Here is a 57874-nt window from a genome sequence, read left to right on the forward strand (position 1 = left end):
GTTCCTGCGGGGTCTTGAAGGAGAAGGAATCAGACCAATCAGACCTTTGACTAGACCTCTCGTATCGGTTATCTATACGCGTCTCCCGGGCCCGGATGTTGATAGCGTGCAGGCAGCACAATTAGTAGATTAGTGGCAGCAGGAGCAGGAGCAGCAGGAGGTCACCGTCACAGATGACGCGCTTCTCATATTAATCATTCAACAAGTCCTGCTTCCTGCATTCCATTTTCCAGCTCCTATTTAGGTTTTACCACACCAACCGGTGCTGGTACTGGTGGTGGTGCTAGTGGTGGTGTGCAAGACAAGATCCGTCGCGTTGTGTCTGTGCGTGCGTGCGTGCGTGCCCCGCACTCGAGGAGCTTCATGCTTCCTTCCACCGTGCAGTCGTGAGGATAAGAAGTAGCTCCTGCTGGCGATTGCAGCCCGATTGCCGATTGCCGATGATGCTACCCCCGGGGTGGTAGTCAGGTGTGGTAGTGTCCATTGCTGGCCGCCATCGCCATCGGCCACCTTGAACCGCGTCACCGAATGGGCGCATGAAAGGTGAAACTACTACTACTACTACTACTACTACTAACAGCAGGAGCAGCAGCATCAACAGGAGCAGCAGCAGCACCAGTTTGTCTCGTGTCTTCGCGTGTGTCAGTAGTGCAGGTGTGCGTACAGGTGTGTGTGTGGTGCGTCCGTGCGTCGCTTAAAAAATCAGAAGACAGAGCTGGCGCACGAGCTAACGCGGCCATATGCGCGCTGGCGTTGGTGACGCGGCCCAGCAGTCCCGAGCCCCTCCACCTTGGGCAGGAGTTTCCCCCTTTTCCCCCTCCCCACTAACGCCCATCTGTGCGCACAAACCCAAACCCCCCTCAAAGTGATTAGTGCCCCTAAAGTGGTGAACGGTATCTGGAGCACCCGGTGTCCTGTGTGGTGTGCTTCTTCTTCTGCTTCTGTGCTCTGTGCAGCTGCAGTGTACAGGAGCGGTGCGGGTACACCGCAGTAGCAGCAGTGCGTCCCGACCAACCTTCAACCTACTCGCTCGCTCGCTCGCTCGCTGTACGCTTTCGGTCCTGAGTTTCTCAGCTTTCAAAAAGGTCGTCATCCGAGGTCCACGCCATCCGAGGATCCGGGAGTTGGCACCACGCACAACAACACGCAGCATAAACACACGGCACACAGCACACGCATTCCCCAGCAAGGCCAGCAAGAAACGAAGAATGGATAGCGTCTGGATAAATATGCTGCTGCTGACCATCACCATCAGCTTCGTGCACACAAGTAAGTAAACGCGTAAAGTGACGTGACGTGGGTGGGCTGTTGTGGGTGTTTTTGAGGCGCGCAAAAATGCGCTCATGCGATTGGCATGCGCTCAGCGCGCATAACCACACAGCCACAGTAACATCAACATCACATCCTGTGTTTGTTGTTGAAGTGCAAAAAAAAAATACGGTAAAAAAAGTTGACCGGTGGCTGGAAGAAGGTGGTAAAACGGGAGGAGAAGGAAGAGCAGGAGGAGGAAGGGAAGCGCCCCTCTCTCTCTCTCTCTCTCTCGTTCATGTTCATGATCCAACGAGCGATCGCCAGGTTTTTGCGGAAATTCCACACCAAGCACCATCACAGTGCTACTTCTTCTACTTCTTCTCTGGCAGAGGCCGCTCTGAAATGTTTTCCGGGTTCCGGGGGTGTGAGCGAGACGTGCGAAATATGCTTTCGATTGTGGAAAACGAAATTTTCGGGGAACGTACTTCTGGCTTTTTCTTTTATTTTCTCTTTCGCCTTTTTCTTCTGCTTGTGAAAAATTATTATCAGCTCTAGATGATCACTGTAGATGATGACGATGATGATGTTGAGGCAGCTGAGTGCTTGGACCGGTCAGATTTGACCCCCGGGGTGGGGGCCAAACACTGGCAGTGGTTAAATCGCGACCAACCGAAGGAAAAAATTCAGTCGATGCAGTGCAACAATGTTCGACGTATCAGTTGCCCCGTGCCTACTACAGCACATATGCTGTTTGAGCTACTGCTATTATGTAGCAGAGAGAGAGAGAGAGAGAGAGAGAGAGAGAGAGAGAGAGAGAGAGAGAGAGAGAGAGAGAGAGAGAGAGAGTAGAGAAGAAAAGGAGGGCGAAAGCGACAGTTTAACGGTTGAGCGATCGTTTCCCATCATTGGACAGCATCATCGGACGCATCAGCCGCCTGCATAGAAGGTTCTCGGCACAGTGTTGCGCCCATAAGGTTTTTTTTTGCGATTTTTCACACCCAAGGGATGAAGAGAGAGACAGAGAGAAAGTGAAAGAGAGAGAGATAGAGAAGAGAGATTGTCCGGTTTTCGATCCCCGGATTCGAAATCGGAATCGCAATGGTCAACCTGTTGAGGTCCATCGCCGCCACCCTTCGATAACGTTGTGCTTCTGGTCGGTGGCACCGCTTGGTAAACACACCTGCATCTCTCAGCCACCCTGTGTGTGTGTGTGTGTGTGTGTGTGAGTGTGTGTGTGTGTGTGTATGAGTGTGCCTGTCGTTGCTCCGTGCACTTGCACCTGCACAAAGGATGAGCACGATGGACGCTGGCATCGTTGGCATCGCATACCGGGTGCCCCATAAAATGGAGTACTACACTAAGGAGCAACCCCCCCGTTTTTTTTGCCTCTCTCTTTCTCTCTCTCTCTCTCTTTCTATCGCCACTTCACAATGCGCTTGCTTATCTCAAACGGAAAATTAGAAACCTGCAATAGACACACACACACACACACCGAGGACGATTCCGAGTGAAGATTGAAAAATCAAAAGAAAGAAAACAGCGCAACACAGTTGGCATTGAACAGTTGGTGGCAATCTTGTGCAAGCCACCACGGCACGCTGACCATGCATTCAGTCCTGTGTGTTTTTTTGTTAAATGCTGATAGTCAACGGAATTGGGTTTTTCGATTTTGCTAAAAGTTGGCGTCATTTTTTTCTTTTGGGGGAAGATTCTCAGCATTATATGCTATATCGTTTCAAAGTGTTACTAAATACCTTTAAAATAAGCAATAAGTGACTGTTCATACTATCGACTATAACATATTTTTTTCACGAGCTAAAACTGTTGAGTTTTGTGTCTCAAAAGGTCGATTTTGCGGGTTCAAGGTTGAAAACGTTCTTTTATTTGAAGAAGGTGGCTGCTAAAAGTGATCGTTTGTCGGTTTAAATATATGATGAACATGTTATGACACCAAAACAAAAAAAATGTGTGGAAGAGAACAAAAAAAAGTGATCTGGCTTCAAATGATTAGAACCGGAGATTTCAACGTTATAGACACAGAACTCACACTCTGGAAACGTCAATAATCAATCCATTTGAAGCGAGTTCGGACAAGAAAACGTCCAGAATGCGATAACCGACATGAGAGACTTATTTCTCAACACGATAACGCATACCTGATGTTGCAAAATCAGTGAACCAGAGTTCAGAAAACGTCGCAAATTAAATGTTACCCCATCCGTTATATACACCAGACGTTGTTCTTTCTGAATACAGCCTGTTTGGTTGCTTAAAATGTGTTTTGACTGCACAGAACCTCATCTCATTTATGTTCGTATCGCAAAGTGCGTAGTTGACTGGATTGCTTCAAAAGATGAGGAGTTCTTTTTTGACATGGAATTCGAATATTACCTGAAAGATGGGAACAAGAAGTAGACCAGCGATGGGCAATATTTCGATAAAAAGTAATTATTCATTTGGTTTTGAAAATAAATAGCTTTTGCTGAGGCAAAAAATCGAAAAAAACCACTAATAGAAGCGCTTGAATTGTCGAAAAACTTATTTTTGAATTAGAGGGAAAGACAGAGAGAGAGCAGAGAGTAGAGAGCAGAGCGAGCCAAAGATGTCAGTTCCGGTTCCAGGCAGACAACCCCCCCATCAAAAAAACGCCCAACAGACAGACAGTGTCGAAGGGTGGGTGGGTGTACTTGTTACTGTTGAGTTACTTCTAATGGAAACCCCTGGAGCTTTGCTGTCGGGTCTCTGTGGCCATCATGTTTTTGGGGATAACGGAGACCCCCTGTGGGTGTGGACGGACCACCGATACACTTACGCTCTTAGCGGAAGGTCTTGACATGCGTGCGTGCGTGTGTGTATGGGCGGATAGAACCGTCACCACTAGACTCTAGCAGAGGACACAAAGCAGAATGCAGAAGCAATACAACGAAAAAGGCAACGAAAACACTACACAAGTAGCTCCAAAAATGTTCTTACTGTTGGCGGAAGATGTGTATGTGTGTGTGTGTGTGTGACGTTACGGGATGATGGGGGCGGATGTGATTTTCCTTTCAATGGCCGCCGAGACGTTCGTTTGTTGGCCGCAGTCGCAGAAAACAAAGAATGGATGTCCAGGATGTCGTCGGCCATTTCAGACCACCATTTCCGTATCCTCCGGGCTCTCCCTCCACCCCTCGCTTCGCCATCGCTTCGCCCCGGGTTAGCGAATGGAAGAGCGAGAGAGAGATAGAGAGAGAACCAAATAGAAGGAAAAATGTCGATCCAGATCCGATCTCCTTGGCCGCTCTTCTCAGGTAGGGCACCGCTGCTGGGCGGCCGGCGGGCAATTAGCTGCCAAGGGTTGGTTGCAGAGAGAGGGAGGGGGTGCGTCAACCACCTCCACCTCCACCCCGAGGGGCGTGGCAGCGGGACATTGATGTGATGAACCATTTTCCAATTGTTTCTCTCCGTTTCCCCTCTTCCCTTGCTGTGTACCAATCCCTCCCGCCATACCCGCATACACCCCAGTGGAAAGAAAAAAGCCCGAGAAAAAGCCCGGAACCCGCTGTGACCAGCATCCCGGGTTCCCGGCGGGGATGCACGCACACACACACACACCGCACTGTCTCACTCGTGCTCACTCGCTGATCACGTAGCCGATAAATTAGGTTATGCGGCCAAGGAGTGGTGCCAGGGGAGGTAAGGGGTGGGGGTTGGGAGGGGGGTGCCGAACGGAGCTCCGGTGCTACGCGTGTGCGCAAGTGCCTGGAATGGTGCGTCGCTTCTGCAGACCGAGGACCGAACCAACCAAGCTTGATTACAAAATGGTATTCCACTCACGGACCGCACGCCTTCCAATATGTTATCTGCGTTCTCGGTGTGTGTGTGTCTGTGTGTGTGCCTGTTGGTGCTTGTGGTCCCTGGTCGCTGGTTGGGCTGTGGTCTTTGGCCACCAGTCGAGCCGCCAGCGGTTACGAATGTGATTTTTCAAATTTTTGTCGGTTTGGTGCGTGTGTGCGTGTGTGTGTGTCTGGTTTGGACGTGGCTGAACATTTTTAAACACTACAGACCAACAGAAGGAGAAGGAGAACGAAAGGAAGATCGACTAACTAAATGCCTCCCCCAACCCCCCAACCCCCGTCGTACACAATTATGGAAATTAATTTCACTCGCAAACACGCGCAAGCGTATCGCGTTCACACGACAACTTCGGGTGGCGTAAGGGGGTACCGGGAAAGGGGGAGGGGGTGGAGGCCGGCGGCCCGAACGCCAGAATTTCGATCACGGAATCGCATTGATAGGAAACTCCCCGGCCCACAACTGCTGCTGCAACGCGTGCCGCTTGCTTTTCCAGCAACTTCCGCAACACCCCTTGCCATGCGGTCGCCAACCAGCCAACCTACCACTCGAGCGCGACCGAGTCATACAGCAAAGTGGCGAAAATAGACAGAAGAAAAAAAACAAACCAACAACACCAACAACAACAGCGACGGTCAAATCACGGTCCGTGGTTCGGTCCGTGGTTCGGTCGACCCCCCCTGCACCGTTAAGGGTTGCGTTGCTTGTGGGCTGGTGAGCATTTAATCAACCATAACGCTCTACCACCCTTTCCGCTGCTGGACCGGAAATGGGAAAAATCATAAAAAACAGCAGCAGCAACAGCAACAGCAGCAGCAGCAGCAGGAAACAATTAATCGAACGAAAATATTTCAATCAATAAAAGCTCAACAAGTTCGTCGGGCCTGGCCGGACCGAGCCTGCCCGGTATGTCCACTAGTTGCTTCGGGCGAATGAGCGATATGATGTGCGTGCGTGTGTGCGTGTGTGTGTGTGCGGTGTAACACAAAACGGGGGCTCAGGAATGGAAAAAAAGGGGGGAAGCGACCAAATTGAACAGGGGGCGGGGGTTGTGCGGGGATGGGGGTGTCGGGATGGTGGCTTAAGGGGGCTTGTTTGATAAATGATGTCGTTTATCGACAAAGTCAAACAGAGTGACCGCCGCCCGCGCGAGCGCACAGTTGAAATGCGCCCCGGGAGAAGCTGGAGGAATGAAGGAAAAGAAGAAGACGAAAAAAAATGTAGGAATGGATAGAAAAAAAAGGGTCCGCACGAGGCAACGGTGGGCTTGGGTGGGGTGGGCGAACAGATTAAGGGAGGCACACGCCACAATGCATTGTGTGTGTGTGTGTTTGTGTGTTGATTTTGCCTTCTTGTGTCTGTTGGCTTCGGCTCCTGGCACCACACAACACAACGGGGTTCGAGAAGAGGAAGCGGAGCAAGAGGAAGAGGTTCCGTTTTTTACTACTTTTTATGCTCCAAACCTATCAAATTTCTCGAAGCATGGAAAACCGTTGCGAGGGGCTGGTGGGGCTTCAAAAGGGGCTGCAGCAAGAGAATCTTGGCGTGAACGCGATTTTACGACTGTTGCGCACATTTTATGTTGGCATTTTGTACCAACTGCTGCTGCTGCTGTTGAAAAAAGGGAGAAAAAAACACACATTACAGCCACAGAGAGGCACATCGGGCGGCATATGTGCCCAGGGATGCTAGGGGCGTGTGAAAAACCTGTAGCGCGCCCCACAAGAGCACAAGAGGAAAGGGACTGGTCGATCATCGGTCACGACACGCCACGAAAATGCTTCCTTGCTAGCTTGTACCAATGCAAAACCGATGTTTGTACAGCATCCAATCCGTGGTTGGGTAAATCGGTTTTGTAGTACCCCGAGACGCCGATTCGAGGGCCATAGACAGAAGGAAAAGAATGTGGTTGGTTTTTTTTTTTTGATGATGATAACGAGTTACGTTATGCGCAGTCTCCGCATTAAATGGAGCACTCTCCTCATCTACTACTACCACAACGGGCGGCGGGCCTCATCGATAATCGATATGACGATATTAATTCGTGGTGGTTGCTCCCGGATGATGATGATGATCAGCTGCATGAACCACCTGAAGCCGGCTTGACCTGCCTTGACTTGCTTCTTATGTTTTCCTCCTTTTTTTTTCCCCGATCCGAACTGTGATCTTTCTTCCAAGGCCTCCTTCTTCATTCTTTGGTTCAGGTTTGTTGCGCCCCCCCCGGAATGGATTCGTTCGGAAAGTCCTCACAGATTAGCGAGCAGCAGGGCGAGCGTGTCACAGAGTCCAGAGAATTTTTTTGGGGTGCAACCTCCACTCTACTTACGCCCTTACGCGCAGGCATTGACGTATTAATAGATGACGCAAAAGTTGAAGCCTCCCAAAAGTTGATGGCACCAACAACAACAACAACAACGGCAACGACAAACAACGGGAAAAAGAACGTATGGAGGGGCGGAAAAAACCGGGAAAAGCTTAACCCAAGAACTTCAACACCAACCTCAAGAGTAGCGGGGGATGGGTGAGAAGAGGGGAATGGGTCAACGGGTTAGTCCCCGGTCGCCGGTCGGCTGGCAATAAAATAAACACTCCCGAGAAATGTCCGAACCCCCCTCCCTCCTCTCCGTCCTGGACATTTATTCGGCTTTGGGGAAACTTTTTCTTTTCCCCCAAAAATTATTCCTACACTCCACCGATCTCTGCGAGGCGATCTGCGTAATGATGAACATTGGCCATTGCTTCCGGAGTTCCGGCTGAAAGCATTGCAAGGATTGAACACGGCTCGAAGTGTTGGTGCCTGTGTGTGTGTGGATTAGAATGGGTGTTTTATTCCGAAATTTTCCTCTCACTTTCACTTGCCGTAGCTGAAAAGGTTCCAGGCCCCGTTTTCGTTCGATGTTCGTTTTGTTCCCTCTCGGGGATGGCAGTGGAAAAATATGGCGTGCGTTACAAACAACTTAAACGAAATGAAGGATTATCTATAAATTTACAAAAATTTACACAAAACTTACAAAACGAAAAAAACAATCGATTCGCCTTAACAGCTCTTAGTTAAAGTCTTGTTTCTGCGACTCTCGTCTTCTGCGAATCCCTGTTTTTGTTAGATTTTAATTTTTTCCTGGTAGCCCCGTCGAGGTTTTGATAAATTTTCCATTTTTCGATTTTTAGCCGATTTTTGAAGTTGAAAAAGTTATGCAGTATTTCCAATTTAGCCTCAAAAAACGAGGTTTAGATAATTAAAAAACAAAGTATTCGAACCTCTAAATCTATAAATAATTGAACAAATACTTCAATTTTAGCATAAAGCATTTGCTGCTACGATGGACAGGGACTTTGAAAACGTAGGTTTTCGGGAACGCGATTCAAATTTGCGTGGATTTTCAACAATCAATGGCTTTATCAATTTTTATTCGATTGATCTAATAAATTTCACACAATATTCATGAAGGAATAAGCATTAAAGGAAAAATGTAACAAGTAAATGTAAATTAAAAAAATTAAATACCTAAACTTGAGATTTAAAAGCATTGTTTCCTTTTGTTGACACAAAAGTATATGCGCAAAAGCTCTAACCCGTGCTCTTCGATTTTCGGACAGCAGAGACTACTGCCTAGTTTTTGACAGTCGCGACAAGAAGGGTCGAGTTTTGTCACCGAAATGAGGCAAGCTTGCATGCTTGCAATAGATCCCAAAGTAACTTCTTTTCCGCTGGTGTTGCGGTGATTGCAAAACAGCTCGAGAGAAAGAGATAAAGCGCGAGAGAGAGAGTGGGAAAGAAAGGAGGATGCGGGGGGAGGGGAAAAGCCAGCAATAATCAGCCTGTCAAAGTGAAAAGGGGCGCCGGGCTGCCCCGTCTACGTTGGAGCCACGCTCAGCAAATTACACGCTTTTCGGGCTACCTTAAGTGTAATCACATCACCCCTTTTCACTAGTTGCCATGTTGCCGGTGTGCGAAAGGTAAATAACAAAAAAAAAAAAAACAGGCAACACACAACAGCGCGTTTGGGGATTGAATTTTCATTCCATCGGGGGGTTTTTTTTTTGTGCGGCCGGGAAAAATCCGGTGCCGGAAAGATAGCGAGCGAGAAAGAGCTTTCTCGCAGCGCCGAACAAGCAGCACGGCTGTGCACGTTTGTATTCCACCCCCCACACACACACACACATACACCTGGTAGGATAAACCAGGCTCCGCTCTCCACTGTTGGACACTGGAACCGAGGAGGACCAAATCGATGAACCACAAAATAAGCCTTCGACTCACCATCGATCCGGACAAACGGTCAAGTCAATTTGTTCCAACTGGCCCTAACCGACCGACCGACCGACCGACCGGCTTTTGGGGCAGGTGTGCAGGTGTGCCGGGGACCAGCACACACTCTCACTTCCGAGGAACCGCCCGACGGATTCCGTTTCGATGTTTTTCTTCCTCCTCGTTGATTTCTGACATCTTTACCATTGGTTCGCTTTATGTCGTTTTCTTTCTCGCTCTCTCTTTCATTCTCTCTCTCTCTCTTCCTCTGTTAACTCTGAGGTAGGCAGACAGAAGGAGTCAGAATCGATGGATAAGCAATCAGCAAGGAACCATTTCCGTGGTAGAAGCCAGGATGAAGCCAAACCTCAGACCGTTAGGCACGCCATAAAGGACAGTGCGAGTGAGATAAAAGAGAGACTCAAAGAGAGAGAGAAGAGAGAGAAGAGAGAGAGAAGAGAGAGGGATATACACACACACACACACACACACTTCATAGCTATAAAATCGTTTCGATAAAATTGCCACATTAAGGTTCGCGCAACTGCAACTCCCGATGGCTATTCCAGGCTCTGCCTTTCCTCTGCCCGCGATGTTCCAGTTCCGGGATACCCCACTTCCCTCTGACCCAGGAGGATTTGTGCTTCCAATCGGATCATCTTTCATTCTTTTTCGCTCCTAACCCTCATTTAACCAATCCATCCGTTCTGCCCTCTCGCTCATTCGGCTGCAAAAAAGTACGTTTTTCAGTACTTAAAATGGGGTGGGGAAGGACGAGCCAACACGGAGGATACCCGCATACCTGTTTAATGGTTAAACTAGGCCCTTTTGTAATTGCCCTCGGCACTTGAGGTGCAGCGCAGCGCGTGGTGCTAGTTTTGCAGGTGCAAAAGTGAAAAGCGATAAAGCAGAGCATCATCATCGATCAATATACATCCCGACAAGAAAGTACCGGGAATAGTCGATTTAAACCGGGTGGAAGATTTTTTCCCCCCCTAGATTGCTACAACTGTAATTGATTAGCTTGCAACATTTGCAACATAATTGCAACATTTGAGCAGAATCCGGCAAACAAGTTTGTTTACAGCAGTCGTTTCTTTTAAAAGTAAGTCGATGTCATGCAGTAGGCGGCGATTCGTTATCACGGGATCATGACAACGTTGAACAACAAAGCATTTGCTTAAAGTTTTGTTTTGCAAATCGAACATTGTGTGGCGATTTGATCGAAAATGTATAAAACTCAAAAACTATCAACTAAAACCCCTAAAACAAAAAAAAAACAATCGTATTCACCCACAGTTTGTTCCCGGTGACTATTTCCTTTCACTCAAATTCTAACTTGCTGCTGCACGGCATCCGTTTTGAGTCGATTGCAGCCATTAAACAAAAATCCGCCGCGTACTACTGACATCGACTTACTTAAAAAACTGCTGTGCGCAAACGGGTTGACGGATTCCGCTCAAATTTTGCACAATAATTAAGAACAGTTCTACCAACCTAGGAAAAAAAACTTAACTGGATCCGACAGCCCAATCATATTTAAATTGACTATTCCCGGTACTTGCTCGAAACGGAATGTATGGTACTCACCGCTAGTGGCGTTGTTCTGGATCCCTCTTCTGAGCGACGTTACACCTACCTTGGTGGTTTGTTATTTGTGTTACCTTCCGGTACTCTAACGTCTCTACGCTGGTTTTGGGGCTCGGCTTTATGGCTACACGGATCAGCGTTCAAAGTGCAGCGCAAAGGCTTTGGTTGACGCACGAAGCAGCACCAGCAACAGGCTGACGGACCAATCGGAATATTCACAGCAACAGCAACAGCAACAGCAACAGCAGCAACATGCAAAGGCATCATGCGCTATCAATGGTGATGATTTATGAAGCCCCCGCTGTGTTTGTGAGCTTCTACTACCCTATAGGACTACATAACCTCACACGTAAGCACAGAGAGAGAGAGAGAGAGAGAAAGAGCGAGCGAGAGAGAGAGAGAGAGAGAGAGAGAGAGAGAGAGAGAGAGCGAGCAAGAGCGACAGAATCGATAGGCGCTGGAGACGCACGTCCCAACATCTTAACCAGACCATTTGTTTTTCCTAATATGTACTTAATAGCGAGCCGCCACCTCACCACCTCATGACCTCGCGGACCGCCCACCCACCGCCTGAGTGAACCCGAGTATCTTGCCTTCACTTCATTTCACCCCCTCCCCCATTCCCTCACATTCCCTCCCTCCCTGGCCCTGGCAAAACAAATGTCACGCTCGGTCGAAAACGATTACCCTCGACAGAACATAAATCTTTGCGCCTTTTGCGCCGACCCCTTGCGACTCTCTCGTCCCCCGCCCTCCATCCCTTCTTCTCCTCCCTCAAGTCAAGGGCTGAGTGTTTTTCGGGGGGGTGAGGGTTGAGGGTGGCTCATGGCTTGCGTGTCAACACCGGCCGGACTCGATTGGTGGAGCAGTAGGAGCAGAAGGAGGCCTACTGCTGCTGCTGCTGCTGCTGGTCACCTCTTCCGCGTCCTCCCCACTCCCCTATAGTCCACCCCCTTATGATAATGTTGGTGGAGGCGCTAGTTAGCCGGTGGCGAACGAAAGTGGCCCTGGCACTCTCCTTTCCACCCCTAAACGCTATACAATGCGAGTTCGGAAACGAAATGAAGTCCCGCCGCTCCCGCTGCTCCCTCAGAACCCCTTCCCTACCACTACCCTCCCTACCCTCCCTAAAAAGAACGCAGAGCGAGAAGCGGAACAAGCCGTTGCAAATGGCGCCACGGAAACGCGCTGTGAAAAGATGTCGATATTGGACTCTGTTTCACTCTCTCTCTTTCTCTTTCTTTCTCTCTTTCTTTCTCTCTCTCTACGGAAGTGCACGGCAGCAGTGGCAAACGCAAATCGAATGCGAGGACCTTGTTTGTAGGGTTGACCAATAAAGCGTTGAATCAATAAACGATACAACAGCCCACTGAGAACACAGGGCTCTCGATGGAACAGCGTGGCGTGGCGTGGCGTGACGTGGCATTGGGCTTGGCTGGCGTGTGGAAAACACCTTCTTCTTCCAAAGGCAAAGCACCACGCGCCACGCGCCACAAATGTTGATTTGTGGCCCGAGCCTCTATTACACATAAACGGCATAATATCCGATGGCTGTGCGGGACGAAGGACCGACAGTCCCTTCACGCAACGCAACGCAACGCAACGCTGACAGTGACGCTCGATGACTCAATTCAATAATTCGGCCACTAAAACCACTCCGCTGGAGTGATGGAGATGGAGGCACTAGTCTTGGGCGGGGGGTTGCTGGCTCAACGCCCGCCCGTGTCTGGTGCCTACTTGTGCAAGTACAAGTTGTCAACAATAATCTTCCCGCGAAAATTGTACCTTTACGCGCACAAACGCGCATTGTATAACCTTTATAAAGCCTTTATAAGGAACAGTTAACATTTGGCCGTTTAGTTTTGCACCATAGCAGCGCGTCTCTGCACTGGTCACTGTGCAATTCTGTTGTGACAGCGCGTTAATGCTAGTAGTCTGTTTATTTAGTGGTGAATTTTTTTGTCAAAATTCAACCACACCTTCAAAAGTTATCGCCGATGGAATGCGAAGGGATGGGAAACAAATGTCTGCACTGTCTCTCACACTATTAAAACGCGATTTTGCTGGAGAAAAAACCGCGTAACAAAGGCTCGATTCTGCAGACAAAAGTGAGTCAAAAATCGTGGGATCTCACGAAAGTCAAAATAACTGTTTGGTAAATAAGTTTTTTTAAAGAAATTTTAAGGTTTTTCCATGCCAGAAAATAGCCTACTAAGACCTTACAGCACAGCTTGATTGCCCAAATCCGTGCAGGGAATCTGTATGATCCGAAGTATTGACCGAATTCGAGCAATGCATTTTGAAGGACGATGGAACACGCGTAAAACATGCGTTTCGAAAAATACATGGCAAAGAAAAATGACTTTAACAATCATACATGGGAATGATTAAAGAAGGGTTTGGTTTATTTACGGAGATAAATTGGCCTGAAATTGTTGTGGCGTTAATTTTTTGCATTCAAATCGATCGCTTGCATAGGGAAAACAAAACTGTCTGCATTTTCGTTCCATCGATTTCTATAGGAAAATTATTAAAAGCTCAACTCAACAACTCAAAAAGTATACCAAAAATGTATCAAAACCTACTGAAATGAAGCAGATGTGCAACTAGAGACCAAATGATGTGACTGATGTTATACTGTACTGTGCAAAAGTACATGTTGGGTGATGTCAAAGTAAAAGTTTTCAAAAATAATATTAAAAGTTAGGGAATAATTTTCATCAACACTTTTCCTAAAAGGCAATTAAAAAAAAATGCGCCGAAGTCGAGCTAAAGCTCTGCATTCCGCCCGCACATTACATGGAAAACGGCTTACCAATCACCAGAGGTCATCGGTGACGCCTGCCGCTTAATCTAAACCTCCGAGAAAATCCACAAATATGTTTCGAATTTGTTGTGAAATCTCTGCACTCGGGCTTCTAGGAGGAATGTGCTGCCGGTGCTGCTGCTGCTGCTGCTGCTGGGCTTTTCGCCAAGGGAGGTACAGTTAATTCAGCGCAATAATGCAAATTGAATGTTTTCGCAAATTTAGCGCGCCTGCATTCCACGCAACTTCCCTGGCGAATGTAGCCGACTCCGGCCGGCCTCGGCGCCCTGTGGCTCAATCAGGAGCTGTTGGCTGCTGGCTGCTGGCTGCTACATACCGAACCGAACTGAACCGAACATGCTGGTATGCCCGCTTTAGGTTTCCGCATTCCGAGGCCGCCCTTGGTGGCGACTCGAAAATCGGGCAATCTCGGGGGTTTCACCCTTCACTTCACTTCACTTCACTCCACGTCATCGGGATCGGCGCCGGCGTGAAGTGGAATTTTCCGCACGAGTTTTGTGCGGAGCCGTCTTCGACGCTTTTCCCCACTGTCGTCGTCGTCGCCGTCGCCGTCAAGGCGCCCTCTTGACGACTCAAGTGACGTCCCCTGGATAAGTGGTCGTGGTCGAAGTGGTCGTGCGCTCTTGTCTCGAGCGAGATGTGTTTCAACAACGAGTTTCCAACGACCGAACGGCCTCCACAAAAGGCGCGCCACACAAAACGTACGCACACAATGCTCTCGCACACACACACACACAGACACACGCAAAATACAGCTGTTTTTATTGATCGTTGATGCTAAGGTACGTTCGGTGCGTAACGCGTGTCCAGTGTGCCCAGGAATGGTCTAAAAGTGGCCTCGATCGGTTGGTCGGTCGGTCGGTGCAAATTAGGCCTTGCAGGTGTGCGTGTGTGTGTGTTCGCAACGTTTGACGCCCATCCCGTCCTCGAAAACTCATTTCCAACCGCGTATATTGGAATATTTAACCCCAAACGGTAGGGCCGCAACAACCATTCCGGCATTCTTTCATCCCCTTTGGGGGGGGGGGGGGGGGGTGCGGGAGCCGGAGCATATTAATTCATTTTCATGTTTTATGCATCTCCCGAGAGCGCACCAGAGTGCGAGGTGCTCTATTGCAATGGAATGAAAACCGAATCCAGCAGCGAGCAGCGAGCGAGCGAGAACGTAACGATGTTCTATCCCCTCATCCCTATATTCCCTCATCTGCTCTCCCAGGGGGGAGGGAGGGTACTACTACGGGGTCGGGCCATTGTCCTACATTAAATATGGTTCCTGGCTCTCCACCCTTACGCGCGCGCGCGAGGGGCTTATCCGGAGGATTTCAAACGGGACCGAACATTTTAATGCGAACCGATGTTCCGTGCGGCTTGGACGGTTTGGCAGGTGGTGGGAAGGGAAGGAGGAGAGGAAGGTCCGTACAATCGGCTCACCGAAAAACAGATAGTTTAACCCGGAGGACCCGGATCCCAAACAGAACCGGGGGAAAAAAAGGGGAACAGAATAAAACAAACCGAGCAAAAAAAAAACCTCGCGGACAGATGAGGATCGGAGCCTCAGTGGAGCAATAACTTGCGGAATGGGAAAGCGTTTCGTGGCGGACCCCGGTCCCGCCGGCTCCTCTAGCTAGCCTATTCCTCACAGTACAGCTCTCACTCTCTCTCTCTCTCTCTCTCTCTCTGCTGCTCCCTTTTATCCCTCGATGTATCCCTTGTACGTGCCGCAATTTGTTGGCCGCCGATAGATGTCGGTACGATACACTAGTTAGATACAATTAGTACTACCATAAACGGTGGCAAAACAGGTAACGGAGTTGTTTGTTTTTAATCCAACACTCAGCCTCAGCCCAGCAAGACTTACTGTGTGTCTTTGAACGATCCGGTGGTGAATAGTATAAGAATCAATAATGGATGGAATAGATATTTGAAAATGGCAGCAAGCAGCGCTCTTGTCAAACAATTACTGCACTAAATTTAGACATTAAAATTGACTTTAAAGTAAACGTAAGAGAATGCGTATCAGGAGACCAGGAGGTGGTTTGCATATCGCACTAGCGCACTGCTATTTTGCTTGAACATGGCACGGCATGTTGCATTTGCGCAATCAAGCGCAACGAGATGTACGGAGAAAGAGAGCCGAAGTGAGGTGGAAGCAGACAAAAAAACTCGCCTCCTCGCCACACACGCACGCATACACACACAAATAGGCAGAGAAGGGGAGGTTTTTGGGTTCTTGGTGGGAAAAGTTTTGTTCTTCCTCCTTTCCCTTCTTACGTTTTATACCCTCGATCCACTGCAAGAAGTAGTAGTAGTAGTAGCAGCAGCAGCTGCTGCTGGTGCTTCGGTAAGCAAATATTCCCATCCGCTCGGCTCTGGGTAAGCAAATCCTTCCCCTTGCAGGCAAAACCAGAACGACCCACACTGCACACACACACACACATAGGCGCACACAGAGGAGTTCAAAAAGCGATCGATTGATCCTGGCAAAGCAATCGAGGCGAAAGCGAGCTTTCGATTGGTTTGTGGGCACCAGCAACAGCTGCGCCTTGCATGTGAGCGTATGCGCGCGCGTGTGTGTGTGTGTGTGTGTGTGCCATTGGTTGCCGATAACTTTGGTCTTCAGACTGGAGTGGAGCAAAGTGCGGGTGTACAGCCCCTACTGTAACGCTATTCCCGATCCCGACAACAACAACACTAGCTAGGGAAAACATGAGGAAGCTAATTGTTCCCTTCTCACTCACGATCTTTGATCCTTTTCGTGCCCATTGTATGGGTCAGTGTCAGCTGCGATTGCATCGCTCGGATGGAGTCAAACACCCTAAACAGCAGCAGCAGCAGCAGCAGCAGCAGCAGCGCAACGCATGCTATTATCGCGCTGCCCTATTCATCAGCTAATGAAAAAGGGTTTTCGGTTTACGGGCGGAGGGCGGAGACCAATCGTAGCGTGTAAACACAAATTAACAACTCGACACGCAGGTCAACCCACCCCCACGGGCAGTCACAGAACCGGACGATATCCACCTGCACGGATAGAACGGTTGTCCCTCTGTGTGTTTGTGTCTTTGCACTGTTTGTACTACACGTGAGCTAACGCATCTATCACGATTGGTATCCGTGCTTGGGTTTTTGGGATGCTGGCCACTATACTTCGCAACAGGTTGGACCCTGATCCGGTGGAGATGCTCTCTAATGTGCCCATTGTTCCTTTTTTTTAAACATATTTATTTATGTTGTTATGAACGAACGAGCGGATGTATTTTTATTAACAATAAACAAGAAAATGGCGAAGGACATTTCCTTCACTACCCATTGCCATATCCCGAGCGCGCTCCTTTTGATAATTCTTGATTCCATCTTAATAGATGGAAAATTTTAAAATTGGTTTTTGTGACTACTAGACGATTCGAAAGAGATATCAAAAAGGAACAACACCTTCTAATGCATCAAAGGCCATCGAATTCGCAAACGAAACGCTATCAGTACGACAGTCTATTTGGTGCTTTCAAGACTGACTCACTATTCTTCTATCTCAAGTCCGTGCTAGAACACGGCGGGACACATTAATTATGTACGCTCTCGCCACTTTTCGGCGTTTTTTCGGCGAAACTTATTCCTAAGCATGCCAAATATGCGCTCAACTCAACCCGGGAAGCGTAGCCGCCATGGCGGTAACGCTCCGGTGGTGAAAGAGCGTTTCAGAGAGTTCAGTTTCTATTTGGTTCAGCAATAACTTTCACGCTCAAGCGGTCGGTTTTGTGCTCAGCAGCTCAGCGAGATACACACGAGTTCGTTGGCAAAAGTTGGCTAGCTTTATATAGGAGACCCCTCAGGGGAGGAAGGTTTGGAATTTGGAACTACAGTTCTCGGTGGCTACAGTTCTACCCTGTAGGACAATCTTAAGAACACGCTTTTGGGGCCGCTTCTCGAAGGCAGACGGTTCAACGGATCGGAGAATGGAGAAAGAATGGTGCTTTCGTATGGTGGTGCGCGACATTTTCTTCTTCTTCGACATACGTAGCTACTGTTTTATTTATTTTTTTATTTTTTTAATGTTTTCTAAATAAAAAATCATAGCTACTCATGAGCATCAATTGCTTGTTTCCTCGATTTTGTCAGTATCTTTAGTGGAATAGCCTTGGAACAGCTCTACTTTTAGCGATCGGGTTTCTATTGAAATGAAATGGAGACGCCTGGTATTTTATTACGGAGACGCTTGGTACTGATGGAGGCGCCATACCCGATAGTTCGTCTTGTCCAGAGCATAAATGGAAAGGGAAATCGCTCGCTCGAATATTAGCTAAGTGTTGGTTGGACTGACCGCGACCCACAAATTGATCAACTGATTTTTATCAACTGAGACTGATTGTTAATTTTGTGTGTGTGTATGAGTGTGGCTTGTTGCACAGCAGACATCGACAGCAGTTTGATGTTTGCCAATCCTCAAGGCGAACCTGAGGACCAGCGTTCGTCCGAACTGAAGCCAAGGAGCTTATCTCACCGACTCGATGAGGGGAGAGGGTTGTGGGTTAGGGGTTGAGGAGGGGGGTGTATACCGAACCGACCAAGCGCATCCATCGCGCAACGAATATCATGTGTAGCAGCTTATGAAAAAAGGGAGCAAGAGACTGGGCGAAAGGCAAGGTCACGCTGCTTCTTATGCTGCCACCGTGTGCTGGTGCTGGTGCTGGTGCTTCTTATGCTACCACCGTGCTTTATGAATATAAATTGCTTTCTTTATTTTCCCCGCGGTCACCCTTCGGTCTGCTCGAGCAGCGGGTGCTGCACCAGCTGCTACCAGCTCTCTCTCTCTCTCTCCCTCTCTCTTTTGCTCTCTTTCTCTCTCTCTCGCTTGCCATTAGACTATTCTTTTGCCGATTTGTCTTCGCACCGAAGATGACACCGAGGCGGGCTGAAGGCACCGGACAACCCGAGATTTTAGGATCGCTAAAGCCTAAGGGCCCCGCCCTGTGCTACTCAACTTGCTTGCAACCTGGGGTAGAGGACACACACACACACAGGCTGGAGTACTGGAGGGAGGGGGGAGGGGGCAAACTTCGGGCGGTTCCTCGAAAGGTTTCCTAACGCCCTGAAGGCTGCAGAAGGAGCAGTATAGAAGACGAACCGGCGAACGCGAAGGGAACGACTCACAGGCACACACACACGCACACTGTGCAAAAAGTATCGATCCCGGGGTGCCGGCCGGACCACCCTTTGCTCAGTTGAGTCAGTGTACTTCGCCGCCCATCGTCACGGCCCTAGTTTCGTCCGGCTGCTGGTCCAGATTTATATTTTCACCCCCCAACCTCCAACCCCAACCCCAACCCCAAACGCACCTACCCCTTCACCGGGGCAACGCAACAATCTACGCTCCCCGGTTCCCCCAGTCCTGCGGTTGTTCTTCTAATCCACTACTAATACACTCTCCCCTTTCCTTCCTTTTTTCCTCGACACACACACACACACACTCATGTCCTCCTCCTAGGCTCAGTGCAATTTGCTAATGGAGGGTGCTAGATGCTCCGTGTGTTTGTGTATCGTAGACGCCCTATCAGGCCCGGTCAAGCCATAAGATTTCATGGGGGAGGCTTCCACCCCCTGCTACACGAGTCCACGGGATTTAATGTCCAACAGTGAGCTTGTGTGCCTCTGTGTGTGTGTGTGTGAGTGTGCTTTTTCGCCTTCCACCTACTCGAAGGGTGAGGGCGCAGCGCCTTGACGCTGTTGACATGGGCCGGGGTAAGGGGTACGTTTGGCTCATTTATTCGTCTCGCGGGATCTGTGCGAAAGGCACAGGGGTTGTAACCCCATTGGCCCATCGCTCGGTCTCCACCCTCGCACCCTCCCTTTTTTTATCTCTCTCTCTCTCTCACACACACACACAGACACGCCACAAACACACGCTGTGTATTTCCTAATTGAATCAGCATCCTATCGGGCAACCATTAACCAACGAATTGTGTCTGATTGCGACATAAGGGGTTCGCAGGGGGAGGGGGGGGGTGCGGGTGCCGTGGTGGAGGCTGAGGGTGGTGGTGGTTTATGAACCGAAATGTTGTACCACTAATGCTTCTTTTGCTGGGCCGGTTTATGCTGCGCGGTACCCAGAGAGAGAGAGAGAGAGGTCAAGGGCACAGTCAAGCGCTCCTGCGAAGTTGAATTACCGCCTCCAATCCGTAGAGGGTGGGCTCTCTGTTCATAACACATGTACACACACACACACACGCACACACACGAGGCACTCTACCGGGAGCGCTCAACAATGGGAGTAGGGAAAACATGTTGCATGTTGTATGCGGTTGCTTACTTTTAATTGATAGAAGTGCCCCGTGTCACCACGGTATGTGTTTGTGAGCATGTGTGTGTGTGTGTGTGTGTGTGTCTGTATGTGTGTTTATTGCTTTATTATTATTATCTTGTGTGTTTGAAGCATTTCACGACCATGACGACAACTCGTGCTCGAAAGTGCACGCCGTTAAATGGTGTTGCTGTTCCATACATAGTAATTAGGTTCCTACTCAAGTTATTAGCTGAACCAGTGAACCTAGCAGTAGTTGAACTGAACTCTGTTCGCTGCTTGCTGCTTTCCTGCTTGCGGCCATTTATGATTTCCAATTCGGAAAGCTAATTGATTTTCCGTTTTCGAATTCATGAACGAAAGGCGAGAGTCGCTCGGTGAGGCTGTACATTACGAATCGCAACTGTCGACGACGCCAGGTAGTAGCATGCCGATGCCTTGATCATCCCCGGAAAAGTCACGCGGTTGTCGCATAAAACCAAAAAAGGAAACCGAACGCGCGCTGCTGCTGCTGATGCCGCTGCTCAGAAGGAAGTTTCCCAGCCGCGCGCGCGCCAGTCCGGTCGATGTTAGCGCCCTACGTGACCGTGACGTGAACGGCACCCCTCACTCTCTCTCTCTCTCTCTCACTCACTCGCGATGTAAACCGGGGAAAAAACCCGGGCTGCTGCTGGAAAGTTAAAAGCACCAGCAGCAGCAGCAGCGTATAACGAATGCAGACAGGGGAAAGGGAAAATGGCTCTAAGAGGCAAAATGGCTTAGGATGAAATGGAAATGCTAAAACACGGGCGGCAATGGCAATGGAAAACGCCAGAGACACATAGACACACAGAGACGGTGCTGTTGCGGTGTGTCCCCGTTGTTGAAACGCGCAAACGGAGCAACAGTAACCTGGCGAAATCCTGGCGAAATAATGCTAAATAAACCGGGAGTGAAAATGACGAAATAACAAAAGGGGAGGTGCGAGATGGAAATGCTCGAAAGTCGCCCGCGAATAGCGCAATGAACCACGTATCCCTCGACCCACACAGGCACAGGCACACACACACAGTTGTGGTTGTGGCACGGAACTGTGAAATGAATGTGTCATTTGCCGGCAGACCAACCGACCGACCGACCGGCCGACCGACCGACCGGGGCCGTGAGAAGAAAATCGATTTCCCAGGCGACAACTGGTTTGACAGCTAATATTAGCATTATTTATTACATCTTGCTCTCTGACCTCTTCCTTCCGGCCGTCCTGTCTCTCTCTCTCGCTCTCTGTGTCACGCCCGCTCTGTGTCGTCGTCGTCGTCGTCGTTGGAACTACTCTCGAAGCTCCGAAGAAGAACAAGAAGCGCCGAAGAATGATGGAGCCATCGAAGCCGCCGTGCGGCATCATCACAGCAGCAGCAGCAGCAGCTGCCAGACGACGACGACGACGGAGACGACGCCGTGTTTGTGGCCTGTCGACTGAACGCGTGACTCTTCCCTTTTACGCCCTACGCCCTTACGCTATCGGATTACGAAGTGTATCAATCTAAGCCAAATGAAAAGGCGGCTAAATTACATCTGCCAATCTGCGCCACAGGCCACTAGGGACGGTGATAAAATGGGGGAGGGGGGAGGGAGGGAGTGCGATTCCACCCCCCTTTTTGCTCTCCGCCTTCCTCCCCAATGATCTGCTTGTAGCTCCTTTGGGGCTCTCTAGCACCGACGTTCTACCGGACGGTTTCGTTCTTGTTCCCGTGTTTTTTGAGGTAAGATGAGGTCGTTTCGGTGTCGCGCGGAACGTGGAACGACACCAGTCGTTCACTCTCGGAGCCCCCGGGCCGGGCTGGGCCGGGTTTCGAGAAAAATCCACCTCGCCCCGGGCTAGGAGCTGTTGTTAGGGTGGTTGTTGTTTAGCTTTTTCTTAAAGGGAGAGGGCTTCGGTATTTTATTTTAATTCTTCGCATTTACTTTTTACAATTTTTTACGATTGATTATCTTTCCAAGATTACTGTGTGAAATTTTGGGACCAATCGAAGCAAAACTGACGAAGATATGAGTTTTTGAAAATCCGCCTTTCATATAAGGCTCAAAGCATCTCGCGACTTTAAGGGGGTCTTCGGTATTTTATTTTAATCCTCGCATTTACTTTTTACAATTTTTTATGAGTGCTTATCCTTTCAAGAGAACTGTGTAAAATTTTGGGATCAATCGAAGCAAAACTGACTAAGATATAAATTTTTGAAAATCCACCTTTCATACAAGGCTCAAAGCATTTCGCGACTTTGAATCGCGTTTTCCCAAAAACCAACGTTTTCAAAGTCGGTGCCCATCGTAGCATGAAAACTACTGGACCGATCGATTTGAAATTTTAAACATATAATCTTTACACTATTTGCCAAGTAGCCCCGTCGAGATTTTATAAAAATTGTTGTTACTTTTTTTTTTAAATATTTTTTTTAATTATGTAAAGTGTCGTTTTTTTGAGGCAATATCGAAGAAAGCATAACTTTTTCATCTTCAAAAATCTGCTAAAAATCGAAAAATGGGAAATTTAACAAAAACTCGACGGGGCTACTTGGATAAACTTATAATCTAACAAAAGAATATTCTTTTGTGTGTTTTTGATAACCCAGCACGTAGCTACGATGGGCACCGCAAAAAGTACATTTTTGCAAACTTGTCTTTCTAGATTGGATGCCATGAACGTAGTTTTGAGCAAATCTTCCCCAAAAATAGAACCAAATATTCTTGAAAAGTTGCAATTTAATATGAGATTATTCTAAAAAGCTAAAATTGACTGGTTTTTTCACTAAAAATCGTCAAAAATAAGTCCTTTTTTTCGAGATTCGCTCGGAAGGAGATGGCAGCAGTCATCCTCCTCCGTAAGGTGCGTTCCCCGTCGCTGCACAGCAATAATGTGTTGTTGTTCCCGTATTGAACTGCGTTCCAAGGGCCAGAGTAACCAGAAGCAACGCCAGCAAGTGTGCGGCACCCTTTACGGCTAATAAAGCATGCCTTAATGGTAGTGCGGGGCATCCGGCTGCTGCTGCTGCTGCTACTGCTGCCATCGAAGGCTACAAGTGGCCTCCCCTCCAACCTTTCCACCCGCCCATCCTCTGATTACACTTACAGTATAGCCCTAACTAAGTGCCGTGAGCCGCTTTAGGGGGTTTATAGCGAGCAGCTATCTCAACGGATCTGCTCTGCGCGAGCAGCGGTTTACGATGCAGAACAAATCGCGCTCGCACGCTGGATGGCTGGAGCTAGATTGATTGAAGCCGTTGCTTTAGCCTTTAGCTTGGTCTGGCTGGTCCTTTTTTGCCGTGCGGTACGTGACACAGTACCGGCACCGGTGTACCATTCGGCTTCGACCTTTTAACCGGTTCGTGTGCGGAGACCGAAGGTTTACCTGTTTCGTCAACATGCCGTGCCGTTCCATGTGTTCCACCATGTGGGGGTGGCACAAACGGGGGAGGACAACGGAACGCTACTTTGACAATTTGAGTTCAAGAGGATATGGTTGCTCGTAGCGTTTCCTATTGCAATCGCAACAATATGTTACACATCATGCATGGTCTGCTATAGCCTTGCCTTTTTTTTGGAGAGCCCGCACCAGCTCCAGATTCGTCTTAGAATAGAGCCAATTACTTGCAACATATACTGCTAAAAAATAGCACCACTGACGTATTAAAGTATAACTAAATATCGTTAAAAAGCAATAAGTGGCTGTTCATAATGTTGACTGTAACATGTTATAAAAAACTATTCAGAAAACGTCATCGCAAATGAGTTCTTTCTGAATACAGCTTGTTTGGTTGCCTAAATTGCTTCAAAAGATAAGGAGTTCTTTTGATATGGGATTCGAAAATTGCCTGAAAGGTGGAAAAAAAGTAGAAGCCATTCTTTTGGTTTTGAAAATTGGTTTTGTTGAAACAATAAATAATAAAAACGACTTCGGGAACCTAATAATTATGGAATAAACACGAAACAGACCGACAAACAGACGTTGATCTCTTATAACACCAGGCTTCTCTGGCGGATGAAGAGCTTCGCATGGAAGCGTTCTCGGAAGGATGCAGTTCCGCGGTTCATGTCGGTTGCGAACATGGTTCTACTGACACTGGGCGCAACCCTGCCGCTAGGAATGCCGTGGCCGTGACTCCCAAAAACACACACACACACACACACACAGCGCCGCTTCAATAGGATTGTCACTTGACAGGTACTAAGGAGCCGAACGAAACCTAACATGGTTCATATCGTGCTCCAAACGAAAGCTAGCTATCACTTGATCCTTATTGAAGTTTAGCACTCTCGCCGCCCTGAAAAGATGTCCTCCTCCTATGCCATGCGCATACCCATGAGCCAGTGGCTGTGGCCACAGTCCAAAAGCCCCACAATTGTTCGTGCTGCTCGTTCATCATTCCAGCCAACACACACACACACACCGAGCGACGTGACGGACCCCCGACCGGGCGCAGTATTATGCTCGCACATGATGGATTGCACTTCTTATATGTGCCGCTTATGCGCTCCCGGTCGCTCTGGTCGCATTCCTGCCGGTCGCAACCCAGCAACAGCAACAGCAAGGAGTCCAAAGATGTCGCTCTGTTTGTTTGTTTGTTTGCTTCGCGCTTTGCACACTTACCCACTAACGCTAATGCTACGCGATGGCATGGTGTAGGTATTTGCATACCGCCTTTGCCTTGACTACGTGACGTTCGGCGAGGCGGACATCTTGCTTGCTGCTTATTTGAAATTCTCCACACCGTCAGGACACCGTAAGGGTCACGGTGGACAGCTAAGCTAACCTGCATTCCTTCACTATTCCACCGGCTTGCCATTACACACAGCGGAAGCCGAATGAGCGAGAGATTCCTGGAGGTACGCCCGACCCAGCACCTCACCATCCCTCGTTTTAAGTGAGATCGATGATAATTGTCGGCAGGCACTACACATATACATCGCAACCGGTACGGGGGTTACCATAGTATCCCGACGTCAGAATCAAACAACAATAGCGTACCAAAAACCCGTCTGTCGCTCGATGGAATTTCGAGTGCCAGTGGCGCCCCAGCCCCGCTAGGTGGTTTGGCGGTTCGCAACAGGTACACGGCCCTCCCCCCCCCCATGTTTTTCTCCCCCATTCGCCGTAAACGCTGTAAGCCGGAATAAAAACAAACCCACTGACATACCTATAATATTTTCCTTCCCTCGCACTAGACCGAGAGGATAAGGTTTGGTGCTATTTAGGGGTGCGATGCATGTGTGTGTGTGTGTGTGTGCTATTTCGCTAACCCTCATCGGTTCTTCTGTATGTGCGCACATGCAATTGCTAATAACAATTGTTAGATTACATATCAAAAACGGTTCGATGAAATTATCTGAATTTCTCCAAAGTATAATTATTTTGGTCATAGAATCGAAATTTTACACCAACATGGGATGTGAGGAATGTGTTGTATTATCTGAGCAGAAAAAAAGTTACGAAACGGATTTTTGTATCTGCCAAAGCCCATCCATTATATCTATTATCACATCGCACTCTTTTACACTCAGTGATTTACTTTGAATGCTCACAAGTAAACAACTGCTTAACAACACAAGTAAACAGTAAACAACATTGCACAAGTAAACATGTGAGTGCTTTGGATAGGAATACGAATTTACGAATTGTTTCCGGAAAGGAACCATGATAAATGCAATCATAATACTTAATAATCATAATATTCGTCTTCTGCTATAGAGTGAAGCACTAGAAATGGCTCTAGTTGATCCCTCACATTGCAAGAAGCAATAAAAGAGAAAGCATCACTATCAAATGCTGTGACAACACCAGTAAAAACGTTTCTACTAAACGCTGTGGAAAGTGTGCCAAATTCCAGTGCCAAAAAATGCAAAATAGCTCGATATAAATAATTAAATAATTGACTTTTTCCCGATTTTTCGCATAGTTCTCGCAAAACCAATGATTTCCTCTTTGCCGTTTTTACTACTTATTTTTAGTGTAGTTTTTGACACGTATTCTATTTTAGTTTTTCAATAAAAAAACATTCCAATCTACAAAACCATTAACAAATGTTGTTAGTTTTAGTTGTTAAACACCTTTTTATGCAGGTATTTAAAAATCTGTGAGTGTGTGTTAGGAGAAACAATTCTAACGCATTGATGGGCCCGGTTTATAAGGTTTTGAACATTAGCGTCGTCATCCTAATTCCTTAATCTTCTCCACGATTCTACTAAATATCAGACCTTCACGGCCCCTGACCCTGTCTGTCCCTGTCCGGGGACTGCGGTGCAACATATCAACAGCTCGGTTTGATGCACCAACAGCCCCAAAGCATCGAAGCGTCTCCGTGCGTCAAATTCGTGAAATTCGAGTGTACTGTACGAAGTATGACGGAATATCAGAATATCAGTATTATGGATTCTAAACCGTTCTCTGTCGTTCGTGCGCCTTTGTTTTACGACTTTAAGTGCTTGCTGACGGGCTTGGCTTGGCGACGAAGACGACGGACGAGGCGGACTGCATGTGGTGTGACGGCAACCCCCTCTTTCGCTTCATAAAGTACGCAGCAGTCCCGGTGCGGTGCGGTGGCGCAGCACCATTAAACAGCAGCTCGTTTAGCAGCGGCAAGCAGTAGTAGCCCACACGCCCCCCCCCCGTTCCCATTCGAAACAACAACGAAAACCGTGCCTTTGGTTGGTTACCTGTTGCAGAGGTTGGAGCCGACTGGGTGGTGGGTGACTTCGTCGTCGTCATCGTTGTCGTCGTCATCGTCGTCATCGTTGTCGTTGTGCCATACCGGTCCGTCCGTCCGGCACAAAGCTGGCCAATGAGAATGGTTTGTTTTCATTTCTGTCGACAAGTGTTAGCTACCTGGGGATTATAAAAACTTTACCTTGTCACCTTTGTTTTGTAGCCGTTGCCCGTTGAGCTCCGGAAGCGGGAGGAGGTGCCAGGGGGTGGAAAGCACGGAAATGAGGTAAAGTGGCGCTGGCTGGCGTTGGTCCCCGTGGTGGAAGAAGCCATCCGCCAGGGTGAATGATGATTAATAATTGACCAACCCCCCTCCCCCTTACGTCCCTTATTGGCAGTGGCCGAGTGGAGCAGGTGGTGGCGAGGGAGTGATCAACCCTTGGAGAACGCGGCGGCGGTGGCGGGGTAATTAGTTTTTGTAGGCCAGGCGGCCTGGTCAGCCTGGTAGGTTCGGAGCGTTTGAAGCGAAACATAAATCATAAAATGCATACGATATGGCGGATCGCTCCCACGGGGAATCGCTCCCCCTCCCCGTGTGTGTGTGCGTGTGCCGGGGGGATGACTAAACTTACAGGATACACAATCAACGCCCCGTAACGCGCGCTCTTCTCAGCGTTCTCCGACTCCAAACGCTCTCATTGTTAAGATCTAATTAGCGACGGCGTGCAACAACCCCCAAATGTGGTGACGGTGGTGGTGGTGGACCTCACGTGCTAGGGCCCGGTAGGTTATGGTATTATGATGATGTCGGCGCGCACCGCATAATGGTGATTGATCCCGGCGACCATAAAACCGTTGTTCGTCTTCTTCTTCTTCTTCGCGCTTCGAAACGAAAACGTTTTGCCACAACCCCAACCATCCCAAACCAAAAAAAAAGGAAAAAGCCCTAGCAACCTAGCCCGAGGTCTTTATTATTGTGACACTAGCTCCTAGCCACACCCCTCTGCCACGCGCGGTCCAGAGGAAATTAAATCGTAACACAATATAATCCTTTGAACGGGGGTTTGAGGGGGAGAGAGAGGGTGGAAAAGGTCTTTCCCCCTCTTACTCCCCAGGCCAGGAGCCGGGAGAATCAACCAGTGACAGTGCGGTTGGCTGGTGTTTGTCTACCGAACAGGGTAGCAGTAGTAGTAGTAGTAGTAGTGGTAGCAGCAGCAATAGGTATTCCATTAGAAGTCATTTATGCAAACTATATACCGGTGCCCAGCTCGGTTTATGGCGGTGTTTTTTCGGCCGGTGTTGGACCGAAGAAAAGGCAGAGACGTCCTCACTGACCCCCCCCCCCCCCCCCCGCCCTGTGCGAGTGCCAACCACCCAACGGGATTTTATCAATTTTTAATCGAAATCGGAGCGGGTTTTTATTCCACCAAACACGCTGCCTCTCTCAAGCTGTCAAGTTTCTTGTGTGTGTATGTGTTTTTTTCTCTTCTTCTTCCAGTTATTGTTTTAAGCTGAGTACTTAATCATAGTATATTGAGTCGTAGGATGAATGTGCATGTTGTATATTCCGGTTGACCTACTCTACTGACGTGAAAAGCGCCAGGACTTATCAGGATTGCGGCATTGTTCGCAGCGACACCAGACACAGACGCAGACGATCATTATCATCGGCTAAGAGCCTCGGCCTCGGCTCTGTTGATCCGGGCGAGGACAAAACAAAAAAAAAAGGAAGTATCCCCCGAAATGCCACCCTCCTCGCTCAGGGGGTGACTTGCGTATAGCAAAGGGCACGCGATTGCTTGTGCCAAAGCGCACTAATTAAGCGCTTTCGATGGCGGACCGCAGCCGCAGCCGCAGCGCAGTAAAAAGCGGCACTATCGTGACGCGCGCGCGACATAAGCCGGCTTCGATCGATCGATCGATCGATAATGCTTTCGATTAAATTGAATCGTCTGTATTTATGGTGCGATAGATTCGTCTTACGGCTCTCTTGCGTTTGATTAACCCTCGTACCGATGGGTGGGTCTGGCCAGACCTTTTTGTGCCACTTTCATTTGTTAATTACACCGAGTAGAGGTTTGGTCTTTCAGGTAACCATTCCTAACGTTTTATTGACTTTTTCGAACGATCACACTGTTTAACAAAAAATTGTCATTGGAATACGTGAAAAAAGGACATTTTGAAAAATACCCCTCGTAATGTGTATCTGATTAGATGTAAACATCTAATTTGAACCATTTACTCGGCATTTTTTTTAATATTTTTTTCTCGAAATATATGCTTTTATGATAATATATTAGCATTTATGTAAGTATGGATTAGCACGCACAAAAGGGCTACAAACATACGAAGCTGGAGTTTAGTAATCTTGTGTTAGTAAAATGGCTGAAGGAAACAATAAAAGAGACGCCAGATGCGCCGTTTTTCGATAAGTTATCCAAAACATTGGTTCTACCTCATGTTGAGAAGCGTTTGAATAATATACATATTATCAAGCATTTTCGCAAGTTCGCTCAGTGACAGAAGCATTCTTGGGGAAAAAACAAATCATCCACCATCATTAAAATCCACCAGCAGCAACCCCAAGAAGCAACATCTCCTATCATCATCATCATCGAATGAGTTACAATGGAGCTGACTACTGGTGGTGTTGGAGCGCTGTTGATGATGTCAGGTCGGCGTGCGTCCGTTCACCTGTTACTACACTACACCAACGAATGCAAACCTCCCTCTTTTACATACACACACACACACACACACACACACGCGCGTGGCTGTGAAATGGCTCCATGGGTTCTGTTCTGCTCTCGTTGCTTCCTTTCCTCCTCAGAACAGCAACGTTCTAAACGTTGGCGAAGCGTGAACAACTTTCACAAACCATGCCTGTTGTGCCAACCCTGTGCTGGTTCCAGGCTGCCTGCTGTTCGCTAGTGTGCGCGCTGCGCGCGCTGCGGTGTCCTCAAGCTTCAACCTCAGACGACAACGACACGGGAACGACAAGACATTTCCGCCGAACACCGAAAGGCGGCGAATTCGGTTCCCATGATGTGGCCTTCCGAAAAAAAAAAATACACACACACACACACTCACACACACACAGAGCAAAGGAAACATTCACTCAGGATGGCAGAGGGAGGAAAGCGAGAATTGGAAGCGGTGAGCGGGCGAGGAGAGAAAATCTCAAATAATAAAACAACAGTAATAACCGCCAGCTGCGGTTTTTCCAAAGGAAAGTCTCGACGCGAACACACGACGCGAACTGGGAGACCCTCACACACACACACACACACACACACACACACACACACAAGGACACACACACACACTGAGGCAATGGACGCTGGAACGAAAGGAGCAGCCCCATCTCGCCATCATAGCGCGATGGAGGTTGGAAGACGGCGGCAGCACCGCATGCCGATTTTCCACGGTTTCCCAAAGCCATTTTTATGTCGCTTCTCTGCGTCCCCCCCCTTCCCCTCTTCCCCTTCTCCTTCCGCCGCATTCATCCACATTGCCCCGAGGCTGCCTTAACGCACTACCAGCAACAATTGATCTATCCTTTACTCTGTCACTCTTCTGTTCTGTCCTCGTTCTGACTCGTTCTTTTCCCCGCTTTCTTTCGCTCTCTCCCTCTCTCTCTCTCTCTCTCTACCGGTCCCGGTACGCCGTGTGCGAGACGAGCTTCAGCTGCCGACGACGACTTTCGGGGACCACACCACACCGTGAGGCGAATGTTTGGCTTAATGTTTTCGTTTCGGCATTCCCTTTTTGCGAGCGTTCCTTTTGAGCGCATGAGCAGCTTTCCAACAACAACAACAAGAACAGCCAAAAAAAAGTCACAAGAAAATGTCCTTAAGCACACAACCACACACACACGCGCGCATGCACACACACATACATACACAGATTTTTTACGGCATAAAATTGGGAGTGAATGGAACGGTTCAGCGGATGCATGCATATGCCACGCGTGTACCGAGAGCTAAGATCATGCGAGAGGCAGCGCTCAGGCAGGGAGTCTAGCACAGATGATGCTCCTGCTTCGTAGCTTCAAGCTGTCGACCGGAAATCATGGCGGGCGGGAAGGGGGAGTTTGGATCGATGTTTTCGAATGGATAAGAGCAGAAATCATTCACTCTCTACTCATTCCCAGCGACGCCCAGCGAAGCACGTAGTGCATGGTTTTTTTTTGCATTTGATTACAAATAATATGTAGCAAAAATCATGCGATATGTTAGGTTTTACATCCGTGTATGGTGTCTCTTTTTTTTAAACAGGTTATCACTATAAGAATTGCTATTGTTTCCCTCAAAGTCAAAATATAATTATACTTTTTTAAATTTAATTTTGTAAACCAAATGCATAATTTAGCCTACAGTAAAAAAAACAAATAATATGTCTTCGAAATGAATGCAAACATTAGCATGTACGCATGTAGATGATAGAAGGAGATGTCTATTTTGGGGTTCTATATAAGGTTCTTATTTATTAAAAACTACGTTTAAGGCATCCAATCTAGAAAGGCAAGTTTGTAAAAAATATACTTTTTTGCGGTGACCATCGTAGCCACGAGCTGGGTTATCAGAAATATACAAATGAATATTCTTTTGTTGGATTATAGGTGTATCCAGGTAGTTTCGTCGAGTTTTTATAGAATATTCCATTTTTACATTTTTGGCAGAGTTTAGAAGTTGAAAAAGTAATGCCTTGTTTTCGATGTTGCCTCAAAAAACGAGTTTTACATAATTATTTAAAAAAAAAGTGTCAACAATTTCTATCAAAACTCGACCGAGCTGGCAAACAGTGCACAGATTATGTGTTAAAATGTTCCCATTTGTCTACTATGATGGGATGGATAGCTGTTATTTGCTATATTTCAACTCCGTACAAAATGCACATAGTATGTAGAGCGCAACAACGAACGAACATGCATTATGTGTGCATCCCTGTTGCAGGTGTCATACTGCGGCTGTATCCGGGACAGCCTTGCATGAGGCGCAGCATCAACTAAAAGTGTTATTCGAGATCCACTTTTCCAAGCTCATTACTACACCCGGGGGAAAATGGAAATTTTTCCCCATACTAACGCAAAGGTTAACTGTAATGATATAGATTTTGGTTTTTTCTTCGTAATTTTTTTACATGGTATGTGTACAGTGTACAGAACACTTTAGCACTGAACCGCTACTGAAAGGTAGCGAAAATAGAGGTGTTGATGGTTCCCGGTTCCTTCCCCCCCCGGGGGGTTCTCTCTGTGCTGCTCATCATCATGAGGAGCGCGACGAACGTAGTTTTATTTCCGGATGTCGTCGTTCTCGGCAGCGGGAAATGGGAGACCAGGACCGGCCCATTCTAATAGCCCATCTCCGACGCGGAGGAGCCTTTATTATCCGCACTTCGGTCGCCGCGCTTCAACCCCATTAGCGCCATTCCTCCTCCACGGGAAGTACCCGGAACGCGGGGCGTAGCATCGTGGGGTGGCTAACGCGTTTCGGAACTCCACCATCTCTACCACCAACCAACCAACCAACGAACCATATCAAGGAATCGCGGCGCAGCTGCAGGAAACCGCCGCCCGGGGGGAGGGAGTCCGTCACCACCACCTGTGGTGACAGGACGAGCAGCACCCCCTTTCCACCCCATCATCCATCCCTTGAGCGAGAGTGTGATGGTAATTTAAAATCGATCATCGAACGGTGCGTGCGTGTGTGTATGTGTGTGCGAGTTTATGAGTGTGCCACCCCCTTGTGAGGGTCCCGTGCAGCTGTTCCTTCCATTTCGGAACACAGCACACGCAGCAATGTGTGTCCCAGACATTCCTCCGGACAGACATTGTTTTGGATTTATTCCATTTCTCCTACTCCTCCTTTCTTGCGGCCATCTTGCGGCACTTGCTCCTCGCTTGCTCGCTGCTCGGAATTTATTTGCTGACCGTCGACGTCGACGTCGACTGTTTTCTGTCCCACACCACGATTGAAATGAATTGCAACTCCGAGCAACTCCGAGAATCTCGTGGTCAAGATACTACAAAGGGAGCATTATGGAAAACTGATCGGAATATCAATTGTGCTGACCAAAACAAGGGGGAAGCGAGCGAAGGGGTTTTCATTACGAAGCGCCGCACCCCTGGGGAGGATGCCGAACCATTCTGCGAACACACACACACACACACACACACACACACAGCTTTTGGTCATCGTTCTAATGTCATTTTTTGTGGTGCCGTCCATCCTGCCAGCTTCCGGCCTAATAGAAGGGTCTGGATTTGGATTATATTATTTCAAGTGTTTTTTTTTTGGTAGTAGTAGCAGCGTCCTGAGCATCGCTTTGAAGGAAAGCATTTCTCGGATTGCGAATCCAGCTCTCATCTTATCTCAATCCTCCGACCGACGGAACGTACGGAAGCGAATGGCCAAGTAATCGAATGTCGTGCGCCGACCGCAACACACAAACAATCAGTTAAAGGGAGCGAGGTCACCTGCGTCACAGACAGAGAGAGAGAAAGAGAGAGAGAGAGAGACTATCGATTAATGATTAAAGCTATCAGTAATGGTACCACGGTATCCCCTTTAACGATGGGGCCCTTCTACTTAGAGAAATGGACTACCTTGGGCCTAGCCATTGGCCACCTGCTCGGTTCCGCCGCCAGCCCTTTGCCGCATCCTTCGGCCAATCCATGCGTCCATGATTTAGTAGCGGGATATTTCTGTACTCCATGTTATTATTGTGTCCTGTTGCCTTACGGTGGTGTTGGTGGTGGTGGTGGTGGACTATTTCATTACGGCGCTAGTGTCTCTGCCACATAAGTAACGTTCTGCTTGTACGTCACTCCGGTTCCGGCGGGGTGGGGGTGGAATGGAAATCCAAGGCTACATCGCTTCAGCCCCAGACACAGTCCCTGGGACTATTGACGTCCAACCTACACACACACACGCACGCGCATACGAACAGCAATAACCAAGCGTTGCTTTTTTTTGCTTTCTCCTTCAGATGGACAATCACCGGTGAACGTGCAGCTGGAGGTGAAGAAGTACGTCGAGCGGGGCAGCGCGGTCGAACTGGACTGTGAAAACGATGTCCTGCCCGATATCCTGTACAAGGTAAGCGTCCGTCCTTTTGCCTGAGCTGCGCGTCTCGACCTCAAATCTCTGGCTGTGGTATAATTCGGCAAAAAAATGGATCTTATCTTAAAAGACCCTCCCCTTAAATAATTGGATAAACCCCTTATAATAACTAGTATTATGGCTTGAAGCTTACGATAATAAGGGAGCGCCCAGGCAAAGTGTTTGTCGCATTTTGTGCGACATTTTCAGAGACGAAACCAATAACCAACATCAATTGGTTTTTTTGCTGGTTTTGGTCTAAACCATACGTTTCTCTGGATTATCAGGACGACATTTGGGGAAAAAAAAGGAAGTTTGAATCTCCCCGCGTCTTTTCAACAACATTTTAAAGGTTTTTGCAATGTAAATAAATGAACCACATTATGACGCATTAGCAAAAGGCTTCTTAGTTTAATTATAATATAAATTAGATTTAAAAAAAAAAGTTCTTGGCTTCGATTGGATGCAGTGTTGTTTTGTACAATTTTCCTCTAAAACACTCACCATCTATTAGGTTCCGGAATTAGTTTTTTCTATTCTCCTAAAAAATGCGGCCACAAACTTTGGGTCAGTGTAACAGGCCACAGTGTTATGACGTTTTAAAGTATAACAAAACACCTTTAAAAAGCAATAAGTGGCTGTTCATAAGTTCGACTGTAACATGTTGTTGTTTCTCGAGTTGCAAATGTCGAATTTTGTGTCTCAAAAGTTTCAATTTTGCAGGAAAGTTGAAAAACCTTCTTTTATTTTAAAATACCGGCTGCTAAAAGTTATCGATTATTGGTTTAAATATATGATGAACATGTTACGACACGAAAAAAACATGTGTAAAAGCTGGCTTTAAATGATTAGAACCGAAGATTTCAACGTTATAGACACAGAACGTTCCGGGCCAACAAAAAAAAAATGAAAAACCTATGATTTTAACAGTCCCCAATTCGGGGACCTAATAAATTACGTCAATTATTATATGAAAACAAAACCCAAAAATTATACCAAAAATATTTTTAAAAAACCGCCATCTCTCTCTCTCTCTCTCTCTCTCTCTCTCTCTTTCTCTCTCGCTCTCTCTCTCGCTCTCACTAACCCTTTCTCGGCAATCGATCGGCTCATATCGAATTTCCAGGTTACGTTCCTGAAGGAGGATAGCAAGATATTCGAGTACATCAAGGGCCGCAGCCCACCATACCGCAACTACAGCATACCGGGCGCAGAGATAGACGTAAGTGCAGACGCTACAGATACTACTTTCCTTCGGCAATCGGGAACGCGGGTAATGAACTGGTCGCACTCATTGACAGCAAGCAAACAAAGCAGCAGCAGCAGCAGAGAAATAAGTAACCGAACCGCTCGTGGTATGGTCGTTACCGGTCGCTTCATTACGCGCGATGGAGTCACAAATCAGGGGGCTTCGTTTCCACACTCCACGCTTCCACACTTCCACCAGTGGAGCCCTATCGCGGGTCTCGGGGTGAAGGCGAAAATTTATCAATAAATACCTTGAAGCCCCGCGCGGTTCTACTATTCGCCAACAACCTTCCTATCTACCTACTCCTACCCCTACCTGTACGGGCGATAGCCATTTACCGCAAAGACCATTAGCGCAAAGCCATTAAAAACATTCCCTAACCTCGAGTTGGTCTGGTGCTGCGGAAGATGAACGGGGCAGCAAATTTCCCAAATTTCCTGTGTGTGTGTGTGTGCGAGAGGGAGAAGGAGTCGAACTGGACGCTACCACCACCACCAGATACACTGCACCTCAAGGCGCCAGCCGGCCATTTCACTGCCCGCGTCCTGCCCTCGATGGCATCGATGGCAGCCCCGAGAACATATGATACGAAGAGGGGGAGGGGGGTGGGGGTGCGGATGGCCCTGGCCTATCATCGAGGCTTCGTGCTGGGCGCCAACTCGCGCATACCGAAACAAAACATTAGCCCCCGGCCCCGCGACTCCCCGCGCCTAATGTGGCTCAAGGTGGTCGCCGGACCAGACCAGACCAGACGCTCCAACAAACTTTTGCACCTACTACCATCACTCCCCAGTCCACCACCTTCTTCTCCTTCTGCGCCCTCCCCCTTCTGCCGGTCTTCCCGGAAGTTCCAGGACTTCTGGCATCATAAACCATTCAACGCCATTAAATGCCTACCGCACCACCACCACCATCACCACCCTTCCTTCCTCTTTCTTTCCCTCTCGCTCTCTCTCTCTCTTCTCGCTCTTCGCTCTACCAACCGTCACGCTAGCTGCTATTCACCTACTTTTAACGCGCCTTCGAGGACGGCCACACGATGATAACTATCTCACAATCCTATCTCTCTCTCTTGCTCGCTCTTTCTCTCTCCCTTTTTCCGTTTCCTTTTTCTACCTTCTGTACCTGTGGCACCCTCGCAGTGGAAGAAGGTCACCCCATCGCGCCTGACGCTGAAGAACGTGGACTACGAGGCGTCCGGGTCGTACTACTGCGAGGTGTCCACCGATACGCCCATCTTTACCAAGGCGTCCAACGACGAGATGCTCCACGTGATGCGTAAGCTACACTCCACTAGACATTTGCAACCGAGCTGTTGCCATTCTAACGCGCTCTCTTTCTCTTGCTCTCTTCTTTTTACTCCTGCCAGTGCCCCAAAAGGGACCGCCAACGATCGAGTTCGCCAAGAAGCAGCTGTACTATGGCGACACGCTGATCGCGAACTGCACCACCTCCCGGGCGCGCCCATCACCCCACATCACCTGGCTGATTAATGGCAAACAGGTAACGGAGGGAGGGAGGGAGGAAAAGGGGTGGGGGGGGAGGATGAACAACACATACCATCCCAGGACTCCTCAGCGGGCGCCCGCTGGGCACGCTCCTTATCATGATCTACCTCTCATCTTGCTCTCTCTCTCTCTTGCTCTCTCTCTCTCTGTCTGGTAATTCCTTAACGGCAGGTGGATGACGTCCACGTCCGGCCATTACATCACAGCTCGAAGAACAGCCACCGCTCGAAATCCCAACAGAGCATCGGCCAACAGCAACAGCAGCAGCAACAGCAGCAACAACAGCAGCAGCAACAGCAACAGCTACAACAGCAGTCGACCACGGTGCTCCACCACGGGAAGCTCGTCGGTTCCGGTGGCAGCTCGTCCGTCAGTGGCAGCCTCAAGGAGCTGAAGCAGCGCACCAAAGGTTAGGGGATGGCGGGGATGGCGGGGATGGGGGTGGTGAATGTCTTTATAATAGCCACACACACGTGTGTGGGTCGCCATATATAGCGCACGCATGGTGCCACGCAACGTGTTGCGTTTCAGAGCCCCCGAACCGGCCCCATCCCCCTTGTTAGGCTAAAAAAAAACCACACCCTCTCCTCCCTTCTGCGCTCCCGTTTTGGTCCTTGGTGTGTTGTATAATTACACCTCCCCATCACCCCCGGATTTCGGGGCTGACGGTGGTGTCCGGTGTCGTTTTCATTCGTTCGTTTTTCCTTCCTGTTGCCGGGGGATGTTTGTTACAGCCCCGTACTGTAATGAGCCGCCGCCACCGTGATGAGTGGCCGGTTGACATGTGCTGCCGCACACGCGTGTAAATGAGATGTAAATATAGGTTGCAAGATGGAGGTACACTCGTTGAAACGCGACTGGAACTCGTAGCGGACTCCCCTGGACTCCTATAGGGGCTATAGGCCTTGGTTGCTATCTTCTACTGATCTTATGGTATCTTCCCTGTCTGCAGCCTGCCAGAACAGATTATTCCGTAGTACTTATATTGCTGATTTAGAGGAGTAATGACTGCTGGATAGTGTACTAACTACTACTACTACTACTACTACTACAGGATTTGAAATATTATTAGTTGAGGTCCTTGAAGAAACAATAACGTCCTGGATATTATTAGTTGAATATTATTAGTTGAGGTGCTTGAAGAAACAATAAAATCCTGGATATTATTAGTTGAAAATTCTTTGTTGAGGTCTTTGAAGAAACAATAACATCCTGGATCCTGCTTCGGTGGCCCCCAAGGATCTCCTCCTTACATACAACGGAGAATTCTCAGCACTAATAATTTTCCTTACCTCTCTTCTCCTCCTCCTGATTCTGCTCCTGCTGCTACTAATCTACTTAGCGGTCGAAAACGAGTTCCAGGACAAGCTGACCAAGTCGACCAGCGCGATGGGCCTCGGTGGCGCAGGTTCCTACGGTGGTGGTGGTGGTGGCGGTGGCGGATTCGAGATTCAGCCGAACGTGGGCTACAACTACGACGGTGGCTACAACTACGGCATCAAGACGCACCATCCGGGTAAGGACCGGAGCGGCAACACGATCGGTCTGCTGAACGGTGTCTTCGGTGGACCGACGTTCGGTAGCTACGGTGGGATGGCCGGGCTCGGTTCGCTCGGTACCGGGCCCGGGCTCGGTTTTTCGCCCGATCTGCTCACGCTCGAGCAGATGGACAAGCGAACCTGGAACCAGCACAGCCCCTTCCAGCAGTACACCTACGACAATAAGCAGCTACAGCAGCAACAGCAGCAGAGGCAGCAGCAGCAGCAGCAGCAACACTACGGCAACGGTTACCGGAAGCATCGGTAAGTTCGACTGAACCCCCGAGATAGGCCTAGAGTGCATGGGTATTATACTTATTGTCGCAACACGATACAGTGCGCGTGCAAGGCTCGTTGGTTTCACGCTCACCTACACACTCTCCACACGTCGTCGATGTCGATGTTTCCTCGGAAACTCGGATAATAGGGCCGGGCCAACTACACACACACACAGGGGGCCTACAACCAACGACTACTAACGGCTTGTGTACACTGGGCGAACACCTCCACCCCCAAAACCAGCCGGTACATTAGCCGTTTGTAATTCTCGTTCCACCGGGGTGTCCCGGACCGAACAGTGTATGCGCGCGCGCGTGTGTGTGTGTGTGTGTGTGTGATCGGTCTGGTGTTTTTTCTCCATTAGCAGTTGACAAAACGGACGACGACGAGCGTTTGTTGGCGACGGTGCCGGAATCGGGGTTCCGGATTCGCTTCACACTTGCGTCACTCGCATGCCATCGGCTGCCATCTTGCTTGTGTGTGTGTGTGTGTGTGTGTGTGTGTTTTTTTTTGTTGGTTTGGTACCTTAAATGCCTTCCTGCCTACCTGCCTGCCTGTTGATTGTTGGTCGCTACAAGCGAGGTACTATCGCCAACATCACCTGTTGATTGGAAAGAATTCCAGTACGGAAGTACGGAACGAGACATTCTAGAGCCGGACCTTCTGATCTGATCTGGTATAGGCCCAAAAAGGTGTTGGGAAGTTGGGGAGGTTAGTAAATGGGAATGTCGAGGGTCTTGAGATCCGTTTTTTTTTTGTTGAAGTTCGGTTTTTTTTTTCGTTTTCCCCGATGCTGCTGATTGCATAAGCGAATCGAGGGAGGGTGGAAAACACTTTAAGTTTCCGATTTTTGCTGAAGACGGCTTCCGAACGAATGAAAAACGAAAATGCAAAGTTTCTAAAAACAAAGCGAGAAAAGGGCTTTATTCCTATTACGGCCGTGGTTGTGTGTGTGCCCGATAAAGTTTTCCCCGGAAGAGCCCCCGAAGAATGAAGACCGTTGCCAGGATCGGCTGCTTCTGTTGCTGCTGTAGCACAGCGGCACACCCCTCCTGGAAATGATTATGTTGTGCTACAGGAGGGGTTTTTCTTGATTTGATTCTTGGCTTGGCTGCGCTTGGTAACAGCACGCTCAGCGAGCGGAGCCCAAGCCACACAAACTGGGTCACAACGCCGTGGAATCCGTGATGAAACGTCAAAAACGGGCTTCCAAGTTCGCGGAGCTGCTTGCTTGCGCGCGGTAAAATGATATTCCAGCAGCGCGAGATGATTCGAGATGAGAGATTCCAGCAAATGGGATCCCAGGAGCCGATCGTGTTCCAGCTAGACCGCAAACAGCAAGTGAGGTATTTCGTCAATTAATAGAAGAAGAAAAAAGTGCCAATGTTTGAAACCAAGAGATACCGAACAGAAGAGATATTGTATTCCAATAGAAAGGGGGAAACCTTGCAAAAAAAGGGCAAACCCCTATACATTTACAAGTATTTATATAAGCGCATATGGTGCGTTCTTAGCACCTTTTTCTACCTGCACGGTCACACATAATTAGTTTCTTTCTTTTTCATATGTGTTTAACACATCTTCAACCACATGAGAAGTAAAAAATATGGTTTAAAACTTTTCAAATCGTGAAAAAAACACATTTTTGTATTATTCTTTTATCTCTTATTTTTGTACGTATAAATTTAGTTTGAAGCATATAAAATCGAATATCAATGGATTTTATAATTATGCAAAAGCCGATTAAAAAGCATTTTCATCGATTTTGAGCCCGAGAAGAACAAGTATATGCGTAGAACAATGTTTTGGATAACTTGTCTAAAAAAGGGCATTTGCCGTCTCTTGTATTGTTTTCTTCGGCCATTTTACAAACACAAGTTTATGGCTGCTAATGCCATATTGTCTAGAATATTGAAGGAAAACGCTCAAATCCAGCTTCGTGTGTTTGTAGCCCCTATGTGCGTGCTAATCCATACTTACATAAATGATACGTACTCATATGTTATCATAAAAGCATATATTTTGAGTAAAAAATAAAAAAAAACCGAGTAAATGGTTCAAATTACATGTTTTCCCATAAAAATATGTGGGGCCAGACCCATCCGTTGGCTCGAGGAGTACTTTTCGAAATGTCCTTTTTTTACATATATAAAGGACATTTTTTTAAAAGAATAGTGCGATCGATCGAAAGCCAATAACATTTTAAAAAGCTACCTAAAAGGCCTGAAAACCTCTACAAATAATACAACTATGAGTAATTAACAAATGTGAAAGTGAAAAAAAGGTCTGGCCAAACCCATCCGTTGGTACGAGGGTTTAAGAAATCCAGCGAACGTTTAGAAATTTTAAGAAATCCAGGAAAAAAGTGTTGATGGGTTGTAGGGGAGCAAGGTGTGCGAACGTTTCGAAATTCGTATTGGTCCAAGTATGTAGTAGCTGTTCTCAGGTAGCTTGGTCATTCCGTCCTCATCTTGACGGAATCGAGGGGGGAAAGAACAAAGAACATTTACTAGCATTGAGGCCACCATTTCCAGTCGCAGACGCACCACAAGTAAACGTAGCGCAGCGCTACCACACGTGAACGCTACGCCTGAGCCTTGCCTTCCTTCCTTCCTAGCGCAAACATCCTCTTCAAGCAGCACAGCAGCAGCAGCAGGAGGAGCGTTTGCACGCCTCACCGCAAAAGTCAGAAGCCCGAACGGAGGGGGCCCCTTTCCTGTTTATATCCAGCCGGATCCGGTGTCCTGAATGCCAGCGCCATCGGTTGGCACTACCTATTAGCCGCCGTTACACACATATATTGACTCAATTAGCCCACACCGTCGTCATGTCATGGGGATGACAACATGGATACACCGGTTCCGGGTACCGCGGTACGCTTAACGCAGGGCACTCCCGACCTCCCGATGGATGACGGAAGTGACAAACATCGTCCGTCCGTTCGTCCGTCACACGTCACGGATGGGGGGAAAAAGGCCAAAACCGTGCGTACCGTGGAGGAGGCTAATGAGGAAATGTCTTTCCCATCGATCGGGACTCCCCGGCAGCAGCGGTGAAAACACTTCCCGGCTCATCCCGCAACCCAACGGCCGTTCTGTATCCTGTAACCTTCTTCCTCATCGACTCATTAATGGCGTATGCCCCAAAACCGGCAGCGGGAGTTTGACCCGTCCGCAGATTGCACTGGACGCTACCTGGTGGATGTGCCCCAAAGGTCAGGTGTCCTGTAGGCGAAGGTCAAGAGGTCACTAATTACGCAATGATAAAGCAATTTTATCCCGGAGTGTATTGGTGTGTGTGTGGCGTTCAATCACACACCAGCTCCTGGTGCTGCGCTGCTGCTGCTGCTACTACATCTGCCCCGAATCCTTGGCCCGTAACCGTAATAAGCCACCAGCTAATCGTCCCGTTCGGTCCGGTACCGGTACCGGTCCGGCAACTGATCGCTTCCAGCGGATATGCCCTGGTTCGGTAGCTCGTCTGAGAACCACAACCAACGGTCCGGGGGTTTGGATTGGATTTTTGGGGGGCGTTTTGCAACCCCCTTTGCTACTCCCTCGGTACCCCCGAGTATCCCGGGTTGTGTGGGTTGTGGGGATATTAGAAATACTTACGGAGATCCGTTCACCGTCGTTGCGAGAGGAGGCGGCGAGGACGAGGACGAGGAGGAGCAGGAGGAGGTTAATATGAAATAGCGTGAAGTTCAGCGTGAAATATGGTTCTACAAAATGCCAATTTAAGTCCCTTTTTCACCCACCCCCGTACCCGTGCAGCGCGCACCACCACCAGATGGCGTGCGCGTTGACGCTAACGGATGGACCGTCGCTAGGAAAAGCACTGGCGACTGGCATTTGAAGAAGCGGAGGAGGCGACCACCCACTCGCTGCGCTATTTCTGGCTTCATGTTCGGTGTGAAAAGTGTCCACTACTGTTGGCTGTTCCCGATCCCGATAGCGACCGACGGACCGAGCGACCGATTTTTCTTCCGCTCCACTCCGCTTCTTCTTCTTCTTGCATGTTTTATGCCGCGGCCTTGAAGACGATGGCGACGACGAGGCGAGAGGCGGTCGCCGAAAATAAACAAACTTGTTACCTTGTTATGGCTCTCGCGGCCTTCTGCGCCTGGCCTGGCGGGCACGGTAGTGAGACACCAGTGCACCCCCCCCCCCTCCTTCCTCCTTCCAGAGTGTGACGCCAGCGTCGGCGCGTCAGCCCGACCGAAATGAGCAATTAATTATTAACAACACAAATTTGGAAAAGCAGAAAATCAAATTATCATCGAGCGCCCGCGAAGTGGCGCGCCGTAAGCACACACACACACATACCAGGCACACTGCCGACCGTTAGACTTCAGGTCCCTCCAGGAGTGCTCTTGCAAAAGCTGCTTGCTTGCTTCCAGTGCCTTGGACTTGGACTTGGACTTGGACCTGGACACTAGGTCCAGATTTCAAACGGTCACACCAATCACACGCGTCACGCTTCTTCCCTTCGTCGTCGCGATTGTCATTAGCACTCGCTGCTTACGCAAATTAACGCCTCGCAAGGACTCGCACGCGCACACGCACACACGCAAATTGTATTTTGTGGTGCTCCATTCCGTAAGTGGTTAGTAAAAAAAATATTTAATTACTAACACCAGCGTAAGAGGAGAGGGGAGCCTTCGATTCCACCGATTTGCGGTTTGCGGCCCCTAACTTGGGACTAGAAGCTGTCCACAGTCCCGGCAGTTAGTGAGTATGTGTGTGTGTTTTTAATGCGACCAAGGACAAACAAACCACATCAATCCCGAGTGGAATCACGTCAGTTTAGTCAGGGGGTATTTGTTGAGTATAGCTGCTTTACACGAGGGTCGAACTGTAAATTTTAGATTTTAGATTTTCTAATACGACTTCAATACCAGTAGCAGCAGTGATTTAAAATTTGCTTTCCTCTCTTCTATATCTCACGCACATCTAGCAACTCGTACGAGCACAAGTACCGGCGGCACGTCAACGAGGGGGAGTCGCGCAAAAGCCACCGAATCACGGCGAGCTACAGCCAGCTGTCGATCCGCATCACGGAGGCCCTGACGAACAACCTGGGCCGGATAGAGATTACCTGCCTGGCGACGATCCCGGCCCACGTAGAGCCGGGCGAGCAGTACGCCGACTACAAAACGTCGCTGATCAAACGTAAGTAAATGCTTAGTCGGTAGGCTTAAAACCAGGCGCTACAACCACTTGCGAGCCACGGTCGCCGAACGAACACTTTTGATTAGCTCCAGTGAACGTTACCATTTAAATACCATTATAATACCATTTAAGCCAGTTGTCGGTTTTATTAAAGCCTCGATGCACACCTTTACGTGGTGCATGAGTGTCCAGTTAGTCTCAGAGCACCATCTAGTTTGTTCCAGAAAATCTTCAAGGATCAAAGGAGAGTTCCTGCGTGGTAGGAGCTCAAGATTGTATTTTTTTTTTCGCTTAAGAATGCACATCTAGGCTTCAAGGAGGAATCTCTGCTATCGTTTGTGATCAAAAACCTTGTCAAAAGGTTTACATGTCAGCAAAATAATGCATTTTTTTACAGGAAAAGAAAACTGGCCGAAATATAGCTCCGAAAATATTTATTTTCAAGATTTGGATGGTTTGGTTACTTTTGTTCACTGATAAAATACAAAAACATCAAAGTTGTCTCACACTAGACTGGATACTTCATTTCTGTAAATATAAGACCAAATGTTTATCCATGATTTTATTCATCGCCATTATTGTTTAATAACCTATTTTTTTAAAGCTGGAAATAGTTTCGATCAGAAATTTTGATCCTTGCGGATTTGCTGGAACAAATTGGAGCTGCTGGTCTTATATGAACTGGACAGTTCATATTTACGGATTTACCCCGTAGAAAGCACTGGGCAAAATTCGGATTCCAGTTTTGGTTTTTTTTGTGTTTTGGTACCACACTAGGAAGCGAAGCGTGTTCCCGGGCAACTTTGCGACTTGCCAGCACGCCAGTAGACCAGCAATTAGTTGCGATTAGCCTCCAGCTCGAGCGAGATCGCGTGCTACGCGAAACTGCAGCTCACCGTTATCGTGCAACCCCGCGTGATCCGTGATCAGATCATGGATGTACGGCTATGTTTCAACGTTGCATACGTTGCAAATGGTGCATCATCACGAAAGCGAGATACCCAAGTGCCCAAGGAGAAAGAAGCCTGCAGTTGCAATCTGCGAACAATAGTCTCTCTCTCTCTCTTTCTCTTTCTTTTGCTTTGCTTTCTCTCTCTTCCTACCTCTCTCTTTATGCTATATAACAACGCAACAAGTCTGTGGCATGGGTAACGGCAGAAGAAATTGAACTAACTATGCCCACACGCTATAGGAATGGTCAAGCCGGTCATTTGCAAATGGCAAGATATGACGCTGTTGCTACGCTTAATATGTTAGGTACTCGGTCCCTACGGTCGTGGTGTACACGGTGGTTCAAATTTGCATGCAGAAGAAGGCCCCCATTCGAAAGTTACAACCACTACCTTCGCGAGTCCTTTTTTAGATAAAGTCTCGCGACTTCTTTTGCTGCAGCCAGCCACGTTAGCCACTATATAGGTTATGAGATTGAAATAAAGTAGCTATTGTCAGGCCAGGAACGGTTAAAATGAAGGGAAACATTTGCATTAGCATCTTAAAATCGAGTAGTTTACAGAGTACCACCTTCTTTTGGTGATACGCCAGCAGGCGACTAAGGCGTGTCATTTTCCGTGATACAGATACGTGTAAACTATACGGAATCAGGTCCTATGATTATAAGCAGTGCAGTGTAGCTGCCAGTGTAGACGCGTAACAGCAGCGCAGGAGCTGTACGCGAGATATCGACAATCTTCTTTCTTTCCCCCCTTTTTTTTTTTGCTGGAGCCTTTTTCCTTTCTGCTGGAGACAGTAGTGATATCCTCAGCCGTGCTCTCACTGATGCCACGCGGTCTCGGTCGAAGGAAATTTCGTTGCCATTGCCATTTCCGTTCTCTGGCTCTGTCAGCTCTGGTGGTTGTGTCGGCGTGAGCGTAAGCGGCCCGCGGACTTTAGCCAACAGCTCGGAAACAACAGGGCACCAACAACAGGGCGTGCTGACGGCAATGACGGGGCGACTCCAGCATTATTCGGAGCGCGGAGCGAGCGAGGGAGGAGTAAATGGTGGCGTTTCACTCGAGTGACTCCAGTGTTGTGCGTATTGTTTGCCCTGTTTTGGATATTGTGGACCCGATTGTCCAGTCGTTCGTGTACAGGGATGATACAAAAAACACTATAAAAACTAATTTTTGGTGGCTGATAGATGCTACAGCTGCCTGCAACACGTCTGCACTACTCGGTAGTAGAGAAGCAGCAACAGTGAAAGATCAAAGCAGAATAAGACCGTTTGGATTTACAGATTTTAACATTTTAATTTTTTTCATGTTTAAATTTTCTTATGTGTGTGTGTGGAAAAATGACAGGATTGTTTTTACCACCACTGTACCAGCGGACCAGCGTCAAACAGGGAAACGGTGGTTCCGGTTTTGTGAGAGAATGAGAATCCTTTGTCCTTACTAGACCTTTTCTACACTGCTAAACGCAACTATTCGAGAGCAAATGGCTAACGCTGCTACATTGCCATTTTCCTCATCTTCGTCTTCATCGTTGCAGTTCACTGCCATACTCTGGGGCCGTTATTGTTTCGTGACTTCCTTTGCTTTTCGTATACCCCCCACCGTTGTAGCCCCCATTCCTTTCCGTGTGCTCGCTGTGCTGCTCGCCTCACTGATCCCATTGAACTGAGCGCTTCCTGTAGCGCATTGAGGTTCCTTTTTCGCACTGTTCGCACTGCACTGGTCAGGCAGTTTGCAGTGCTACCGTCAAGATGCTTGAGTGTGCAGCCCAGCAGCCGGGTGCAGCCAAACTTCCATAACATGAAGTAGCCCAAGGAAAGGATGGCTCGTTAAAGGGTCCCCTCCCTTTTCGAATAAATCGTGGTAAAAAAGGCCTATTTTTGACGAATTTTTGTGCGGAAACCATTCAACTTTGATTTTTTCAAGTGAATTTCATATTAAACTACTACTTTTCAAGAGTAATTGGCTCGTTTTTGGGGAAGATTTGATCGAAACTCCGTTCATGGCATTCAATATAGAAAGGCTAGTTTGCAAAAATGTACTTTTTGCAGTGCCCATCGTAGCAAGGTGCTGGGTCGTCTGAAATATACAAATAAGTATTCTTTTGTTAGCTTATAAGTTTATCCAGGTGGCCTCGTCGAGTTTTTGTTGAATTTCCCATTTTTCGATTTTTGCAGAGTTTTGAAGTTGGAAAAGGGATGCTTTTTTCGATGTTGCCTCAAACAACGAGCTTTACATGATTAAAAATATATCTATAAATCCTTTTTGATAAAAACTCGGTGGAGCTACCGGGCAAATAGTGCACAGATGTTATGTGTTCGAAATTTCAAATCGATCGGTCCAGTAGGTTTTATGCTATGGTACGCGATGCATTGAGACTCTGGTATGAAATGTGAAATTTCTTAAAATCAATATCGTTGTCAGTTTTGCTTTGAATGATCCCAAAATTTTTCACAATACTCTTGAAAGGATAAGCACTTATAAAAAAATGTAAAAAAAGCATATACAAAGAAATAAAATAAGTTACCAAAGTCCTCCCTTAAATAACTGATAGAACAGGAAAAAATGCATTTCAATAGTACACTTCGTAGTACACTTTAGTAAAATTCTTTTACACTATACATTACACAGGGTATACGTTTGTAAATGAACACTTGTTTTAATTAGGGGTTTAGGGGCACAAAAGGAATTATAAAAACAGTCCGTCCAAACAGGCAGTTGGGACGTTGGGCCATAAAAAGGAGAAATGTTGCGCGCTGTTGCATAGAAGGGTAAGCAGCTAGTAAAAAAAAACCCCAGGTAGGAGTCCTTGTGCCGCAATCATCAATCGATTGCTAGTTGACTGACTCCGATCCAATACCAATACCTTCAATCGATTCCCCGCCGCCGTCGAAGGTCGTTTGAATAATTTGTGCAATCGCGCTAAACGGTCGACTCGGTAACTAGCGTGCACGAGTTATGGCAAATTGTTCACTCTCTCTCTTTCTCTCGCGCGCGCGCTCTCTTTCGATGCACTAGCGAAGTAGGGTAGTAAAATTAGCCAACCCAGACTAGTCCAGGGCTGATACTAGATACTGTTTCAGGGCGGGCTCCAATAAGTGCTGCTTGAACACAAATGCGGGTGCGTTGTAAGTGAAGTGGCAAATAGAAAGCTAATAGCTAAGGTGAAGGCTAGTGCGTCGATTCGTGCCATTTTATTAAATCAATAGCTCTTGTCGCGACCTACCTCGCGATAATTGGCACACTTCCATTCGACACCACCGGTCGTTTGTGGTCCGTCCGCAAGTTGGCCGAGAGGTTGTTGTTGGTCGAAGGTCGAACGCACACCCTGTAAGGAGTCTGTAATCTGCAATTTTAACGCTTTTCCGCTTTCCATTTCTCTCTCCCCTCTCTCCCCAAAACAGTGGACATTGAACAGAACGATCAAACCTCGCCGCAACCATCGATGAGCGGTATGGCCGCGTTCGGGAACTCCGGTGCCGGTGCGCAGACCACCTTCCATGCGGTCCCGGATCGGAGCCGGATCATCGCGGTCGCCCTGCTGACCCTGTGTGCCGTCGTCTACCAGCGCATCCAGCTGCGGATGGTGTAAATCAGCCCGCGCAAGCCCTCCCCCCGGGAAAAACCCCCCCTTTCTATCAACCCCCCACCCTTCACCCCTTCACCCCATCCGCCATCACCCCAAAAAAAAAGGGCAGGACGCTGGACGAGATCGCTGGAAACGGAGTGCAGTGTATGTGTGTGTGTGCGTGCGCGCGTGTCCGTGTGTGCATTTGTGTTTGTCGGACACCATTTTTACTGTTTGGTTTTTGCTGCTTTCGTAGGGTAGATTTCAATGTGCGTGTGCGTTCCGTGTGCGGTGACGTCACCCCCCGTTCGGCCAGTGGAGTTAAAGAGAGAGAAAGGGAGAGAGGGAGAGTTCGAGAGAGCAGGAGAGAGAGCGCGAGAGAATGGGTGCAAAACGGTGCTAAAACGATGTAAATCAATGTTAGTGAAAAATTGTTCGCGAAACAAAAAAAAAGAAGAAAAAGAAAAAGATCGATACGGAACGGGGAAAATTTTGCGAGGTTCGCGTGGCGTGCCGTGGCGTGGCGTTCATCAAACGGTGGTGCTTGTCTATGTCCTTGCGGTGCTCCTGTTCGTCTCGCGTCGTGCGCTGAATGTGCTGAGCAGCACAGCACAGCACAGCAGCCTCCCTTTAGCGCCCCAGCTCCACCGACCAAGCCGATCAACCCCGATAGCCGAATACGATACAATCAACCAGTCGCCAGTCTAGCTTTTGCCGTCGCTATTCGCCCCAAAAATGGTTGACATTCTCCTCCGATCTCCGTCACTGACACAACGTCCCTGTCCATCCAACTTTTCTCTTCCTTTCTATCTCTCTCGCTCTCCTTTCTCTCTCTCTGTTTATCTATTACTCCTTCTTCCGCTCTTCTTTTCTTGGTGGAGAAGGGGGAGGGCCATTTCCTTTGCTGGAGCTTTGGAAGATTATCAACATCATCCTGAAGGGCGTCACACCAGGCAGATGCAAGGTAGGTGGATTTATAACCTTGAACATTCCGGAACTCCAACAAGTCCTACGCGTTACTCCCTACCGTTTGCCGTCCAATTCCTCCTCGCACTCGAAGCAACCATTTTCAGACGCATCGTTAATAAGCCCTGCTGTTGTTAAGGTGTTTTCACAGACAGGCTCCGTTGTGGAATGGCAAGCACTAAATACTCAAATTGGTAAAGAAGGAAAAAAAAACGAGAAAATGCCGAAAAAAAGAATGAGAAGTCTTTTACGGCGGGGCGACTGGCCAATGCCTCTAATTAAACATAAAAAGCCCCAGGTGAAGAAGTCCCAGGAGGGAGGGCCCTGAATACGTCCTGAGCAGCACGAGTAGCGCGAAAGTAACAATGATTCGAGCCCGAGGGTGTGCCCCGAATTCGAAGTAGTGTTTTGCGACGCATTTAACGACAGGCCGATCAGGTGGAAGGAAGAAGCATTTCTCTTCTCCTTGGTCCCGGCTGGTGGACAAACACTGATGCCTGCTACTAACTAACTACTGCTGCTGCTACTACACAATTGCCACCGTTTTAGCGTCGATCGAATGGCGCTGCAAGCAAATCGAGGAACATAAATGCATCAAAGTGCAGTTGCTCGTTGCAAAGCCTTTCCCACAGTCCACACGACAAACGCATGAGGTGGCAATGCTGGAAACATCTACTACTGGAAATCGCATGCTTGATAATCGGTCCCCGCCACCACATGAAAGGGGCAATTGATTCATTAAATGTAATAGCTCCCAGGTAAATCCGATTACAGCACTCCCGGGGGGGGGGAAGGGGTTCAAACGCTAATGGGTCGCCTAACGACCCCTACATTACCACTCCCCGGACGAGGAGCAGCAAGAGGGGTGGTGGGTGAAGGGCTGGAATGGTCTACGATAAGGACATATATGCAGCAATTGGCACTTGGCACCGGCACAATTGTTGCATGCACCTGGTCGCCCATTGAAAGTTTTCCCGCCCTGTATGTGTGTGTGTGTGTGTGTGTGTGTGTGTGAGACAGGCCTGCTGGGGCCACACCACACCTTGATCGGTGTGTATGGTATAGAGGAAGAGGAATGAAGAAATGAATGAAAAGCATAATGAAACGAGACAAAACCGATAAAGTAAGCTGCACACACACACATACACACCCGTGTGCCTTCGTAGTCAGCAAACCACCTGCCAAGGAGCTGGTAACCAACACCCGACAAACCCCTTTTAACATACAGGTCTGGGCCCAGAGCCCAGGTTATCAAGGATGCATAACAATCTACAACCCGCAATCACACACCATCATCATCACCCATACCACTCGTCATCATCGAATATAACTGTTGGCAGCTTCTGTTGGCCTGCTCGGCATTAGCCACCCATGATCCGCCCATAACCAGCTCGGGAAATGATAGAGCGAGCCAGAGAGAGCGAGAGAGCGAGAGAGAAAAGTTCATTATCGAGGGGCTTTCGGTTTCGGTCAGGGGACTTTTCTTGGGTTTGCCGGCGTAACAGGTATACAGGGCCGCAACTTTCCTGGGATCCGGATCTCGGGTTTGGGGATATTCGAGGATATCGAGGATATCCCATCGAGGCATAAATTCAATTTATTTATTCAGCGTCCACCGCCACCGCCATTTTTCTTCGGCATCATCGTCACCATCCCCATCCCCATCCCCGTGATCCGGGTGTCATCCCTCGCACTGCCTCATGCAATCTTGATTGCGTGAGAAGCGAGAGCTTTTATCGTTTTCCAGTTTTTTTTGTTGCCTCCCTTTTTTTTTCTTTCTCGTTTGAAAGACACATAAATCTTTGATTCGCGCGAGTCCCGAAAGGGCTACCTCTAAACGACATTTCATTGCATCGATGATGGTGGAGGGAACACTTGATAGTAGGCGTTGCAGGTGGGGGTGGAGGTGGTGCTGCAACGCTCGATTAGACCTTTGTATAAGAGGTTAATTTAAGAGATTTAAAACAAAATATGATTGCAGTCTCGTTGCTATAAGTACAGTAGCTTCGAGCAACAGCTGAAGTGCTGCTACTGCTGAAGACGTTTATAAAACAGAAATGGTACTGTTTGTAGAGAGAGAAAAAGATACAGTCTGTTTCATCATGATAGCCTCACTTGGACATATTTAATTTTTACTAATGGAAATCAAAAATTTAAGAAATATTATTATTAGCATTAAATTAAAGGTTATTATTGATATTTTGTGATTATTGGTCGTGCACAAAGTGCACAAAGTGGTACAGTGGTACGAGGAAGTTCAAACATGTGATAGCAAGCCCACAACTTATATTAACGATGGATGTCACTAACTTCTTGTTTAGAGCCTGAAGAAAACAGGATTTTGAAGCCTTATGGACGCCTTCAAGCGTAGTTCTCAAGCATTAATAAACAAAAAGTGCGGACTGTTTCAAGCTTCAGCAGACGATTACTCGCGCATTTAGAGCGATTTGTGCCTGGTTTTTATACCATTTTGGAATCATACAGACATTTAAAATGTCCACTATCACTAGTCCACAGAGGATTCTATCTAAGAAAAGCATGACAAAAAGATAACAGAAGAGGCACTGATCACTGAAACATCTTGGAGTGGGGATGAGATCTGCAAAAATATGCAAATTTATATTTAAAATCCCAAGCGAGGCTATCGTTATGTAACACCTCATTTTTGGTTTTTTGGTTCTCTTATCCACAATTCTTGATAAATTAAAAAAAACTCAAATTGCATATGTCTTCTAGAGATAAGAAGATAATATAAAGTAGCAATTGGATTGCTTAGTAATACACACTAATCTAAATGACTACAAATCGTATGTTACATGCGCCAGCAATGTATTCTACCAGCGATTATCGTACTCCGTAATTATGGCGACACCGAGACTACGATAGAAAGGTATTTCTTCAGCACATTTATACAATTAAATCAAGTACAATCGCCCTCCCCCCGGCACGAAAAAGTCAGACGAGAGACACGACTGTAAACTCAACACTGTGTGCGCACGCTAGAGGGGAGGTGACTGCCTCGCCGGTTGCCTTACAACAAAATGCCATCAGTCGGTAGCGACGAAACTATTCGCCACCCTTCCCACCAATCTGTTGCACAGAGCCCGAGTCCGTGGTACCCGGGAACTCGCTCCGGGCCCCAAAAAAAGGGCTCCCTGAAAACACTACACTCGTGCACGTTCGTACGCACGTTGGCATTTGCTGTCGCGCTGGTTTTTTGACCCCCACAGACACAGAGTGAAAGGCGCACAGAAACATCGCTGCTGGCTCGATCCTGGCCACCGCCGGGTTTTTTGGGACTTTTGTGGGAAAATTATTTTTCACCAAATAGCACCCCACCCCAGCTCCTCCTCTGTTCCATTTCGTTTTCGCTCCGCAACACACACACACACAATAAGTTGCTACAGTTTGTGTTTGCGTGTGTGTGTGTGTTCACTTGCAACTATAAAAACCGGAACACAGGGAAACTGTGGGTGACGATGACGCTGAAAGCCGGACAGGGAGCGGAAGCGAGGGGAGGGGGGGTTAGCTCGCGAATTCTTCTGGGACCCACCAGCACCACCACCACCACCCACACCCCACCCACTGGACTGATACACTTCACGTACGTTCATTTGTGCAAATTTGCTTCGCCTTCTTCAAACACCCACCTTCCACCTTCCACCCGGTGTCATGCGCCATCTATTCTTACTACTCGCACCCTTCAGCACCCTCCTCCCCTATTGCACAAACCGTTGACAATCTCATTAGAGCATAAGCAACCCATTAACGCGGAAAAGGCACAAACCTTCCCCCCGCGGGGGGGGGGGGGGGGGATGGTGGGGTGTTCGGGGCTCCCTTCCCCCTAAAACCCCTCGCCACTGAGGCCCCGGTAGAATCCTTTTAAAATTTCGTTTAAGAGAGCTCCCCATTTTCACTATCCAACCATTTCGTTCCCCATTTTGCCTATTTCTCCTCATGAGTGTGAGTGTGTGTGTGTGTGTGTGTGTGTGCTGCTTAAGTGTTTTAGCATAAAGCCAAACCCCCTCAACTCTCGACGAACCGCCCCCCCCCCCCCCCTCCCTCCTTCATCCAACTACACCATTTCTCTCTTTTCTTTTCTAATTAATACGCCTGTCCGCCTACTTCTTCTCATCCCTCTTCTTCCATTCGAACACAACAAATTGCTCCATTCCAGAGCACTTCTACCATCCACTCCCTTCCCCCTTAACCCTTAACCCCATCCCCCAACAGGACGACTGTGCTCATCTGGTGCGAAATGATTGATTATGATCACTCAACAAACATTAACCAAAATGAAAGGGGGGCAGGCGGCCGCCAGTTTGCCAGCAGCTCAGGCCGGCCTCTCTTTTGCACGTGCTTTCGTTTCGTTTTCAAAGCAAGGGCTTTGAGCTGTGTAACTGGAGAGGTCGGCATAAACCAATCGAAACGTACAGGAGGGTGCAAAATATAGTCCCGGTATATGGTGCCGAAAGTGCCCCCGGAAAGTGCAGTGCAACAAGTGCGGTTCGATCGGTTCTCGCGAGATCGCGGGCGCTTAAATAGCGGTGATTGGGATGGCGGCACGTTGGAGTTACCGGTGTTACCCTTTTCACAATTTTAACAGCAAAATTCTCTGATGTAATAAAATGAAATGGCAATGAGAAACATGGAAATGCGTTGGTTTTGTGGCAGGCCGCATAAAAAAGGGGACATCACACAGGCCAGAAATAAGCTAAACAGCTGGGAAAGGTGTCATTTAGTAGCTGTTTTATTCAGCTATGCATAAAGCAATGAGATTTTATTGTTTCGTCGCGTTGCGTATGAATTTACGCACTTTTCGTTCTATTCCACACATCATTTGCTGCGAGGCAATCTTTTTCCCCTAAAAACCATTTTCCCCCAACATTTTTGTACGTTTTTCCTCACTGTTTGGTTTCCTAATAGCCCAATACAATTCTATTGGACGAAGTTATGGGCAAAAATGCGGTGGATTGAAGATACTTGGTATGAAATCAATGCTGTTGTTTCGAAACCAGTTTCTGATCTCTGAGCTTGCCAAATCGGGCCAGAATTTGAAAGGGCACCTTTATGAAACCCTCTAACACGACAGAATTCTCTCTAAAAAGCACTCTTCCTTGTATAAACATTGACTACAGAAATTTTTTTAAAGGTATGGTTCGGTTTTTTCAACATTTTTGTCAATAAAAGAACAGATTACAACAGAGAACAGAAACTGCACCATCAGCAGAGTACCAAAGTGACTATTAAGGGGCGTTTGCAGTGTTATTAACTAACAGTAAATATATTAATATTGCGGCTTGATGCGACATTCTGTATTCTGTTCTCGGATTTGATTTTATCTTAATTCCAGAACTCTTCTTCCCTTTTCTAGAACACCAATTTCCCTCTCTCTCTCTTTCTCTCTTCCTCTTTCTATTTTGCGACATTTTCTTAACGCATTTCATCGCTTCAGAGCACGTTGCAGCAGTAATAGTAGTAGTATGGTGGTGATGGTGGTGATGGTGGTGGTTACACCACGCCATTTGTTTGCCAAGCTACCCTTCAGCACCGCAGCACGGTCCTACCGCGGTCCGTTTTCCACTTTGATCTTCTGCTTCGCACCGGTGGCGAACGTTGCTCTCGCTCGCTTTCGTGCTCTCTATTTGATTTGCGTGCGCCTACCTACCTACCACCCACCCACCATCGTGAAGAACGCTGGAGTGATCTTATCGCGTGAACAACAACAGATCGGACGCCTCGCAACCACCACCACCACCGCGCGTTGGCGTTGGCGCGCTGGTATTAAATTAATTAAAATTCGAGACAAACACCACTCACTTCATCTGCTTCATTTTCTCCTCCTCCTCCTGCTCCTCCTCTAGGACCTTCTCTTAGCGCGCACCGAACGATGCAACCCTTAGCGAGGCCGCGCGAATGAAAAGGAAAAGGAAAGGTTTGGTTGAAGGGAGGAGCGCCGCAAGCAGTGCATTTGGGCATATGGGCCTGGCTTTTTTTTTGCGCGCGCGGTGGCCACCACCAGGTTCAGTTCAGCCAGCGCACCAAAGAAACAGAAGAAGCGAGCCATTGGCGCTTGGCGCCGCCATTCGCCATTAAAGCCACCGCATAAAATATGCTCTCGCGACCCCCTCGCTGGAGCCTGGAGATTATGTAACCATTCAAGGGCGGCACGCACGATCTGAGCAGCAGCGGTGTGTGTGTGTGGCATGTACACACACACACACAAACACACACACAGCAAACCAGTACCGGCAGGCTCGTAACGCCATAATCTCAATAAATTGGATCCGGCCGGTTCGTGTTTTGTTTTTCTTTCTCCCATTTTCCCTTTTGTATTGCTGCGCCCACACGCACACACACACACACACACACACACACACACACACACACACACACACACACCCACACACAATGCGGGCTAGATACTGTCCCTGGTACGGTAGATAAAAATGGTAACGACGCATACCGCCTTCCTATCCCCCTCCCCCACAAAAAAAAAACAAAGGGAAGGTGAATCAAGTCGAGAGGTGAAGGCGCCAACCGAAGCTCCAAGTACGAAACAGGCGCTCATCGCAGCGCATGCGATATCGCATCTCTTAATGCTGCTGCCTCCCGCAAAGCGAGGGTGTTAAGGACGGGCGCGCGTCGAGCAGGAAAATCTTTCTCAAAACTGTTTATTAGCTCTCGGCGCCCGCGTAAGATCGTATATCACTTATGTCTGCCAGGACGGGGTGGGTGAAAAAAATGGAATGATAAACCCCCTCTCTTCTCCCTTCCTCCTCCTTCACCAAGCACCCTTCAGTGTTCACCTCTTTTATGGAGCAAGATGGAGAAAAAAAGAAAAGAGTTTTGTTTGGAGAGCGCCCCGTTTTTTTTGTGCCCCGTTTTCCGTTTTTTTCCGTTTCCCTTTTTACCTCCACGGTTACATTATACCTTTTCTCAACCCCCTTCACCCCTTTCACCCCCTTCACCCCCCCCCATCTTATTTCTAGAAATTTACAGTTCTCTCTCTCTCTCTCGTGTCCTTTCCTGCATCTGGCTTATCAACCGCATATCAACCGTTTTCTACGCCAGACGCTGCTTGGAGAAGAAAAACAGCCAAAGCAGTAGCGCGAGCTCGAGCTGGAGGCCTACGCGCCCCCCTTTTAGACAGGCTCTATACAAAATTTATGCTACAACTCCTGCGGTTGCGGAGAAGGGCCCGAGAGTGTGACCGAGTGTGAATGCTATGCTTTTTAATTAACCTTTTCCCATCCTTTTACTGGGTTGATTTTTGTATTAATTTTGTTTACTTCCTCCTCGACCTCCTCCTCGGCAACCGGAAGTCTCACCCGCTGCTGCCTGCTGCTACACCTCACTGCTCACTCCCATTTAATCGTTCCTCGCACGATGCAACTCAACTGTTGTGGATTCGTTTGGAAGATGGAACAGAAGTTCCAACCATCGGCCCTGATGTCGCTGATGGTGTGGACGTATTTATCGATTTTAAATCCGCCCCTCGCTACCGCAGCCGCGTGCAACATTATGACCCAATTCTGCTCCACCTGGAGCGCATCCGGCATCCGGCGGGAGGCGCGAATGAGGTCGGGGAATACTGTCGATTAACAACAGCAGCAGCAACAGCAGCAGCAGCAGAAGCAACAGCACTGTGCGCTGTGGCACAAGTGTGCGTGCGTGACGTGACGTTCATGTCTCAAGCAAGCCGCTATTCAGCCACCAATTTCCACGGACACACACACACACACACACACACACACTTCGTTCGCTCGCTCGCTAAGTGCGTGCAGCGCGTGAAGCGAGAAAAATTTAAGTGAAATATAACGAAGCCATACCATACGAAGTGGAACCAGGTCAAAGGGAAAACGGGGGGGGGGGGGGGGGCTGGAATGGGCTTTTGTTCCCACGCGCGGGGCGTCGACATGGATCCTGCGGTACTGTTGTATGGGTGTGTGTGTGTGTGTTGGTGTGTGACCTAGACACCACGGTACTGCCTACATTATCGGATTGCACGCTCAACAGGCAGCCGGGCATGTCTATTGAGCTTCACTCAACGTGTGTGCATAGATTTGTATGGAGGGGTGCGCGATTGTTGAACAAGGTATAAGTATTATGCATTATCGCGCATTATGCTATATATATAGTCGGACACAACCGTCGCACAGCGGAGCATTTGAGCTGTTAAACGTTATAAGTATGAAAGCTAATCGATGTAAAATAGGTAACAATGAATGTTTTGTTGTAATTCCATAACATACGAGCAAAACAAAATTGTCATACATCTGTTCTATCTTTATTTCGCTTATATCAGCAATCATTTTGTTTGCTTCAGAAGGTCACTCCTAAAGTTGTGCTTTTTACTCCTCAACATATTGAAGTTCAGCGTCGCAAAACCTTCTTGGATCATTATTTTATTATTTTATTATTATTTTAAAAAATGTGGAATATTTAATTTAAATACAGAAAATAGACGAAATGCTTTTTACTCTAGAGACCTTGCTCTTTCCAATGCTACAAAGCGCACCGTAATAATGTTCTACTAACCTCGTTCTACTAATCATGCATACACCAAAAACAGGCTGTTATCTTCACTATAACAACTCTTTTTTGACAAAAAAGGTTGCGAGTTGTTATGTGTAGAATATTTTAAAATTAGTTTACATAAATTTAAAAAGTGAAGTCTTCGTTTTTCGCCTCATCTCGAATGTTTTTCAGCAAAAAATTTGCATTCAATATAAATTTTCTGCTGCGAATACACCAATGCGAATGGTACAGAAAGCATTTTGGTGACGATACTATGTCCCAAAAAAAATATGTGGTGCAAGGAAG

The 57874-nt window shown here is 48.0% G+C and overlaps 1 protein-coding gene across 1 annotated transcript; it reads left to right on the forward strand.

Annotated features, from left to right (window-relative positions):
- The first annotated feature begins 1063 nt into the window (after positions 1-1063).
- Positions 1064-48137, forward strand: LOC125955865 (uncharacterized). The gene is made up of 10 exons (XM_049687176.1): positions 1064-1269; positions 33707-33816; positions 34946-35041; positions 36211-36346; positions 36438-36571; positions 36748-36842; positions 36885-36985; positions 37919-38378; positions 43350-43564; positions 47919-48137. The coding sequence occupies exons 1-10, from the start codon at positions 1209-1211 to the stop codon at positions 48104-48106; spliced, it is 1596 nt and encodes a 531-aa protein (XP_049543133.1). The 5' UTR covers positions 1064-1208; the 3' UTR covers positions 48107-48137.
- The last annotated feature ends 9737 nt before the right edge of the window (positions 48138-57874 follow it).

This window comes from Anopheles darlingi, chromosome X, assembly GCF_943734745.1.
Source record: "Anopheles darlingi chromosome X, idAnoDarlMG_H_01, whole genome shotgun sequence".
NCBI lineage: Eukaryota > Metazoa > Arthropoda > Insecta > Diptera > Culicidae > Anopheles > Anopheles darlingi.

Excerpts from the sequence above, each read along its gene's own strand:
- LOC125955865 (XM_049687176.1), top strand. The coding sequence starts at position 1,209 with ATGGATAGCGTCTGGATAAATATGCTGCTGCTGACCATCACCATCAGC. Across the intron at positions 36,843-36,884 it reads GGCCAACAGCAACAGCAGCA|ACAGCAGTCGACCACGGTGC; the intron begins GCAACAGCAGCA and ends GCAACAGCTACA. Across the intron at positions 38,379-43,349 it reads AACGGTTACCGGAAGCATCG|CAACTCGTACGAGCACAAGT; the intron begins GTAAGTTCGACT and ends ACGCACATCTAG.